The sequence below is a fragment of the Chenopodium quinoa genome, unplaced genomic scaffold, assembly GCF_001683475.1.
Source record: "Chenopodium quinoa cultivar QQ74 unplaced genomic scaffold, ASM168347v1, whole genome shotgun sequence".
Taxonomy (NCBI): domain Eukaryota; kingdom Viridiplantae; phylum Streptophyta; class Magnoliopsida; order Caryophyllales; family Amaranthaceae; genus Chenopodium; species Chenopodium quinoa.
Window position 1 is genome coordinate 4,427,307 of NW_018745170.1, and position 60,463 is coordinate 4,487,769.

General features: G+C 35.8%; 1 protein-coding gene across 1 annotated transcript; it reads right to left on the reverse strand.

The window, feature by feature from the left end:
- Window positions 1–8,779: 8,779 nt before the first annotated feature.
- LOC110710362 (LOB domain-containing protein 1-like) lies at window positions 8,780–13,160 on the reverse strand. The gene is made up of 2 exons (XM_021888649.1): window positions 12,019–13,160; window positions 8,780–9,433 (listed from the first exon to the last, which is right to left on the reverse strand). Exons 1-2 carry the CDS (start codon window positions 12,301–12,303, stop codon window positions 9,065–9,067), a joined length of 654 nt encoding a protein of 217 aa, XP_021744341.1. The 5' UTR covers window positions 12,304–13,160; the 3' UTR covers window positions 8,780–9,064.
- Between the last annotated feature and the right edge of the window lie 47,303 nt (window positions 13,161–60,463).

Sequence of the window (60,463 nt, forward strand, 5' to 3'; positions counted from 1 at the left end):
TTCATCGTGAACATTGTGAAATCACGTCAACAGTCCACCATTAGGTCCAATGAAATTCAGTTAGCCCAGTTAGGCCAAGCCCAACTTACTACAATTAGGATTAGACGATATTAAAGTTAGCCCAACTTACTTTGTGACATAACCGTTGTCACGTAATCTTTTAATTTTATTTTTTATTATTACCTTTTAACATCAACACCAACTTTTATACATGGCTGACCACACCATGTGATCAAACATTATAGGGGTTACTTCGTTAGTGTTATAGGGATTACTCAGTTAGTGTTACAAGGGTTATTTCGACAGTGTGATAAGGTTACTCGGTTAGTATTATGGGTTACTTAATCAGTATTGTAGGGGTTACTTTATTCTTTTACAAGTGGTCACATGGTGTTGTAACATCAATTGTTCTCTATGTTTAATTTATTTTTTTTAGTTAGTCTAATTTATTTTCGTATGATTTCCAATATGATGATGTAATTAAATATCTCAATTTATGTATTATATTAATAGAAAAATCATGTATGTATTGAAAATTAATAAATCAATATAAAAAAATCTAACAAAATTTCACATGACTACAAAGTATGTTTTAAGGTATATATATTTATGTGCTTAAATTATACGAAGTGCAATTATATAAGCATTAGAATCTCTACATATTTCAAATTGAACAATTAATTAGAAATGAAGGAACTATAATTTATTAAACTTTATTCGTTTTAATTAGTTGCAACACAACTTCTTGACACATAATCCAAGGAAAGATTGTAGAAGGAATATAAATAATTACAGTAGAAAAGCATGAATGCTACTATAATAAGAGGAGTGGGTTCTAACATCATGATTTTATGTTATTTTCTTTAAGTTGTCTGTTTAGCCTCTCTAGTCTTTAATTTTCATTAAAATTCATTTAAAAAGGTTATATTGCAAATTTGCAACTTGCAATTAGAAAGAAAATGGGGTGGTTTTTTGTTTTCTTTTATAAAATTGGATTCCAATGATTCAAATCATGCATGACATAATCTGACTACAAAAGTGTCATGTGCAAGAATATGAACAATTAGAGTTTAACTAGAATTATGTCAAAAATTAAACCACAATTAAAAGCATCCACTAGGATCAGCAAGCTAAAGATAGAATTACTAACGTAATAAAAATAGTTTTAAACAGTCAATAGTAATCTTTTTTTTTTTTTTTTTTTTTTTAAAAAGTATAATTTTTTTTGGGTAAGATAGACATTGGTAACCGTTGTATCTATCTCTAAACAATAATAATGAGTGATAAATTATTCTAAACATACATCACAATCGATTCTGGACTCATTTGGATCACAAGCATTATTTTTTGTTTTCTTTCATGATGCATGTGTTTTGATGCATGTATATGGAGTCACAAGGAAAGTCATTTATCAACTAAATTTATTGACATGCACAATTAAATTCAATATGATTCTAATGTTATAAGATCAATGTATCTATAATAAAATATTTTCGCCTTTTTTGGAAAAATATGTTTCATAAGTATCATCTATTTGATCAACTAATTTAAGTATATATAATCCTAACTTTGATTATCCTTCCCAAAGAAATCTAACATGAAATATAACTCGTTAAAGGGGAAAAAATTAATTGTTTGATAGGTTATTAGTCATTTATGATCATTTGGATGATTAAATAAATAATAAAAAAAAAAAAAAAAAAAACCCTAAAGGTCAAATTATGATTATTAATTTATTTTTTTTTTGGTGAAAAAATTATCATTATTATGAGTTAATTAATAGTTAAATACAGTATGCATGTTTTAAAAAGGGTAAAGCACAACAAAAATAATTATCTAGAAAGTAAAGTAACAATGCTTGTATGAACAATCCGATCTATGATGCAGTAGAAGTCGAAAGCCGACAGCAAGAAGCTAAGATACCAATGGTTCGAGTGTTGGACATGAAATTTTGGAAGTGTATGGTCAGATTTTGGATCCCTATTGAATTGACTACTCTACTTGTGTAGCATTTTATTTCTTCTGTTGTCAAGAATCAAATCCATTTTGGCCTGTTTTGTCTGTCGATAATATACGTAGGTAGAATACAATTATCATATTACTCTTTATATGTACCATAGCTTTAGATTCGTTTAAGATTTTGCACAAATTGCTAAGATAAGATTGTTTAATATTGTATTTAAAATCGACAAATATTAGTGTTTGTATGTAAATAATGGGATATTAAGTGTGTTAATATTGACATTTTTAGTCTTAGATAGCATGAAGTTCTACTAAAAATTGGTAGGATGTCATATTTCATACGTCAATACAGAATTTATTTGACATATAATATCATGATCATTGTTATTGACAAAAGTAGATGACCTAAGACTACTATACGATTGTATGTAATTGATTTTTTTTTTCTTTTTTTTTTAAGGGAGGATAGTGATCAGACCTCAACGCACACGTTTTTTTTGGTCCATTATATACGGACCAGGCACTTGGGAGTAGAGGGAAGGGTAAGAAAACCCCTACCCCTAAGTACTCTCACCTGGTAGGATTCGAACCCCAGGCCTCAAGGATCTGACGTAAGAACCTTACCAAGTGAGCCAACACTTCGTTGGTAATTGATTCTAGATCTATTGGGTTCAACTTTTAATAACGTATTTTAAACAAAAGCAGTTCAGTCACCAAATACTTAAGTTATGACATTATAAGTATTGGGTTTTACGGTGTGCGAGCACCGTGTAAAACTAAAACCCGCGCCCTGGACCACATGCATAATTAATATAACTAACTAACAAACATGCAATTAATAAAGCGATAAATACATAAAGAGGGAGAGAGAGAAAGAAGGGAAAAGACATTCTTACTCTCGTAGCGTGCTTCACCTGAACTCGAGCACGACCCCCAAAAAGCCCAAGACACGCACGCACGAATCCTCCTACTTTGCACACCCACGCGCCCGTACACGGCTACTATCTCGTAGCTTAGACAAGACCAAGCCAAAATTAGAGTTTTACGAACTTAAAGGTTTTCTCACGCTTTTGGGAGATGTCTTATTGAGTTCTACTCAAAATGTGTAAATTCCCAACTTCCAAGTTAGTAACTATAGGCAAAGCATTCCCAAAATCCACAATCATCTTTCCATGTGGGAGAGTTGGTAAAGTGAGAAAATCAGCTTTTAATTTAATTCTAAATTAAATTAATTAGCATAAACAATAAGCAAATGACAAGTGTCAATCAAAGGGAGGGGTTAGGTAAGGACCATAAACCCTCCTCTTGGAGAGCAAGCAAGCGCCAAAAACCCCATGTGCACGGCACGCCCCTAGCTTTGGGCCTCAAGGCCTGCCGCGTTGGCAGCCTTGGCCTTCGGCTGGGCTGCCTCGCAAGCCAAGCACGCTGCTGGGTTTGTGGTGCTATGGGCTAGCCTCGCTAGCTGGCAGCGCACGCAAGCGTGCTAGGCTAGTAGCCTTGCTACACCCAATGGCGTGCTGGCCTAGTTCTCTTGCTGCGAGCTTGCGAGCTAGCTAGTAGTGCATTGCTCGGCCAGCTTGGCCCAGCCAGCACACATGTGTGGCTGCTGGGCTTGCGGCCAAGGCAAGTACATGGCTAGAACCCTTGCTAGCCTAGCGTGCCTAGCCCTCGCTTAGCTAGGCCAATTGCGAGGCTAGGACCTTGCGCGTTGACTTGTCATTTGACTTATTTTATTGTCTTCTCGATTCATTGAATTGACTCGACGTTCGATGCTCGGCTTCGACGCTCTAAGCTCGGAATCCGACGTCTGAGTTCGTAAAATCCTTATCGACTTATTTAATCCTTTGGATTAATTCGTCGCCTTTTTTTTGGTTACACGATTGGGTGTGACTCGTAGGGTTCAATCAAGAGCAAGCTGTAAGATTAATTATATATTAATCTTACTGATCGGAAGCGGCCTCTAGCTAGGCATTCTGATCACTTGACTTCACTGAATAATTAGCTTTCCGAATTAATTTCAAATTAAACCCTCTGTCGGAATAATACACTTGTACGAAGGACATCATTCCTTTGAATAATGCTTTTAATTTTTTGACAAAAAATAAGTTTGTGTTCTTTAAATTATTTAAGAACATATTTATACTTTGTAAAATTCATTCGAATAATGTCAAATAAGCTGAAATAAAATCGATATATTCATACAAAATTAGTTCAACTTAATTAAGTTTTCATTGTCGTAAACGGAGTATGTTATAATTTTAATGATATCATATACTCTGTAATAATTTTATATTCTCTGTAAATATTGATGATGTGCTACAATATCATTAATCACATACATATATTCGACGACCAATTTTGAGTCACCCTAAACTTTTCGACAAAATAAACATAAAGATGGAAATTTGAACACAAAGTGAGGCTACACATTAACCAAAAAAAAAAAAAAAAAAAAAGAAAAACCGAAAAAATCAAAAATAAAATAACAAAAAACAAAAACTTTGTATATACTTTGCTCTTTGTTTCATATTATTTGTAATAATTGCCAAAAAAAAGGATGTTTCATATTATTCGTAACAAATGTTTTCTTTCCTTTTTAAGTCGACATATCTTTCTCCTAACTACATGCATCTTTAGCTTTCTCTCTTCATTTTACCAATTACAATCTTGCAAATAATAAAATACAAAGGTAGTAATAATTTCGAGACTACACTAACAGTTAGGGAAGGAAGCCTAAAATCCAATGACAACTTCACTAATGTGCTTATTTAATCAAACAGCTTATTTTGGCGCATGGTGAAACTAATTACGGGTATAAATTTTTTTTTATACTCCCTCCGTTACATATTAGTTGCAACTTTTGTCAAAACGGGGTGATACATATTAGTTCCAACTTTCCATTTTTTTTTCTTATTTTAGTAAGTTTTTTAAATGAAAGTACAAAAATACCCTTACTAAAGAACTCATAAACACAATTAACTACCTAAATCAGATTTTATTAAATTCTTAATCTAACTTATTAACATAATATTTTTCACCTAATTTAACTCATCTAAAACATAAATTAAATCAACAATTCAATTCCAAAAATCATTCAATTGAATCAACTCCCACGAACACCACCTTCTCAATGTCGTCGCCGTATCTAACCACCACCGTCAACGTCGCCGCTGCATCTACCACCACCGTCAGCGTCGCCACTGCATCTACCACCACCATCAACATCGTTACTGCTTATCACCATATTCAAAGTTGCCGCCGCATCTAACCACCTCAAGTGTTCCTTTCTCACCATCATTGCTAATTTGGGGTGGTGGCTAAGATTTGGTGGTTTTAGGGTTGTTCGGGCTACGTGTGGGTGGTTCGGGCTGCGTGTGGGTGGTTTCAGGCTGTGAAGTGGGTGGTTTTGTGGTGGCTGCTGTTAGGCGATGGTTGCAGTGTGGTTGTTGTTGGTGGTGGTGGTCAATTTATTAATTATCTTCACTTTCTCTCTCCTACCCTTAATTTACTATTCTTTACTTCATTAATCAACCATTATGAAATTTTGTCTTAAAATCCTTGTCGAGCCCAAAGTTACAACTAACATGAAATGGAGGTAGTACATAAAAAAACAATTTTTATACAAAAATTGGAAACTAATTAAGGGTATAAAAAAAAGGGGTATAGTATAAAAAATTGTTTATCACCCCATTATTATAATCTTTAAATTTTCACAAAATTATTTGACTTTTTGATTTTGATGTTATAACACCTTATAGATTTACACGGTTGCAATTTAATTACAAAATACAAAAAATATTAATTAAGCTTTAAACACAATCTAACATTTAGGGTGTTTTTTCTATGAAAGTCCAACCGAAATTTGGTAATATGAACATATATAATATGATAATAATGAAAAATGGATTTGTTGTCTCCTTGCATGCACAACAAAAGCGATATGATAGATGCTTTAAGAAAGTAGACTTCCATAATTTCTCATTAATTTTACCGACACGAGGGACAAAGATTTTGTGTTGTGTATCATTATTAGTTCACTAAGTTAAGATGATGAATTCGACTATTGTTTCAAAGTAAAGTTTTCCTTCTTTGAATATCACACGTGAAATCACTTTTAGAGCTTGACATTGATGGTTATTGTTTTGGAGTTGTTACATTCTCTCTTGTGTATTACCTAAATTGTAATCACCAATTCAAGAATATACAGTGCATTTTTCCCTATTCTACGAGTAATATAATTGCAATATTTAGACTTTAAACTATTTATTCTCTATTCTACAAGTAATATAATTGCAATGTTTAGACTTTTGTACTATTTTTTTTTAATAATTTTCACAATGTATTATAATAATGTACAAAAAGTAAAAAATAAAAAAAAAATTAAAAAAAAAAAGTATAATTTTGTCATACTACATATAATTTTGTCAATATCAAAGTACGGAGTATATAATTTTGTCTTTTAATGCATGAACTTAATTAGAATTTTCCACGAAGGCTCAACATTACGACATTAAATCATAAAATAAATTCATCAAAAAAGGGTTTATAAAAGGGCATGCTATAGGTTTTTTGTAATTTTTTTGTGCTATACAATACATTCAAATCTTTGATCAATTATGTCATCAAATATAGTAGAAAACCATAGAGTAGTGTGTAATAAATTGTAATTACAATTATCTCATCAAATAGAGAAAAAAACCAAAGAGTAGTGTGTAATAAATTGTAATTGCAGTAAGCTAATAAGCAATCACCATTACGTACTTATATCAAAAAAATGAAAATGACACTTTATAGATGATGATGATAATGATAATTAACTTTATTATATTCATGTGGAATCAATTTTTAAGCATAAAGTCATTATACAAATTGAGCAACAACAAGTCAAAAAAAGGATTGTGTTTGTTGACATCATACCTTTAATTTCATAAAGACACAAAAAAGACTATTAACTAAGATTAGTTGCCAAATTGTTTACTTAATATAATTTAACATTTAGTAAACAAATTCTTCAATGGATTAACAACTAGGCTGCTCAAAACTTTGTTTTGTAGGCGATTTCATTTTCTGTTTTCAAACCTATTATTGTAGAATTTAGAACAATATAAAGTGAGCGGTCAAAATGGGTTACTAAATTCTGCGGTCAGTAGTATTACTTCTTCATTCATATATACGTTATTGGACAAAAGACATGCATTGTTAATTTATTATACCTATATTACTAAACACATACCGACACAAATATTAACATCAATATATACATGATTTCAAACCATTTTTATGACGTTTCAACGACTTGTATACATAACATGCTAAAACATGCCGTGAAAAGAAGAAATAAATTAGAATAAGAAACATGTTATTCGAAGGTTGGACATTGTCATTTCTATCAAGATGAGAAGATATAGCAAGTAATAGACTGGCTACATTGTGTTGTAACATACGTGGAATTGTGGAAAAGATTAATGCATAGAACAAAACAATCATGCAAAAAATTACGTCGCTTGCTTACTAACAATGTGTTAGGTATGTCATGTGCATCTACAGAGTTTATACAAATGTTGAATACAATACATAGTATTACAGAATGATGTAGATTAATAACACAAGAAAGTTATATAGTACTCCTATAAAGATATAGAATAAACCTCAAGATAGTCCCAAAACAAAAAATGTATATAGCCTACATAACTATTGCCCCTAGACTCCGAGTCCACATAACCATTGCCCACAGACTCCGAGTTCCCGACTCATTGACAGGTAGTGAAATCCCATATTGGTTGGTCGTCGAGGACTTGAGGACTTGAGGCATGACAGATTCAAAACATATTCTAATAAATTGATTTTTATTGGAACGTGTTTTGATCTTTACAGTACTTTTAATGGCGTGTTCTGCCTATTGAACTTAATTATATGATCAAACTTATTAGATTTGATTAATCTTTATTTTCATGTTTTATGTGCACCTAGCTAATTGGACTTAATTAGCCCTAATTAACCTTGATTATACCAAATTAGTCATATAACTTACTATTTTAATTTACATAAGGTGAACAAAATACTCTTAATATTATATTATCTGTTCACACTCGTAACATGTTCCCCCCACCAGGAAACTTCCTATGTATTCTATTGATATGATGTTTCAAAACTTAAGTTAGTTATGTATAAGATGTTAAAACCTTAAAACATGCCGCGTTAAAGAGAGAAAAAAAGAAGAACATGTTTTAGCTAGGAGTCATAGTAAGCTGGAATAGATTAATGACAACGTCGATAAGACTATTACATCGACAGAAATTTCTTAGTCCACTGTTTGACAGCAGAAGAATTTTCTCGTCTATGTTTATTCTAAAAGAACGAATAGTTTGTACTTTTCCACAATTGCTGAAGTCTAAACGCAACACCAAGTCAGGAGACATAAAACGTTGACATTAAGCTTCCATTTTGTCTTTACCATATCATGTATGTATCGCCCTTCCACCTTTGTGGACCTCGACTAGTTTAATTGGTAAAATATAAAATATTGGCTGGTCATGAGTTGTGCATGATCATTTCGTAACCAATATTACATAAGACTATACAACCTGTCGCTCATTAATGGGTCGATGGAGTCCTTCTTGGATATGTTAGCTAAGTCGTATAACAACACAAGCCATAATTACTATCTTTGTGGTTCTCTTCACGAACATATATATATTTCCAAAGAAGGGGACATATAAATCAATTAATTAATTGATACCAATTGTAAAAATAGAGCTCCAATTATAAAATTATATAAAATATATATATATATATATTAATACATTAGATGATAATATTAGGTTACCAAATAAGAGATAAGTTTGATACAAGAATTAGTATACTAGTTATCGTAGCTAACTAGCTAACAAGTGCGATCATTGAAAGGACAGCATTACCGTCATTTTTCCTCTTTTTTTTTTTTTTTTTTTTTTTCCAATTTCAAAGTCTCTCTTCTTCTAATAAAACTATGACTTAATGAAACAACTTTTTTTGTCCCATTTAATGTCTTTCCTAAGTAAGGATTTTAGGTTTATTTTGTTGAAAAAAATTGTCTAATATCAAGTTCATATCATTTTTTCTTCTAAGTCCAAAGAGGCTCCCAAACTGAGCTTAAGGTGTTGTTATCATCGTAGAAATTCAAGAAACTGTTATTATTAGGGCTTGTCTCGTACGGGTCTTGTGGTGGCGACGACGAGGACGTAGTGTTAGGCATGACAACATCTTGGGAGTGTGTCATTTCCATGCAAATAAAGGCTAGTAAATTAGCTTGTTGGCATTGCATGTTCACAACTTCTGCCTTAGCCTTTGCTAATTCTGCTTGTAACTCACTAACTTGTTTCTGAATCTGGCATATTGCTCCGGCACATCCGTAGACCGGATCACGAAGCCGAGCATTCGCCTCGTAAACCATACTGCTTACTGCATCTGCTCGTTGAGATTCTGGAAGATCCTGATGAACAATTCACACATAAATAACATATTAGTCAAATGTCATATGATGTATAATATATGATCCTAAGTATATGGATGCATTTATAACATATCATAAAAAGTACCCTATCTTTCTGAATAGTGCTTCATCTAACTATTATAGAGACAATAATATATGGTACAGTCAAAATTCCTTCCCCACCAAGGAAAAAAGGTCAATTTAAGCCCAGTTTTTGTCCCTCAAGTTGGTGAATATTTTTGCAACTTAGTTATTGCATAATCTAGTTAGAATTACCTTGAAATTATACATGAATGAAATTATTGCAAAAGTTAAAATATTTGTGATAGAATAAGACACTAATAATAAAATGCACATCAAATCGTTTTCTCCTTTCTCGTATAATTAGACAAGCTCCAAAACTCATTTCTTAAGAGATAAGAATATTAAATATAAATATATTATGCAATTGGATCACTACATATAGATCTATTTTTTAATATTACAACCGTGTAATGGTGACTTTCGTAGTATGTAAAAATTGTGTGTTCATACAAAATGATAAGGTCTAAAACTCTAAATATGAAATGCATCAAGTTTAGGGTGCTAGCTACAAATTAATGTGAAAATGCAAGTGCACAACTATAGGTGCCCGCGTATATAAGGACAATGTACTTTTAATCTTTTATGGATTGTGGTTGTAAATGCTTGGACAATATGCATGGTTATTTGACCCACATAGTTTATAATAGTGATACATTTTTTTTTTTTTATAATTTTATTTTTTTAGTATATAGTTTTGATTAAAGTGATAGGACGAGTTGACCATTTTGCATGATGAAATTAACACTTGATACCGTTTAGTGGGTTATGTGTTCCCTTGTCATTGGTCTCAAATCCTCCTCGTTTACTGTGAAAAATATTATTATATTTGTAATCAATTATTTCTTTGAGATTGACATATTATTCATCAAAGAAAAATAAATATTTATGTTAACCAGTAGAATTTTAACCCGCTTTATCATTAATCATGCTTTTTTATGCATGTTTTGATTGGTAAAGTATGTAATTTTGACTTTGTGATTTTACTTTAAAAAAGAAAAGTGAATTTCATTATCACAATTTCATGTATAAATATGACTTTATAAATATGATCATATGATTTTATTAGTCAAGGATTACCAACCTAGGACCTTGTATTAATAATGTGTAGTAGCTATCAAAATTTGAATGTATGCTACAAATTTTATCTAAAATAGTTAATATCTAGCTCCCTAGCTTAGGGGGTTCAGGTTTATAGCTTATACTTGATCAATAAATTAATTACTTACTTATTCGCTTTAAAAAAATAATTACTTATTTCCTTTGTCAAACAATTAGTATATTTTTGTCTAATCAAACTTTTCTTTTTTTCTTCTCTACTTCCTGTTAATTTTTTAAAAGAATTATTAGTTTTCTATGATCTTATCCTTTACTAATACTGCCTTCATTTTCATTTATTAACCCAAGATTGATAGGCATGGAGATAGACATGGAATAATGAATTTTCGATCTTATAACTTTCTGGCCTCATATTGATGATGAATACAAAGAATGCAGAATTTTCTAAATAGTTAATTTCTCATCGTTCGATAATGTATTTACTTTTGATGGCAAGTGGTAATGTAATACATACTACTTCCTCAGTCCAATTAAGATTGTCCAATATACCTGCAAATGGATTTTTCAACGAGTTTTGTCTCATTCCTTTCACAGTAGTTTTTTTCCCCTTTATACTAATTAATCCAAGTTCCAAATAAAATGCATGCTATAGAGTGAACCAACTCTTTAAAAAAACAATTGAAGGGTATGATACAATTTTAGTTAGACAAATGGGGTATTTAGCTACAAAGATTAACAACCAACATGTGTTTTAGAAAATTGAACATGTAATAGTTGTGGTTCTCCTCTACAATTTCCTTTGTAGAACCTTCCGTCAATGGCAGCGCCTTGACTTGCATGCCCTAGTGACTATGCTAATGTATTCTCCGCCATTGTCGACTAGACTATATATTATAATTGACTTTGGATTAATTTCAAGAAACGAGTTTGACTCTAATATTTTTTAAAAGTATTTAGTTGTTATTTTATAAAGTAATAAAAACATTTTACTGGTTATTACTGTATAACTTTTAACAATGACAACAATAAATTTCGTCAAAAAAAAAAAAAACAACAATAAATAATAATAATAATAATAATAATAATAATAATAATAATAATAATAATAATAATAACTCGTCTTGTGAACGGCTGGTCACACCATGTGACCGCTTGTAAATTTAAAAAGTAACCCTAATAACATTGAACGAGTAACTCATATAATACTGATAAAGAATAGTATCCCCTTTAAAACTGATCGATTAATTCCTATAATACTAACGAAGTAACTCCTATAACCGTGTGGTCAGCCACATAAAAGAATTTGTGTAATAATAATAATAATATGTGGTATAGTTTATTGATTATTATAAGAATAGAGAGATTAAAAGTTATACAAACGGAAATGAGATTTGCTGAAGCCATATAACATCACTTTATAAAGATTAAGGATATAGAATGTATACCTGGAGTAACTTGATTATATTGCTGGCACCAAAGACCTTATGAGCAATAGTAAATTTGAGGGGATCTGTAGGAGGAAAGTAAGGAGCCAACACACATTTGTCAGCACAACGACGTCGAAGGATCTTACAAGCTGCACACGGGCTCATTACAACCGGCGGACTACCAGAACTTGTCTGGTGACCGTGGCCATAAGAAGGAGGAGAGTTCGGAGACTGGGGGGAGCACGGTGATGCTCCCCCTCCAACGGGTGATGACATTACAATATCGCTAGTGCTACCTTCCATTCTTATTTTTAGAGAGAGAAAATGAAGAGACGATGAAGTAGTGTTGGTTTACTAGTGTGAATTGCGAAATAAGAATATTTTGGTTAGCAAAGTACATGAAGTGATGTACATATATATAGTCATTATGTGTATGTAGAAAATTAAGGAATAGCCCGGGAAGAAAGTTTTTGGGTCAGGATTACGTAAGCTAAGTCTTGGATGACGTCATCTAGTATTTAATTTGCCCATTTTTTTGGGTTTACGTGGCCTTTGGGTGGTGATATTTTTCCAAGTAGAGAAGTGGCTGTCTCGGGGTATTTTTGGGTTTTCACATCTTTTTTTTTTTTTCAAATAAAGGGTATGGAAATTAGAAATTTCGTAGACTTTTGATTTTTTAAGTCTATCCTACACCGTTTTTCTTTATTCTAGAATAATAAGCTTGGTTTAGGTGCATGAAACTATTTTAAGTCAATATTAATACTCCGTATTAAAAAATTCTAAAGTTATATTTTTCCTCTTATTCAATTTATAAGTTTAGAATTTTAAATTAGATCTCTTGTTTTTTTTCAAGAACAACTATCAACTTAAGGAAAATGTTGCATAAAAACTTTAGTTAAGTGTAAAGCTCAAAGGGTGGAGGTTTTTTGTCAAGTAAATATAAAAAAAAAAAAAAAATAGAACTTTGTATCCACGTAGTTAAGATATTTTACTTTTCAACAAAAAAAAAAAATACTTCGTGGCTTCTACAATGATTCACCCTTTCATCTGAAATTGGTTCAATATATAAAAATTAAAGTTGGTATTAGACCTAATTAATAATAAACAAATTAGAAAAAGGATGTTTATTACAAGATTCTAGCAAATATGAACACTACTAATATAGCAAACTAGAAGAAGAGTTATAACTGTTAAATGACCAACTCAACCAAAAGCTTAAGCTGATGGTTGAGGCCCAAGAATATGTTTTTATACTCTATCACGCCCCTCACACGAGAGCCCATTGACCTTGAAGTGTGGATGCAACATGGGCGCTCCTTATACCCAGCGCTTAATACTCCAAGCTTAAGTTGGTGGTTGAGGCCTAGGAATATGTTTTTATACTCTATCAATAACCATACTTTTTTTATTACAATTGTAACTAATATTCTTAGTTTTTCTCATTTGACATATATATTATTCTGTTACCTGATTTAAATTTTACTAATTTAGGAAATCCTTAATGGTTATTTCTAGGTTATATTTAATATTTAGGCTAAAAAACTCGCACTAGGATTGATCTTGACTCAGTATATGCTTGATCTTTCCTATGCAGTGCAAACTCTAAGTCAATTTATATAAAAACGGAGGGTTTAACACCAAAACTAAAAACGGAGGGTTTAACACCAAAACGATTTAAAACCGTGCATTAAGATACATTGCTAGTACAATTGGTCAAGTCGCACCCTTACACATGCTGCACCTCAACTTACTCTACAAGCATATTATGATTTAGCCTAGGCCTCTTGCCTATATATGTACCAGGAGATTAGTTACTAGCTAGCTATGTAATGCTTCTTGGTAATTCTCATGTTTCTTGGAACTCTAAGAAGCAAAGATTTGTATCCTAGTCTTCTATTGACACTAGTTGAATGTGGACTATTATAGCTGAGTAGCACGCCTAGCTAACAGCAGCTGAGATTAAAAGGTTGTTAGAGCATAGAACTTAAAGGACTAGGAAGCATGATGATTTGAAAGCTTGTGAAATCCTAGTATGACAATCAGTCAGCTATTCATATTGACAAGAACCATGTGTTGTACGTGCATATTACATATTAAGATCTTCATTATGTAATAAGAATTATAAGATATTCTAGTTTCTCTCTTTTTATAAAACTCTCTCTTTTCTACACTATTATATTTGCTCTCTAGATTTTCTCAACATTTAGACTATAATCATCAAGCCATCGACAAATAATCATCAGTTACAAAGTGTTGAACCCCATTGTTGTCCACGTGCAATATGATGTCACACACATTGGAGAAAGATGAGAGGAAAATAAATCACCTTATTAGTTAGAAGAGATATTCCTAAAATCACTAATTAGTTATAATATGAAATCTTATTTGAAGTTATAAGTGGAGCAAACTCTCCTCCTTGCTATCCAAGACCATTTTATATTTTCTCAAACTACCCAAGTGAAATATGAAGCCTTTTTTTTTTTTTTTTTTTAAACCTTTTCAAATTTGATTTGATTTGATTTGATCTATCATCTTTTAGCAACATATTTCAACTAATATTGATAAAAGAAGACTAATGGTGTGGTTAGTAAGACTTGACCACATAATTAAATTAGTTTTGAGATCATTAGCTTAAGCTTGGTTAGAGTAATGTTATTAACAGGTCAAAATAGAGATGACTTAATTGGAATTCTTTTTGCTTTTAAAAGAATTAAATTGGTCGGACGAAGTGAAAATCCCGCCGAGTAATCATGTTGAAATGGTGGATTCGTGTGTTAAGTGATAAATTCGTTAACCTTCTATTTGTTATTTATTTTATTTTTTAAATAATACTTTTAATAAATTTCTATTTTTGATGAAAGAATGACCAATCTATAAGTTGCAATGTGCTTTTCAGTGGACTTAATATTGAGTCCTCTTTTCACGTTTCTAACACACACACTAACATGCATTATCATTCACACTGAATACATACTTAGTAGATGATAATGATTTTAATTGGCGTTCTTAGCTATTTCTCTCTCGTTTTTTTTTACCCAAAAAAAAAAAAAGGGAAATTATAATTAAAAATGGAAGCTTTTTTCCATTACGAAACTATTGTCCCGCCCCTCACTTAAAGCTATTCTACTTCCCTTGAATTGAAGGATTTTGCTATTAGAGAATAGTGCTTGACCAATGATCATTTATCTTATTTTCACTAAGTTGAACTTATTTTCGTTGAAAATTAAACTTGAGTAGTAGTCCTTTTTAACCAATTTGAATATATTTTGAACTTATTTTTCTTGTACTTATCCAATCATCAGAATTCATTAACTCTTACATAAACTTTTCTTAACTTATATAATATATATAGTCCAAAATGAGTAAAAATGACATAAACAATTTAGGTTTGGGAAATTCTCAACTATGACCCCCTAGTTTTGCTACGCACCAACGGTGACCTCCCCTTTTTTTTATTATACAAAATGACTCCAATTAAAAAACTTATCTCACTTATAACATTAATAAGAGTTAATTAATTAAAAAAAAAAAAAAACTAACTATGGTTAGCTTTTGAAAAAAAAAAAAAAAAAAGAAAAATCACCAACCCAACCACCACCTCCACTCTCATCCCTACTAGATCTAACCAGCACCACCTCCACCCTCACCGGAGCCACCAAACTCCCTCATCTGAAACGCTGACACCTCCCACCCAAATCGCCGAACCATCCCTCCATCCTTTCCTCCGCTTAGACCCGAACCCTAACCACACAACTCTCTCTCCTCTGACTTTCGATTCTCGCCGCCTCACTGTGGGTAGGTTTTGGTCGAGGTCTTGAGGAGGGGTGGTGGGTTTAGGGTTTGAGGTTTTGATTTTTGGGCTGAGATCAAAGAAGATAAAGAGATCGAGAGAGGATGGAGGAGAGGGCGGAGAAGAAAGAGAGAGAGATCGGTGGTTTGGTGGTCTGGGGCTGGTCGTGGTTTGGGTTCGGCGGTCTGGGGGTGCAGTGGTCGTTCTGAGTTCGACGATCTAGTGGTGGTGACGGTGAGAAGGAGGAAAGGGAAGGAGGGTTGTGGGCGGGGATTTGGGAATCTAGGGCTTGGCGGTGGTCGAGGTGGAGTTGGCGTAGGGTCACCGGCGGTCAGGGGAAGTTGGGTAGTGCCGTCGGTGATCGGAGGAACCTGGGTAGAGTCGCCGGAAGGGAGATGGTGGCTGGGCAGGTGGTGGTTGATTTTTGGTGGTTGGGATTAATTTTTTTAATTTTTCTTTTTTTTTTTTAAAAATATAAATATAACCAAAGTTAATATTTAATGAAATAAGGTTATGAATGGGATGAAATTTTTAACTAAGGTCATTTTATAATTAAAAAAAAAAAAAAAAAAGGAAGTCACCATTGGTGCGTAGCAGAAGTTGGGGGTTATATTTGAGAATTTCCCTTCAGGTTTTAGAAATGTGCGCTGATGACTGACTGACCATCCAAGGTTGGGTCAGAACAATTGCGATTGAAAAAAACGAAGGAATTATTAAACACACATGATAAGGTTTTTCTCCTACTTGATGTGATGCACTACTACCGTTTTTGTAATATTTTAACCCCCCCCCTTTTTTTATTTGTTTGCAATTGCCAAAATCGTAAAACTTTGACTATTAATGTTTTTTCTTTGTTCCTTTTTATTTATCATATTTGTTTTATTACACAATTTTTAATGCACATAGATAACAAAAATGAAATATGCTAAAATGAGAAGAATTTTGTAGAATGACACAAAATGAAAAGTGGGATGAAATTCTACGGAACTAAGAAATCACCTTAATTACTTGTTTTCTTGAGATTTCACTTACATTGTCATGTTTATTGAATAATTTATAAGTGGTTTTGATTTATAAAATTGAAAATAGAAATATTGTGAAAAGTTGATATAGGTATTTAATCCGTGGTCGAGACAAAATCTTGCTAACCTACCTCATGTTTCATCATGAGCTAATCTACAATATGCTAACCTAATAATTATTGGATGAGAAATTGTAGATGACTACTCTCAATAGCATTACTAGAACAATTGTATCAATTTTCTCCATGTACAAAATTCCACTTGGCCAAACTTTGCCAAATAAGACATCTCATCGGATACCGACTATTTGCCGAGTTTGGACTTGTAAAGTTATTAACAACTCAACTCAAACATTATTCTCTTAACTACAACTACTTGCTAGTTGACGTGGCCACTCGTTGGTATTGACCATTGAAGTAATTTATTTAAAACCTAATTTTATTTAAATATAGAATTAAATAATTAAATTAAATAGGCCCAAATGTGTGGGCCCCTTGTTGGGTGAGAATCCGTTGATGTTATTGGGCTCGTGAGGAACGAGAAATTGGACACCCAAGCATTTTGCTAATGCTTAGTTGAATTTTAAGGATGATATCGAAATCTAGGATCAAGTTTCATATACACACAGTGGCGGACTCAGGAATTTCCGACTGGTGAGTCACAATCGATAACTAAATATGTAAAAAAAAATTTTTACCAAAATTCCTAAGAAAAATTATTTACAAAGATCATCCAAATAGAAAATTGACAAGATTACAATACTAACTTATAATTAACAAGCTTAAAATTGACCTAAAATAATAATCACAATAATTAACAAACTAATTTATTTATTTAATTTTTTTTTTTAAGAAACTTAATAATTTTTTTGGGCCCTGGTGAGTCATTTGACCCACCAGGCACAAAGGCAGGTCCGCCGCTGTATACACACTATCTTTTTGAGTACTAAACTTAAATTAGGTCCCTTTAAAAATCTGATGCATATTAACCTAGTTCACAAAGTATCAGAGTATAAGCTAATAAATAAGGATCGAATAGGCATACCCAACTACTCATCTATCGTTTGTGGCTCTCTATGAAACATACAAACTTTTGCCTCTTCAAAATATTGGATAAAATGCAAAGATGTAGAGGAAGAAAACTTTATTTTAGTGAAAAGTGATTTGTCCCACATTAGTGAGATAAAGAAGTTTTCTTTTGTTCAATGTGGGTGTTTACTAATAGGTTGACGTGTTTTTCCTTGTGTTGTGGGCTAGAAGGGGGCATCCCCGCGCGTGCACCGCCACTCAGTCGATTTCATCCATAACACGTGCAAGGGTGGTGTGCCTACCCATTTAGGCCACATCGTAATTAATGGTCTATTTTTTATGAGACTGTTCAGTTACGAATCCCTCATCACAACCTTTTAATTACTAGGTAACGTTCATAATTTTCGCTTGATTTTTGCTCCAATAATTTCATGCCTTGATTTTCTCCTTCATTTACGGTTTCAACTTAGTTTAAAAACTGATCTTGGGGCTGCTTTTGAAACACACATAAATCATTCTTCTCCTTCTTCGTCTAAAATCTATATTCCCTCAACTAAGTTCTGAGCATGCATATTGCGAGTTCCTAATTCCTCTTTTTGAGTGCACACATTAAAGGGGATCGCTGTGTCCATTAAATCTGGGGGGAGGAGGGCAACGCCTATACCGATTGCACCATTGTCAGGGTGAAACTTGCTTTTAAACTAGTGTTCTAAACACGTCGCAACATTTATATAATCAAATAATTCAACCCACATATCAATTCGTTTTCTGATTTTACAATATCATTTACTACGCAAAATACATTTGATGAATAATATTGTTGTGCGAAAATAAGCCCACGTGCACACGATTACAATGACAATTACAAGATTACTATTAACAAAATTATTCTAACAAATAAAATGAGAATCCTCTTATACTTAACTATTCTTTAAAAGGAAAAATTAGTATAAATAATCCCAACTTTTTCCCGTTCGCTCAAAATAATCCCAACTTTTAATATTTTTTAAATAATCCGAATTTTGAGGGTCATTCGCTTTCATCGGTCTAAGTGACCGATAACCTGTTAAAGAGGTTTTTTTTTTTCTTAGACACGTGTTAGCACATTATAAGTTGAAAAAAATTATTTTAAAAAAAAATACAAAAAAAAAAAAAAATCCCACACCCAACACCCACCCACCCACCCACGCACGCAACCCCACCGACCACCACCACCACCACCGTTCCGGTAGCCCCCTCCCTAAAGCCTAGCCTAGGTCCCCGTTGGTGCCCAGACACCCCTCCCCCGCTCCGACGCCGGTGACGCCCCTCCCCCTACCCACCAAACCTCCAACCTTAAATCACCCCAAAACCCCTAAAAAATAATCAACGGAAGCTTTAACAGAGCTTTGCGACTTGATTGCGAAGAATCTAGAGCAATTTAGAGAGAAACTTGGTTGGATTTGTGGTTGTTGTCCTTCAATGAGTCGCCGTCGTCTGGATCGACGAGAAATTCTCGATCTCAGCTCGATGTTGTTCTTGTCCTCGCTAGGTTTCTCTCGCAGACTCGCAATGCCCTAATCTTCGTCCTAATAATCATCCTCAAGACGTTGTCGTCGAATTTCTTCGACCAATTTCATCGTCATTTCAGCTATCTTTTTTCCCTCAGTCATTTGGCACGAGGGAGGGGTGTCTGGGTGCCGACAGAAATGGGGGGTTCTGGGAGGGGACTGTGGCTGGTGGTGGGGAGGGTGGTAGTGGGTGGGGCTAGGTTTATTTATTTTTTATGTTTCAACCAATTACATGGTGACACGTGTCACCTTAACCTGCTATAGCAGGTTGGGTGACCGGTTAGGACCATTTTGAGCAAATGACCCTCAAAGTTCGGATTATTTAAAAATAATATAAAGTTGGGATTATTTTGAGCGAACGGGCAAAAGTTCGGATTATTTTTACAAATTTTTCCTTCTTAAAAAGAGAAAATTTATGAATTTTCAATTAGGATTCACCATTCTCATTATAACAGTTTTTTTTTTTTATTTTTTTTTTTTTTTTTTTTTTTTTTTTTTATAACACTTAGGTTCTCTGATCCAGAAGTAGCTTGTTACTAATCTTATAAGTTGACATTATATTAATTGAGATAAGCGCTATTCTATTTAGATAACCACTTCAAACAAATCTTGATATGTATAATAAGTTCTGTAAATTGGATAACAGATATTATTACTATTTTTTCCTGATAATAAAGTTTAATTTAGGATAAGGAGGATCATGGCGTTTTTCTCTTTTAGGGGACAAGGGAGTTAGCCAGACTATTATGTAAAAAGAAAAAAAAAATATATCAAATTATTCAAGAATATTATGGAAGAATAGAAAGAGTGTTAATCTAATATTAATCATTATGTAAGGATTTTAGGACGCTAATAAAAGTTACATCTCTCTCAGCGTAAAGCTTAGCTAACTTTATTTTAGAAAAAGTGATACTCCATAGATGATTTAATTTAATAATTGTCCCTTAAACATCAAGTTTGTTTGGGGCATCTGAAAAGACCTACCTCTATGGTCTCGTCATATGTATAACCTCAAGATAACAAGGTAAAGCTTTTATACGTAAATCTTATTTGTTAGTATATTATAACGCTTAAGTTTAAGAGTTGTACAACGAAGATAGTATCAAATGTGTGTTAATTATAAATGCACTCGCAAAATTTTTAGCAGTTGTTCAGTTTGAAAGTGTTAATTTGAAATTTTAATTGATCTTAGCCTCTCAGGATCATGCCAAAACAAACAATGATAAAGACGAAATACGTAATGTCATGGCCGAGTGGCCATGGCTATGACTTACGACCCATGGTGTACCCCGAACCAGGCCACAACCAAAGTTGGGAGACATATGGTTAGTTATAGGCCATGGATCTTGCTAAACAAGGTCATCTAAAACTTCTTCTATATCATAATATAATGTCTTTTATTTTACAAAGTATTATTTTAGACGTACCTTTAACAATTAATAGTTTTAATTATATATTAAAATTTATTTTTAGTTGTAGAAAGCTGATATTATAAAACTAAATATTGAGACTAGTTTTAAAAAATATCAAATGCTAGATTTATCTAAATGTTAATGACGATTTTTGGTCAAAATTTTTAAAGTTTGACCATCAAAACATAGTTATATAGGCGCTATTTTATGAGATTGAAGTTGAAAAATACTAGTATTAATTCTTAGAACCATTATCTCCAACTTATTATAATGTCAATGGTTGGTGATACTCGAATATAATTAATCAATCCATAATTCTCCAATTATACGATTACACGCTTTGCTAAAAACTATTTCATCTTCTACCCAACTTCTTGTTGTGTCCTACACTGCTGATTACGTAAAAGGCTGAAGTGATAATAATGGTGTATACTGTATATTGATTAATAATTAACAAAATTATTCCTTCCAATTTTGGCAATTTACTCAATAGTTATTGTTTTGGAATAAACTTTGGAGAAAATGTCTAAAAATCAAAAACATTATCATCAGATTTAAGAAATATGATAAGTTTAGACATCTTTTTTAGGTTCAAAGACTTCAAACCACACTGTACACAATTGGTTAGGGATTTAAGTTGTCTTTTAATATAAGGCGAAAGTTAGGGAACGTTCTGGGGGTGCTAGATAAGATAACTAAAAGTAGAAATATTAAACTAAAATGACCATTAATTACACCGATCGATGCGTGATTTTGTCACGTATTTCCAAATTAGTACCACTTTAGGTAATATTTTAATTGCTTATCTAACGCCCCAGAATGTTTTTTAAGCAAGATCCTTAATATAATATAGGTTATCCTATAAATAAACATATGGATTTGAACCCATGCCTATTAATAAATATTTGGAGTATTAAGTTAAAAATGTTTCGTGATTATTAATGATGCTGGAAACTATGGTGTATTGATAGGGCATATATGATATACAGTTTGAAGATGACGCATTTTAACATGAACAATTTAAGTATGTAGCATGCTCTCTTCATCTTACACTAACGTCGATATTTTTCAAAAAATTATTTATTAGTCCAATACATAATATGAAGATAAAATTAAAATAAATCATGCATAATTTTGAAATCATGAAATTTTATGGATTGCATGTTAATAATTTGTTGTCGTCAAATGCATGCACATTTTTTCTTTAAATACCATGAGGTTTCAGCAGATGTAATTGTTTTCAATTTCTTTTCCTTTTATTAATATTTTTCTTAGTGAGTATGGTACTTAAAGTTATAAATTAAGTTCAATAAATCATTTTTATTTGATAAAATATTTACTCTTGGTTGCTCTTTAGTTTCTTTTTTTATATCATAAAATTCATGTCAATGTGTCTTGATTATATAAATATTTTATTTATTTTATCTTAGTATTTTTATTAGTTTTTCAAATTCGTGTCATATGAATTGTATTGATTTCATTTGCTAAAGTTTTCTCAAACCTTTATATTTTTTTACTCACACGTTTTTACCACTTCTTTAGAACTTTCTTGAATTTTTATGAATATTATTCTCAATTCTCTTTTAAATCTCTCTTAATTGTTACTTATTGAGTGTCTTATTTTCCTCACTTTACACACCTTTTTTCAAACTCTATCAACTGACTATCTTGTTATATCCATTTTTCTCTATCGATCAGTTCCTTATGAAAATTCATTTAGCTAACCCCAAATCATTTTGGGACTAAGGCGTTGTTGTTAGTTGTTGTATTATACTTCTATGATATATTTTGAATATTTCTTTATTGGTTTGCAAGAATGTTATTTCATTTTTTTAATGGCATATATGTGATTGAGTACAATTAGTCTTGTAGTTTTAATTTTTTTTTTGTTTGGAAGATTGAAATAAAGTTTTGAAAGAATTGTTTACTTGTGAATATATATGATCTGATAAAGTTTTTTTCAAAAAAAAAAAGGAAATATACGAATAAGCTAGTTATATATATTTTATTATTATTATTATTTAAAAACTATGGTTAAGGTTGTTCATTTTTTTTTTTTGATGAAGTTAATTGTTTATAATTATATATTTCCTCTATTCTTTTTTAATTGACACATTTTTAACTTCAATATTATTCACAAACTTTACTTAGCTTTGACTATTTTTTTGTTATTAATAGTTAATTATGATAGAATATAGTTTTCTTCAAAAAGAAATAAATAAAAATGATACGACATAGTCATATCATGTGTGATCATGTTTGAATCGTCTCAATATATTACTCCGTATATATTTTAATAATATCAACTTTTTTTAATGTTTACTTATTGATAATTAGATATATTAATTGTTAGGCTTGTGCATTGATAGTAACAAATGGATATATAAAGCGTCTGAAAAAAAAAAAAAAAAAAAAAAAAAAAAAAAAAAAAGGGAGAGAGAGAGAGAGAGAGAGAGTACTCCCTCCATTCTATTAGTTACTTATGAATTGAAATCAAATGTTGTAAATATTAGTACCAAACGTTGCACTTATGGAATCAAATGTTGAACATCAAAATTGAACACAAAGTTCACCCTTATTTACAAGCATGTTATTGATATACACAATTAGGTATATATCAATTATATATTAGGAATTACCCTATTTTTTTCGATCTATTGTCTCTTCCACACCATCTAATTAACATCTACATCCTTAAGATGTGAGACAGATAGATTTATTGTGTCACAAACGTGTCCTAGTTACTTGTCAAACTAACTATGCTTATAATTAGTAGGATACCACTAATGACTAATCCTTAGAATATATGATTAGTTTTGATACTAAAATGATGAAAATTGACATAGAAAGAAAAGTTCATGACTTTGAGTATGACGAATTAAACGTTGATACGGTGGTAGAAATTGATAATTGTGGATATGAATATAAGTAAAATTCAAAACAGACATTTGACTAATCTTATTTCCTCCAGCTTATTTGGAAGATTAACCATTGAAATTTCTTAAACCAAACACCCTATGATTGTTTGCTAGCTAGCTTGTAGTAGTACATCTTGTACCATTTTTCTTCTTCTTTCTTTTCTTTATTGTATTGTGACAACGGTCCATATTGGCATATTGTTCATATTTTTATTTATCAATGTAATCCTGATTTAATTTGAAATGATGGTAACATTTTTTTTTCACTAAAATCAAGATGATAACTTAAATTAATAAGATAAATAATTTGAATAATAAAAAAAAAGTACAGTAGTGAAATGGTATTGATAGAATGATAGACGTGACATGTACTTAACGGGACTTTTCTTCTACATATATATATATATATATATATATATATATATATATATATATATATATATATATATATGGACAAGCTAGGGTAGAAGTTAAACTAGTTATGTCAAAAAAAAAAAAAAAAAAAAAAAAATGGATTTTAAGAGGTGGTAAAATACAAAATATATATCCTAATTGAAATAATAAAAACAATTTCAAATTATATGCAATGGCACATGGCATTTCCTAGGCCAATAAATAGTTTAAGGTTTTTTTTTTGTTTTTTTTTTATTTTTTTTATATATATTATAATAGATAAATAGTTTAAGTTTAAACAGATCGATATAGCTAGAAAGTTTGGCCATTATTTCGAAAGTTAAATAGTACTCTGTATATGAGCATTCAACACACTTACTCACATGAACTATTTATTAGGATAGAATATTGAGAATATTTGATATGTTTGATATAGCCTAGGTTAAGATCTTTGCATATCTTTTCCTAACTGTATCTTTAGGTACTACACTTGTATATATGTTTTGCCTTGAATGTGAATGAATACACAATATTATTTTGCCTATCTTTTTTTACATGGTATCAGAGCGGTTTTTTTAAACACCACCACCACCACCAAAACATGAACCGAATTCCCCCTTCTACCTAGGCACACAAGATAAGCCAGGGGAATTTATCACACCTGTACGTCTAAAGCTTGATAATTTGATGATTGGGCTCATGCGATTTATGTAGCTCTCTCGTCTCGCCGTAAGTTTGGGTTTCTTGATGGAACCATTACTGATGTTGTACCACCCGCTACTAAAGATGATTGGGTGACAATACATTATGTTTGTTTCATGGCTCATGAATACAATCGATCCGGAAGTGAAATATTTGCTTTCAAATTATGATAATGCGAAACGCTTGTGGGATGATTTAAATGAGAGGTTTTGTGTGGTTAATGGTCCACGTATTCAACAATTGAAGGCAGAAATCAGTAGATGCGAGCAACCGAAGACAATGTCCGTTGCGGTTTATTTTGGCAAATTGAAGGTTTTGTAGGATGATCTTTCCAAGTATGAACCTCTCATCGGATGTGAATGTGGGAAGTGTACTTTTGGTGTGGACAGACAACATGAGTTGCGGAGTGAGAATGATCGCTTGCAACAATTTTTGTTAGGGCTTAACTCTGAGTATTATGCAACTCTGCGCTCTAACATTCTCTCGCAAGATCCCCTACCCTCCTTAAACAGAGCATACCTGCAGGTTTCCCAAGATGAACGTGTGAGAGGCATCTCACAGATGAAGGATGAAAAGCCAGAGGTGGCGGGGTTTGTTGGTCATATGGAGCAGAGACCTTGGTTGCGTCTTAGCCGAGCAGAGAAGGCAGCCCTGACCTATACTCACTGCCAAAAGAGAGGTCATGATAGTTCTGGATGCTTTGAGCTTAATGGTATTCCGGGTTGGTACTTGGAGATATACGGGTCCCCTACTGCAGACTCTAAGGGTGCAATGAAGGAGAAGGTTGTTCCTCCTTCTGCTGGTCGGGGTCGTAGCACTGTGAAGGCTAATGCTACTACCTCTAGCATTGAACCAACTTTTGGGGCCAATTCAAAATTACCTACGGGTTTCACAGCCAAGAAGTGGTAGTCTTTGGTGGCGGCATTCGGTACTCCTCCCCCTCCTTCGAATCGGTTGAATGGTGAGTGGATTATCGATACGGGATGCTCGAATCACGTCACAGGGAATTTATCATGCTTGACCAATATTAAGGATGTGCCCCCATATCCTGTTGGACTCCCTGATGGACAACATGTTGTAGCAATGAAGGAGGGTGATGTTAAACTGACGAACAAAATTACCCTCCGAAATGTCTTATTTGTTCCGAAATTGAATTGTAGTTTAATTACGATTCTCAATTGAGTTACGATTTGAAGTGTTATGTCATAACTAACTCATCTATATGTGCCATACAAGACCAACAAACGAGGGAGGTGATTGGCATGGGTGATCGGCGGGATGGACTTTACTATTTGCGTGAGGAGGCAAAGGTGTAAGCGGTTTCAGCAATTTCGGTGGATAGTTCGGCTGACTTGGAGATTTGGCATAGTAGATTGGGTCATCCTTCCGAGAAAGTTGTAAAGTGGCTTCCTTTTTTTTAGTGGTATAAAATGTAGTTTAAATAAAGGTTGTGAAGTGTGTCATCATGCTAAGCAACCTAGAGATAGTTTTCCCTTAAGTGAAAATAAATCAACCCGAATTTCGAGTTAGTTCATTGTGATTTGTGGGGTCCTTACAACCAAACTTCCTCTTGTGGAGCTCGATATTTTTTTTTAATTGATGATTTTTCTTGTGCCGTTTGGGTTTATTTATTGATTGAAAAAAGGAAGTTTTTCGGATGTTTATGTCCTTTATTGCTATGATTGATCGTCAATTCTCTCAAAAATTAAAAATTGTTCGTAGTGATAACGAAACTGAGTTTAATTGCTTGAAAGATTATTTTTTGGCAAATGGAATATTGTTTTAGACATCATGTGTGGGTACTCCCCAACAAATCAGGAGGGTTGTAAGAAAACATAAACATATTCTAAATGTTGCTCCACTACAAGAAAATAGCTTATTTCCGACGGAAGGGTTCCGACGGACACGTAATTCCGTCGGAAAAATCGAAAATTCCGACGGAATTATTTTCCGTCAGATATTTCCGACGAACTCAACAGTTCCGTCGGAAATTTCGAACGGAATAAAAATCCGTCGGAATACATACACACTCCGACGGATTTTTTCGTTGGAATCTTAATTTAAAAAAAAAAGAATACAACACCCTTTAAAACCCAAACCCTAATACAGCCCAAACCCCCCCCCCCTCATTTTCGCCACTCTCTTTCCCCTTTCTCCTTCTCTTTCTCTCTCCTCTCCTCTCCTCTTCTCTTTCTCTGTTCCTCTTTCTCCTTCGTTCTCTTTCCTCTTTTCCTTCCCTTTCTCTATTCTCTTTTCTTTTTCGTTCTCTTTCCTCTTTTCCTCCATTTTCGTTCTGTTTTTCTTCTTGATTTTTCCTTTTTCCTCGAATTTTCGACAACAAACGGTGGAGTGTGGGCTGGTGGTCGTCAACAAACGAATAATTATGGTGTTTATGGTCAAATTCAACCATAAAAATTCCAGATCTGGAGTTTTTATGGTTGAATTTAACCATATAATCCCAAATTCGCATTTTTATGGTCGAATTTAACCATATAATCCCAAATTTGAGGTTTTGGAGGTGGAATTGAAGGTATGTCTTCGTTTTCTTTCTATGAATTTGGTTTAATTTTTTTTTTTTTTATTATTATTGTGGGTTAATTTCAATTTTGTGTGGTTAATGTTTGATTTCGCTGTTTAATTTGAGTTTACATTTGTTGATTTATTTTTGCTTGGTTGTTTTTTGTGTGATTTTTGTGGGTTTTCGAATTTTTGGTGGTGGTTGGTGGTGGTAGGTGGTTAACGGGGTGGTGGGTGGTTTATGGTAGAGGTGGGTGGTTTACGGTGGGTAAGGGGAAGGGGGGTATGCGTGGTTATTATGGGGGCGGGGGGGGGGGGGTATGCGTGAGTAGGGGGTGGGCTGGTGGTGTGGGTTGCTGGTGGCGGTGGGTTATGGGTTAGGAGTGGGCAGTGGTGGATCTGGGTGGGTTATGGGTTAGGAGTGGGGCTGTTTTTTTTTTCTTTTCTTTTTTTTTTTTATTGACTTTTCCGACTGATATTTCTGTCGGAATATACCTCTTTCGACGGAAAATTCCGTCGAAAACCTCTCCAACTCTAATGGAAATTCCCGTCGGAAAATTACGACGGAATTTCAATTAAAGTAAAAAAAAGCGCGATAGAAATAAATCCGTCGGAAACTAGCCTTACGACAAAAATTCCGTCGGAAAAGGTCGAATTTCCTACAAAGGGTTTTGCGACAGACTGAATCCGACGGAATTCCGTCGGAATCAAAGACCATTTTCCGACGGAATTTCCGATGTTTCCGACGGATTTTTTCCGTCGGAATCAAGTTGTTTTCTTGTAGTGCTCGGGCTTTACGTTTTCAAGGGGGTTTGCCGATTGATTTTTGGGGTGAATGTGTTCTAGCTTTTGCCAATGTTATTAATAGAACACCGTCTAGCATTTTAAATAAACTACTCCTCATGAGGTCTTGTTTGGGCATCCTCTATCTTTTAAAGAGTTACGTATGTTTGGTTCTCTATGTTTTGCTCATAATCAATGTGCTAAATGGTATAAATTTGCTAGTCGAAGTAGGAAGTGTATTTTTGTAGGGTATCCTTTTGGTAAGAAAGGTTGGTCTCTTTTTGATTTGGACACCAAGGAATTTTTCGTGTTAAGGGATGTGAAGTTTTTTGAAAATGTTTTCCCTATTTGGATACGGAGGCTACCAATTTTGTGCCTGAGGTTGAGCAAACAGTTGTAGGGAATTGTATAGATTTTATTGACTGTGATGGTGATGAGGATGAGCTGCTGGGGGCTGCACCTTCCTCCCTTCACCTACGATAACAGCAGCCCCATAGTAGCATCAGTAGCCCCACAACAACATCAACAACATGTGCGCGAGCAGCAGCAGGTGTAGCACTCGTCTACTGCAGGGGAAGCAGTCACGAGCCCAACAGTGATGCCTCCTTCAGAGGGAGCTGATGTGCAGGCTGCTCCTTAAATCAGTACACACAGAGGACGCGATAGAACCAGAAAATTTGGGTTCAGAAACAGAAAATTTGGGTCATGGTTTTCGAGAAAAATTCCCTAATGTCAAGCTGTGAGATTATGTCACTCACACGGTGTTCACGCAAAGTCCATCTGCTATCTCATCTAAGCCTATATATTCACCTCCCTTAGGTACGCCTTATCTTATAGCACATTATATTAGTTGTGACAAATTTTCTGTGAAACACCTAAACTTTATTGCAATAGTTACATCAGGGAAAGAACCAACATCATTCAGAGAAGCGATGACAGATGAAGGGTGGTGTAATGCTATGCATGAGGAGATTTGTGCCTTGGAAAATAATAGAACGTGGGTTATGGAGTATCTTCCACCGGGCAAGAAAGCATTGTGATGTAAGTGGGTGTACAAAATCAAGTATAAGTTAGATGGTAGCATTGAAAGGTTGAAGGCTCGACTGGTGCTCTTTGACAATTATCAGGTAGAAGGAATAGACTATAATGAGACTTGCCCTAGTGGTAAAAATGGTTACAGTACGGGCTTTCCTTGCTATTGTGGCTTCAAAGAACTGGGAGTTGCATCAGATGGATGTTCATAAGAATCATAAAGCATTTTTGCATGGTGATCTTGACAAAGAAGTGTACATGAAGCTCCCTCGATTCACCTGGTATGGTTTGTTGTCTGGAAAAAAAAATCCCTGCATGGATTGAAATAGGCACCAAGGTGTTGGTTTGCAAAATTGGTCGCTGCCTTGAAAAGGTACGGATTTTTACAGTCATATTCTGATTACTCCCTTTTCACTTACACTAAGGGGACGTACAATTGAATGTGTTGATATATATTGATGACTTGATTATTTCGGGTAATGATCCCGCTGCAATTAAGACTTTTAAGGGCTATCTCAGTTCGTGTTTTTGGTGTTTTGAAATTTTTTTCTTGGTATTAAGGTTGCTCGTAGCTTTGCAGGGCTATTTCTTTCACAACAAAAATTTACTATGGACATTGTCACTGATGCAGGGCTGCTGGGTAGTAAGCCTACATCTTCCCCGATTAAGCAGAACCACCGGCTTGGTCGTGCGTCTGGCACGGTTTTGCCTGACCTGAACTGTATCATCGGTTGGTAGGTCGCCTTCTTTAATCATCTAGTTGTTACTCGTCCAGGCGTATGCAGTGCACATATTACCCCAATTTACGAATGAGCCACAGCAAGAGCATTGGGAGTGTGCTTTAAGAGTAGTTCGGTATTTAAAAGGTACTCTGAGACAGGGTATTCTTCTTCGCTCAGACAATGAGCTATCTTTGACTGGTTGGTGTGACTCGGATTGGGCAGCCTGTCCACTCACCCGGCATAGTCTCACATGTTGGTTGGTATTTTTGGGTCAATCCCCGATTTCATGGAAGAATAAAAAGCAGCACACGGTCTCTAATCATCCGCCGAAGTAGAATATCGCTCTATGGCAGCGATTACATATGAATTGAAGTGGCTAAAGGGGTTGTTGTTGAGTTTGGGTGTGCACCATCCAAAGGCCATTCCTCTTTTTTGTGATAGTCAATCTGCGTTACATATTGCGCAGAATCTGGTCTTTCATGAGCGTACAAAGCATATCGAGGTCGATTGTTACTTTGTGCGTGATGCTATTCGTGATGGCTTGATTGCTCCCACTCATGTGTCGACTAGGGAACAACTAGCCGACGTATTTACAAAGGCGTTGGGGAAGCAACAATTTGACTACTTCCTTGGAAAATTGGGCATTCTTGACTTACATGCTCCAACTTGAGGGCGGGGGGTATTAGGATTGAATATTGGAGAATATTTGATATGTTTGATATAGCCTAGGTTAAGATCTTTGCATATCTTTTCCTAACCGTATCTTTAGGTACTACACTTGTATATATGTTTTTCCTTGAATGTGAATGAATACACAAGATTATTCCACCTATCTTTACACTATTCAACACATCACATTTATGCATGCTTAAATATTTATTAAAGAGTCGGAAAATAAAAATAAAAAGTTTAAACATTATGTTGAAACATAAATAGTACAATGGAGTATTCAACACATATGAATTCTAACACACATGAATTCGACACATATGCTTACAAAAATATTTCAAAGGTTATAATTGTAAGAGCTTATTACTCTGCACGTACTACTATTTGGAAGCTTCGAGTTTGTTAGAATATTAACTTTAAGGACCAATTTTACGTTGCAAACTTTGAATGCACAATCTTCAAAGTATTACATATCCTTTTTTGGTACTAAATTTGTAAGTTTTCATAAGCTCATTAGTTGTGCAACAATATTTTCAGCACAAGTCAAGCTTTGAATTGTTTTATAGACTTGAACAATCTTGGGAATTGTCCAAATTGTACTGTGCAATGATGTTTGCCAAATACAGTAAGGAATTGAATACGATGGCCATTCACCGGGGCTATATATAAAGCCAATAAAGGTGTCAAAACCACACTCGACCCAACCCGATCTGAAACCAATCCAAAAAATATCCGATTCAAATTTCGACTCACATGAATACAATAATTTAGCATGACTTAAATTTAAAATTAGACCGGAACCCAACCCGAATTGACACCTCTAGGCCTATATATGACCCGGCCATGGCATGCATCCCTATTCTAGGTCACAAACTCCCCATTCTAGATGATTAATTTTTTATCGTTCTAGTATTATACTTCGTAGGATATTAAGAAATGCAATGCATGTATTTTAATCATCTTCTAGTTGAGAGTTTTGAAAAAGAAAAACACATCTACGTAGAGAAAATATGGAGAAGTAACGTTTTATAGTGTTTGATTTGAGAATGATAAATAAGGTCCCTATGCATAGGGCTGTTCAGAGTGCGGTCTGGACCGCATCAAACCGCAAATCAAACTTGTTTGGTGTGGTTTGCGGTTTGAAAATTGCGATGCGGTTTTCGAAAATGACCAAATCGCACTTTTACGTTTTGGTGCGGTTTCTAAAACATTTTAGACCAAATCGCACCGTACCGCAAACCACACTTTGATGCGGTTTGCGGTTTAGACCGTCAAACCGCAAACCGTTATACCAATTTTATACTATTTCTGAAGATGACCCTGAATTCGATCTTGGAAGCTACAAACAATCTAACTACAAGAAGGATAATGTTCGAAAGGACTAGATTTTTGTAGTTTAATTTCTTTTAGGATTCTTAGATTCGTTTCCGCATTTTAATTATTATATAAAATAACTTAAAAATATGATGTAATTTTTTACTATTAGCTACTTAAAAGTTAAAAAAAGAGTTTAATATTTAAATTATAAATTAATAATCACAAAATAAATAAAAAGTCTTTTTTTAAAAAAATATTTATAATTTTTTAAAAAATGTGGCTAAACCGTAAACTGACCGCACCAAGCCGCATTTTACGGTGCGGTTTGGTGCAGTTTGAGAAAAACGCAAACCGCACCGCGAACACTCCTACCTATACATCCTTGATATCTTACTTGATTGAAATTAAAGATTAGATTGAAATAATCGTGTTGAGGTTTCAACTTAAGAAATAATACAAGTATTCATTGAAATTAAAGATTAAAATGAAATAATCGTGTTGAGGTTTCAACTTAAGAAATAATACAAGTATTGATTGAAATTAAAGATTAAATTGAAATAATCGTGATGAGGTTTCAACTTAAGAAATAATACAAGTATTGATTGAAATTAAAGATTAAATTGAAATAATCGTGTTGAGGTTTCAACTTAAGAAATAATACAAGTATTGATCATGCATGCAATGCCTAATATTCCATGCATGAATGTTATGCCACTCATGTTCATATATACTATCATTTTTATAGCTATTACCTGATAATGAAATGCTTGAAAAGACACAAGGTTATTTGTGAATAAACATTATGATGATGTGCTACTAAAAGTCAAGTACTTCGTACATATTTGTTCTTTTACAATAAGTTCTCATTATTGTTAAAAAAAAACATCTCTTTTATTATGCTTCGCATTCTAAAACGTATATATTCGAATTTTTATTATTGATGAAATGCATAAATTTTCATAAGACTACAACTTCCTCGACCAAATGAGGAAAATGACAAGACACAAAGCATCAACTGAAATATAAAGTATTTATCTAGCTGATACCCATGAATTCATGATAGGATTGAATTACATGATAAATTTTTCTGAGGTTGCTTGAAATACTGAGTTCTTGTAAGGTGATTTAAAGTTTTTGGGTGTCGTTGGACAAATAGCTATTAAAATCAAGAAAGACAATCAAACCTTCAATTCTTTGTAAAGTGGACCCTCTCTTTTGATAACGATTGCAGTTCAAGCCCGTATTTGACAACCTCCTCCTTCTCCTCCTCCTCAAACCCGTATTTGACAACTTCCTCCTCCTCCTCCTGTCCCTCCCTCACCCACCACCACACCACCCACCATAATGATATTGTGAACTTTATATAAGATGAAATTATTATTTGGTAATAAAAGGATCAAATAAAGGAATATAAACAATAAATTAGTGATAACATCGTATATATTTTCCTACCATTTTGTGAAAATTCTACAATAATACTGCAATTTTTAGAATTGGACGGCTGTGATTTAATGAATTTTGAATTATTTTTAAATGCTAAACTTAATTAAAATTCATTTTCCTTATTTAGGAATTCATTTTAAATTTTTGAAAATTAATTATTCTAATTTTCAATTTTTTTTTCAAACTAATTTATGAAATTCAGTTTTAATTATTAATAAGGTTAAAATCAGAAAAATAAATTAATTTTTTTATCAGGAAATAATTGAATTGATTTTTAATAAATATTACTCATAACATTTAAAAATTATTCAAAAATTATTAAATCTTAATTGTTCATTTTTAATTCTTTCAAAAAAAGAAAAAAAAATAAAATTGAATGACAACCATAGTTTCATGCACCATTTTGAATGCAAAAGTAAATTGAACAAGGATACGAAGACATGAATGTTTTCTATATCTGGTTTTCGAAACAATTATGTGGTAGGCTCATGTGTTAGAGATTTTCCATGTGTGTGGGGTCATGTGGAGAACCATTATCCCACATCCGAAAACTGGTAGGAACTTGATCGTATCTGGTTTATAACGTTTGTGGACTACTCTTATTGTCATAAAATTTTAGTATGGAAAATCGCTCGTCACTCCTCTTATAAACAAGTCTTGACTTAGGGCCACGCCATAAAATTAGGTGTTTGTGTTCTTACTCTAGATATAATAAGGATTGCAAACAATGTTTGCACTTTGGAAATCCACATTTCAAAACAATTTATTAATGAGCTCATAAAACCCCTTCGTACACATTCTTAATTCATCTAATTTGTTTGTTTGAAACACTTCTTAGGGCGTAGACATTATCTAAATGTTACGTCATTTTTACATATGGATTGTTAGAATATTAGATCAAACTCGTGCATCACGATTAGAAACACTACCAGAATCTATGAGGCCAATCTTCAATATTAATTAGTGTGATCATGTACGTACTTATTAGTAGTATTATGGGGCCACCTAATAAATGCATAAAAGTACCACAAGTTTAGAAATTAATCCAGCATAATTTAAGCACCAAAAAGTGATTTTTAGCTAATTTGGTTATTTTGGCTTATCAAAAAGGTTGATTGTCAAAAAGATTGTATTCCAATCTTGCCTCTTTGGGACACGTACGTGACCTTCTAAAAATATTTTTGCATGAAAATTGATGTAGCAAATATAAATTAAAAAATGTAAGCTCATGAAACAAGGTCAAAAGTTTCTTTTGTTCTTAATCGATTGCTACATGAGAAAGGGGTGGTATACATCGATTTAATTAGTAAGTCGAACTTGCAGAACTCATTGATATTTCATTATTTCAAAGTTACACATATATCTTCAAATTAATGTAGAACCTAAGACATAAGAGTATAACTTTATTTATTTTTTTATTTTTTTTTATTTTTTTTGACGAGATAACTTTACTAACCTTATTTTGGGTAGTTAAATAAAGATTGTTTGCCAACAGATAAGAGACATATTCACTGGAGATAAACAGTAAAAAAGAATCATGCATATTTGTCTCCTTTAGATAATGCATAAGGATAGTTTGCAGTTCTGGCTTCCATTCATAAAAACAGTGAGTGAGTGAGTGACTGAGCGAGCGAGTGAGAAGTACCATCATCAAACATAATACACTATAAAGTCCACGCGGCATTGCTTAGTTGGACACTTTTTGAAAAACAAACAAAATTTATTTATTTTACACACGGTTTCTCTCTTTTTCCTTGGTTTGCTCTATTGTGCATAAAAACAAAGATTATATGTAATTATGGAGGGAAAAAGTTGGCAATTTAATACACCTCTTCATTATGGTAAATGTTTAACTTTACGTTGTTTTGGCAATCATTATAAAAAATAATTCACACGGTTGTTTCTTCATGTTAAATTGACGTTTAACTAATGTATGTCATCGTACATTGTTTTTTACTTTTGCTAGTTTGTTTTTACACGATGATCCATCCAGCTAAATTGATGTTTGCAAACATGTCTAAAATTAGTTAAGGAGAAATCATGTCGTGTTAGATTTGTGTCAATTTTTCATAAATAAAATTTATGCACGATTTATATTTTGTCAGATTTCAAAAAAGACAACCAAGAATGGAATAAAGACATTATTGTGCCTCTTAAATCGTGTTAGGCTTACGATAGGCACATGTTAATATAAGTCAGGCCAATTTCGTGTCTTCCCGACCCACATTCAACTTTATATTCGCTCATCTTTAATGTATTTGAACATGATGGTGCATGTGATGGGGCTCTAGTGAGGTTGGAGTAATGGTATAAAGTAAAATTGAATGAAAGAAGGTGCGGAAACTATCTAATACCTTTGGCCACAACTCTGTGGGTCAAGTCATACAGTCGCACGATATGTTGTGTAATGTGTAATGAGCTTTAATTTATCCTTATTTCAATTTTGTCAAGTTTGTGATTTACTTCAAATCTTCAATGGTAGCATTGGGACTAGAATATTTAATAATAGTTGTCGTTAGTGTTTAAGCTTGAGTGATACATATAAGTTCAAAATACTTTGAGATTAATTTTACTATTCACGTACAAAGGTATTTGAACAACCAAATAAATATATTTGGATCTTGATTCATTCACATTTAAAAAAAAAAAAAAAAAAAAAAAAAAAAAAAAACAATTTAGACTTTTCTTCTTTGTCTGGCATGAGATTATTTGGTAGGTTTTATTGATCAAAACTTGAGAAATATACGAAAATAAAAGCATTATCAATGACAAAAAATATTCATTTTCTAAATAAAAATAAAATAAAACTAAATAATGAACTAATATCCATTGGGTTAGCTTAATTAGTACGTACAAGACAAATTGAGATTGTTTGAATTTTAGGGCACGTAATCCAAATTAACCCGGCTTAGATTATCCAAATTTAACTTGAAGTTAACCTATTAATCTAATTGGCAAATGCCTAAATATAGTCATGATGTTCTCATCACAATCAAATCAATTACAGTAAGAATTTTCCTCTTACAATATTTTAAAATAATGACGTAATTCTATTCAAAAAAATAAAAATAAAATTGATGTAATTGACAAATGTTTACTCTTTTTTTCAATAATTGCAACGTTTTCAATTTTTAGAGAAATCACATATTAACTTTATTCGGCTAATAGCTTTCAATTGACCCATATATATTCTATAGATGGGGAGTATTTCAATTTGATTATGGAACACATAGTTTTTCATTTAATAATTTGATTATGAAACACATGGTTTGGATGTAGGATGAATGACTCTTGTAATTGCATGGACTTTGACTTGAAATTTGTATGAAATCTTATGAGAAAATGAAACTATCAAGAGCACCAACGAAATGTAAGAGCCTATGATTGAATGGTGGATTTAACAATGCAATGTGTAACCAAATTTCCCTCAAAAAAAAAAAAAAAAAGTGTAACCAAATAAAAAAGGCTAAATATAATATGGACTTTGAACATGAAGGAGTTTTATTTTTGAATTATTAGAATTTAAATTTAATGGGCCTAATTTAATGGGCCTAATAAAATAATGTGCATGATGAACTTGGTGAATGGGAAATGAATTTTGGGTTTGGGTCGTGATTGTATTGTTGACTTCATAAATTTCTTGACTGATAAATGAGCTATTAATGAATGACAAATGATAAATGAGATGTTTGTGAATGATAATGAGTTGAACACAAAATTGTTTGGGTAAAGCTTGTTTTGTAAATGAGCCTAATATTTTTGTTTAAGTTTATTCAATTACTTAGTGAATACTTTGAGCTTATTCGCGAGTTGTTTAAAATGGTATAAGCTCATTTTTGCACCCCTATTGCTACAAGATTAACAAAATCATAAAAGCCCTAAAACGATTATGATTCCAAATCCGCTGTATCCAAATAAATATGTTTCCAACTCGACCCATTTCAATTGAAACCGGATATGACTCGCATCAATAATTACAACCCGTCCTAATATAAACCCAAACATACTGTCGTTTCAATCATAATCTGACATGATTCGCAATTACAACTTGACTTGGTTATACCCGACTAGATTTGAAACTTCATAAAATGTAGCCAAAGCGAACTAACCCAAACCGATGCAGCAAATAAACCGATTTTAACTTGAGCGGAAACTAAATCGTTAACCGGATTTAACAATGTTGCTCAAATCCGACTAGCTAATGTTCATGCCTTTTTTCCCGAATATACATAAGTTAAGTTAATGAAGTCTTCCTAAGTTCCTAGTGTCATTGTATTTCAAGAATTTTTGTCCCCACTTGTCGACAATAAGAAAAAAAAACACCTTTTGACAATTGTAATAACTTATCTATATATACTATATTAAAATAGGGTACACTAGCTTCAAAGCTGACACGCGTCCCTGTTTTAGTTATCTGGATTTTTTTTTTTTTGAGCTGTCTATTGTTAGAATGTATTTTATTGTCAAAGATTCTATTGATTGCATTTTATAAAATAATCTTCATAATATATAAAATCTGATATATTTTACATATGAATATTGAATATTTTAGTTAAGTTTCTATTACAATTTAGTAAAGATATAATTGAGTATATATTAAAGGTAGATTATCACTCAAATATACTATTTTTATAAATTATTTTATTTATAAAAAATACTACGTAATATACTATCTCCACTTTAAACCTTAGGAGTTGTAAATGGATAGAACTCAGGAAAGCGAGGGTAGTATTAAGTAGCAAATTAATTTTGTAAAAGATGTTGAATAATATTTTTATACTTTCATTATAGTAAATAAATTTTTTATCCTACATACATAATCCTAAGAAATAATTTTTTTGTTTTTATTTTTTTTTTATTTTTTTTTTGAGGGAATATAATGTATACGTATTGAATATATAGATTATCACTCATCTATCACTCAAGTATACTATTCCTTAAAATATATATTTTATAATATGTAATATTCTATCTTTTTCATAAAATTTAATATATTATTAAGTAGAATATTATTAAAAGATATGGAGTGATACATGTAATTTATAGAAAAGATATATTTATCCTATATTTTGTCACTCTATATATAAAATCTATGTATTAAAAATCTCTCACAGTTTGGTAAAAGATTGACAAGTGATATTTTTTCCTACAATGATAGTCAATAATAGATTATGAATAGCTAAAAATTATAAGCATTCTTGACCATTTTATGAAGCTAGAAAATTTTACAAATTGTATAAGTAAAAGATTTATAATATTGTATATTATAGAATAATCTATAATAACTTATATCCTCCATATTTTAGTCAAGTTTAGATTATAGTTTTGTTAATTAATGATATTATTGATAATATAGATTATCAATCATATATCATTCAAATATACTAATTTATATAACACGTGGTCTAAATAAGAAATTATGATAAGTGCATTTTCATAGTTTTCATTTACTCGAATTTGATTATTTTACATAATTATACATTTATAAAAATTGTATATACTCATATATAGAAGGTGATATGATTATTTTTCATCAATCTTAGTCTAAAAACATGTAACATTAAAAAAAAAGGATATTTCACCAAAAAAATAATTGACTAGAAACTATTATCAGAATACTATACATATAAATGATATACCGCTAATTAAAAATCGATCACAAAATTATGAATTTTGATTGATTATTTGATATACTACGGATTGATTTTGATTGATTCTAAAATGTTTTATATTAGTCTTTTGTTAAATTATGTTTTTAAAATATGTATATTGTGAGCCAATTATGTTGATATAATACTAATTTTTTATTGTATGATTTTAGGTATATTATATCTATTTTATAAAAAATTTACATATGGTATATAATTTAATTTGACAAACTTTCATATGTGGCTGGCCACACCATGTAGGTATATATATATATATATATATATATATATATATATATATATATATATATATATATATATATATATATATATATATATATGTTTTTTAAATAATGGTCGGGGTTACTTGGTCAAGGGTTACTCGGTCAGTTAGGGGTTATTCGGTCAGTCAGGGGTTACTCAGTCGGTCAGGGACTCAGGGGTTACTTGGTCAGAGATTACTTGATTTGGGGTTACTTGGTCGCTCAGGGGTTACCTAGTCACGTCAAGGGTTACATATTAGCTCGCCACACCATGTGGCCAGTAACACACTAAAGTTGCTGATTCAATTTTTGCTATAATAATTTGTTACAAAATTCCTAAACCCAAAATCTCTTAATATTATAATAGGATTTTAAATTTATGCTACACCTATAATCAAACCATTTATTTGACAACTAATATTATAATACACTCATGCATAATATCTACAATCTACATATTTAAGATGTGGGTATTGTTAGTTAGACAGTTAGTTCATGGAATGAATATAGGGATAATATTATACTTGATACTACGTATACGCATCTATTATGAATTTATGAGTACTGAGTGATTTGGGTAAAAATACCCATGCCACGTGGCCCAATCAGAATGGGACACGTGTCACCTCATGACATGCCCAATAAAGGCCACTCACCAATTGACACGTGGCACTCGGAGTTAGCAAGGGAAAACGACGACCTTTAAGGCCCAATTTCCGAGACAGTCCATCAATCCTAGATTTTCATAACCTAGGATAGTGGCACGAATTCAAAGACTCTATAAATAGGGAGATGTTCCCACCTAGGGAATACACATTCACTTTCACAATCAGTTGCGAAACAGAAGAGAGAGACTTTACTCAGAAACCGAGGCAGTCAACGATTGCTGCATAATTAATTATTGCATCAGAGAATATTCCCGATCTCGGAATTCGAGAAGATATACTACTTTACTTTCCGCACTTTTTACATTCTCCAAACACGTTCTAACTTGATCGTCGGAGGCGAAACTCCACCCAACCGGAGTCTCCATTGCTTTGCAGGTACAGGCGTTCGGAGTCCAGTCTTGGTGTTGTAACTCTCTCGAGGGACATAGAAAACCCCGAAATATTTGGCGGCGTCTGTGGGGAGAGTACTTCTAAGATGGCTTCACAAGAGTCTGTGCCGCCTCCTAATGAGAAACGGCCTACGACCGAAGTCCAGGTCTATTCAGACCAGGACAGTGGTGAAGACTTTGACGTCGAAACCTATTTGGCCGTAGACGGGTCACTCAGAACCAGGCCCACTCGTCCCTTGGAAATTAAATAAAGGAACGGGGCAATGGTCAAGTTGGTCCAAGTGAGCCAACCGAACAGCCGTCTGGACAACTCCAGGCGGCAGAAGGCGCAACCCTAGTTACTAGAGACGAACTCATGAAATTCATGACAAGTTTCAAAGGGGAAATCAAGGACCTGATCGAGAAAGGACGGTTGGTTCCACCAGGGGTCAGTCAGCCAAGAAACCAGTCAAGGACTGAGCGCCTACTCCCCATCCTAAACCAAAGGAGGGGAACCGTCCCTTGATCGATCTTTCCAAGATCCGATTCCCTGAAACAGGGAAGAGGAAGGCCATGAGGCATGTTCAGCCAGATGGCTCAAAAAAGACATATTCTGATGCTCGGATGCTAATCGAGCAGAAGAAAAACAAACAACTGTTTGAGTCGACTTCAACGTCGAGTTACCCAGACAGTTTCAAGAATACCTCATTGAGGTATTCCCAATCTAACCGAGAGAGTCAGTCAGGCGGCTTGTTCGTCTACTCTGGCCCTCAAATAATCCATTCGGCTTCGTATGTGCCTCAGCAGCCATACATGCCGTATGGACAACCATACATGCAGTTGGCCCTCTTTGGGGGTCAGGCGGCACAAAACGTCCAACCTTTGGACTGGCAGCTTCGTCTACTAAAGCTTGGGGAACAACCTTCTGCGTTCTCAAAGGAAATAACCGAGACATCACAACTGACCAAGGTTAAAAAATGTTATGGTAGGTACTTATGATGGTACCACCAACCGTGAGGATCACCTCATGGCTTACGCCAACCTCATGTACTTGCAGGGGTTGGATGACGCCACCTGGTGTCGTTGCTTCCCGGCTACATTGAAGGGCGTCGCCCAACGATGGTTTGGAAACTTGCCAGCTGGATGCATCAATAGCTTCAAGACGCTTGCGTACTTGTTCGCTTCTAACTTCTCTATGAATATCCCTACTAAGAAAACAAGTCTTGACTTGGGTGCAATACAACACGGAGATAGAGAAGGGCTATGGTCATATGTCAGGCGGTTCAATCTGATGAGAATTCAGATTCAAGGGCTGTCTGACGAAGTGGCTTATATAGACTTCTTTAAGGGCCTGAAGGACAGGTCGACCTTTAAGTTCGACCTCGTCGGAAAGAAGGTTGCCACCCTCCAATAAGCGCTGATGGAGGCAGAAGCCTATATACAGGCGACCGGACTCTGCTCCATCAATAAGCAGTCAGACTCCAAGAAGTCTGACAAAAAAGAGAGTCGGCAACCTCAGCCGGCTAAAAAAGAAGAGATCTGGGCGGCTGACGACTCGAACAGCCGTCCCTGAAGAAAAAGAAAGAATTTAAACCGTACTTCCCAAAGTACGAGTTTAACAAAGACTGCTACTCCATCCTCATAGATATCAAAGACCTGGTAACCATTGAGAAATCGGCTTCTATGAAAGGTTCCATTAAAAACCGGAACAAAAACAAGTATTGCCACTTCCATGAGGACATTGGCCATGACACCAACGACTGCTATAGTTTTAAGCGGCTGTTAGACTGTCTGGCTGATAAAGGAGTGCTGAAATCTTAAATTTTAAGGTCTAAGGTGACCCTGTAGACGAACCATGGGCAGCCGTCCAAAAAGAAATCCTAACTTGTTAGTAGTTCGGATACTGATGAAGAGTCGATCTACACAATAGCAGGTGGCTACGCTGGAGGGGGTCCAATCATCAGGGGCACCAAGGATCACGTTAGGCGGCTGGATGTCAGTTCAGCTGATGAAGGGCAGGCGTCCACGAACACCTTCCCTAAAGTTATTATCACCGAAAAAGACAGGGGCAAGGTAAGGCAACCACATGATGACCCCATTGTCATTGAGTGCAAAGTGGCCAACCAGAAGGTATGTCGGATCCTCATAGACACCGGAAGCTCGTCTGACCTTATCAGCCACAAGTGCTTGAAAAAGCTGAAGTACAAGACTGACAGCATGCACAAGATATCTCACCCCTTGGTTGGTTTTGGGGGTGGAGTTGTGCATCCGGTAAGACGAATTAACCTACCCATCAGGCTGGGGGAGAAGAGAGAAAGACGCCACATGGTAGTTCGGTTCTTGGTCGTTGAAGAGTTGACCGCCTATAATCTAATATTGGGTCGTCCAACACTGAACGAATCCAAGGCCGTCATTATTCCACCCCTCATGCTCCTGAAATTTGAGAAGGATGACGGGTCTGTTGGCTCCCTAAGCGGAGATCAGAAGGCGGCTAGAGAGTGCTACCTCTCTGACGTCAGGCCCATGGTGGCCGCATCCGGCCAGGGTGACGAACCAATAGACCTTGATGAAGTCAAGGATGTCGCGACTGCTCCAATATCAGCCGGCAAGAAGAGAAAGGCTGACCAGTTGGTGGCTGTGAAAAAGGAGAAACAATAGAAATCACTGATCGGGGAATGGTCAGATGAACTCCATCCCCAGCCGGCTAGTGAACACATGGATATTGCTCTGGACGACACACATCCGGAGCATATTGTTAAGGTGGGGACGGTGCTTTTGCAAAGTTGGGTGCAGACTTGCACAATTTGCTGAAAGGATTCAAAGACATCTTTGCCTTTGAAGTAGAAGAAATGTCAGGCATCATCCCGGATCTAGTTGTTCACAAACTTGTCGTGGATCCCAAAAAGAAACCGGTTAGGCAAAAGAAAAGAAACCATGGCGAGGAGAGAAGTCAGGCGGCAGCCGCCGAGGTAAAAAAAACTGTTAGACGCTGGGTTCATTTGACAATATTACTTCCCGGATTGGGTTGCCAATGTTGTACTTGTCAAGAAGCCGAATGGTACTTGGCGCATGTGTATTGATTACACTGATTTGAACAAGGCATGTCCAAAAGACAGTTATCCACTTTCAAAGATCGACAGTCTGGTCGACTATATAGCCGGACATGCCTTGATGAGCTTCATGGACGCCTATTCAGGCTTTCATCAGATACCCTTGTGGAAGAAAGATCAAGAGAAGACGACATTCATCACTGATCAGGGAATATTCTGCTATATTGTGATGTCGTTTGGCTTGAAAAATGCGCCTGCTACTTTCCAACGAATGATTAATACAGTCTTCATTTATCAAATTGGAAGGAATGTAGAGGCGTACATAGATGACATGATAGTAAAATCCAAGCTACAGACGGATCATTTTGCTAACCTCCGAGAAACCTTCACCACACTCAGGCGGCACAAGGTCATGCTCAATCCCAAGAAGTGTGTCTTTGGTGTTGAGTCTGGGAAGTTTCTCGGATTTCTGATTGACCAAAGGGGGATAGAGGCCAATCTAGAGAAGATACAGACGGTCATGTCACCCCGCACTGTCAAAGAAGTTCAAAAATTAACCGGTTGTCTGGCGGCATTAGGGAGATTCCTTAGCCGGTCAGGTGACAAGTGTCTCTATTTCTTCCAAGCTATCAAAGAGAAGACTATGTTTGAGTGGGGGGATGATGCTGAGGTGGCCTTTCAGAAATTGAAAGAACACTTGCACTCTTTGCCAAGGCTTGTTAGCCCTCTTCCAAAGGAGGTGCTTTTCATGTACTTAGTCGTCTCAAACCATGTTCTCAGTGTTGTTCTCCTTGCTGAAAAAGACGGCACCCAGCTCTCGGTCTATTTCATTAGCCATGTTCTTCGAAATGCTGAACTACGGTACCATACCGTTGAAAAGTTTGGCCTTGCTCTTTTCATGGCAGTCAAGAAGTTAAAACCTTACTTCTTGGCACATCTGGTGGTGGTCTACACAGATCAACCTATTAGGTGGCCAATGACAACTATGGAGTCATCCGGCCAAATAATCAAATGGGCTATTGAAATTCAAAGCCTTGAGATCTCTTTCGAACCAAGGAAGGCAGTGAAGGGTTAGGCGTTTGCCGACTTCATTGTCGAAATGACAAGGCCGACTGAGCTTGAGAATCTTAACCAGGTTTGGAAAGGGTATGTAAACGGGAGCTCTACTATGAACGGTTGTGGTGCAGGCGTTATGTGTCAGTCTCCTGAAGGGGACAAGTACAAATATGCACTACGGTTCAAGTTCCAGGCCTCAAATAACGAGGCGGAATACGAAGCCCTATTAGCCGGTATCCGCATGTGCAAGGCGGTAGGGGCAAGAAAGATTGGTGCCTGCTCTGATTCACAATTGATCGTTAGCCAATATCATGGTGACTATGAGGCCATCTATCCGGCCATGATCAAATATTTGCAGGCGGTCAAAGAAGAAGCTGGGACACTTAAAGAATTTCATCTAAGTCAAGTGCCGAAGTCAGAAAACAATCAGGCAGATGCTCTTTCTAAGCTAGCATTATCCGCCTCCTATGATACACCTCGGTCGGTCTTTTGGGAAGTAATGGAAAACGAAGTATTGAACAAGATCCCATTGGAATACTAGATCAAAGTTTAACTTGGATGGATGGCATCCGGGCTTATCTGATAGACGACACTTTGTCGGGTACTTATCCAGAAATGGTTGCAATGAAAAAACGTGTGGCCAACTTCGAAATTCATAATAGAGAGCTCTTCAAGAAGGGTTATTTGCAACCTCTCTTGAAATGCATAACCCCAGAAAAGGGGAAAGAGATTCTAGAGGACTTGCACTTGGACTTTTGTGCCTCACACATAGGCGGTAGGTCTCTAGCAAAAAGGGTCAGGCGGCAAGGTTATTTTTGGCCCACTCTTGAAGCAGACGCCATGGAAATGGTGAAGAAATGTGACAAGTGTCAAAGATTAGGTAAACTCATACACCGTTCGGCTACTGCTCTAACGGCTATTCAAAGCCCAGTACCATTCGCCAAATGGGGCATGGACATTTTGGGTCCGTATATGCCTGCTATAGACGGACGGCGATATATTCTAGTTGTCGTTGATTACTTTACCAAATGGGTAGAAGCAGAGGCGGTCAAAGGCATAAAGACAAAGGATGTCATCTCCTTCATCTGGAGAAATATTATCACCCGGTTTGGGGTGCCTATGTCTACGGTTTTTTATAATGGCCCTCAGTTTGAGACGGCTGCCCTCAAGAATTGGTTGGGAGATCAAGGGATCTCACATTGCTTTGCATCAGTCGGCCGTCCCCAAGCAAACGACTAGGTTGAGGCCTTCAATAAGCTAATTTCAGACGGCATTAAAAAGAAGATTGAAAGAGCTGGCGGTCTATGGGCGGATGAGTTGCATCATGTCCTATGGGCCATCAGAACAACTGAAAAAGGGGCAACCGGTGAAACCCTATTTCTCATGGTTTATGGTGCTGAAGCTATCTTGCCCATTGAACACTATGAGCCAACTCTTCGAGTCATGCTTTATGACAAAGAGGCTAACTGGGAGGCCATGCGGATAGCATTGGACTCACTCCCGGAGTGCAGGGGCAATGCCGCCTTGCGTCATGAGATTTACCGTTTGAGAATGACGAGAGCCTACAACAAAAGAGTACACAAACGACCCTTGAAAGTAGGGGACTTTGTGTTACGGAAAATGGAGGCAACCGGTAGGGCCAATGAGCAAGAAAAGTTAACTCCCAATTGGGAAGACCCCTATCGGATCTATGAAAAAGTGAGAGGCGGCACCTACCGCCTGGAATCACCAGACGATAGGCAGCTAGCCAGAACTTGGAATGTAGACAACCTAAATAAAGTACTACTTCTAAGACTTCAAAATTTCTGTAAATAAAGTCTATCAATTAAAAAGTTCTTTATTTTCAACGATATATATTGCTTTGTATTTATATACCGTCTGTGCAATGTACAGACAACCTTATTAAAATCTCACGTCTGCTCCAACATGAGTAGATATAAGCTAAGTCCAAAAACTTAGCAGCTAAGTATTGTTCGTCTTATAACAACCTGATAAGGCTAATGGCCGGATGATATTAAAAACCATTGTCTGCTCCAACATGAGTAGACAACCGGCGACGCCCATCCGGGTGAATTCGTCGCAGAGAGCATCTCCCATCCGGGTGGCACATTGCTCTATAAATTATAAACCAAACGGCCCTACTAACTGTCTGGATTAAGATATGCTCACAACCGTTTGATTTGATCTAGTGAAACCTAGATAGCTAAAGACCACCGCTTGTTTTATGACAACCGGTATCCGGCTACTTTCTTGGTTGGATACAACCTTAATACGATACACTGTAAAACGCCTGTTATTGCTCAGGGGCAATACAGGTGGCAAAATTTAATAAAATAAAAGCCAAGTCCAAAAACTTAGCAGCTAAGCATGATTTGTTTAAAACAAACTGATGAGGCCAATGACCGGATAATATTGAATGATTACCCATCTGTTCCGCCATGAGTAGTCATCCGGCGACGCCTATCCGGGTGAATTCACAACCGTTTGACATGAGTAATCTAAAAGGAAACCTAAAACGGCATAAACAAAACCGCATGTCTCATAGACACCAGCTGGTAACCGGCCGTTATTCCCCCCTTAGATTAATTTCCCACACTAATTTCGAAACTCAGAAAGTCCTCCCAAAGGGTCAAAAGGACGCTCGAGTATATTTGTGAACAGTCCCAAACGGCAAAAGAAAAACGTCTGGGTGTTCAATTAAAATCCGCCTGTATGATGAACGGTTGTGTACTTAGTTTGGTTGATTAACCAAGGAACCCTTCATCCTCTCTAAAGTATCTAGGCTCCCCCGGTCAATCAATCTACCTTAAAACCAACCACACATCCGTCCAAGGGAAAAAGGCAGTTGGCTCGTTAAGTGTTGTGTGCCATCAACAAGTCTACTAAGATTGCAAGCATATACATAAAGCAAGAATAAATTTTTTTGTTAAAAACCGACCCAGTCGGCTATTTCATTAAATGCCACCGGCATAAAAAGGTTGGGAGAAGAAGACTGTTATACCGGATCTACAGCCGGAAAAATAAAAAGATTGTTGTTGGAATTACATTGAAATACTCGGCACGCAGGCCGGAAACAAAGGCAGAGAAGCTTAATTTTGATGTTGCTGAGGTGGAAGAACCGGCTGGTCCTGGCCGGATGGGAGCTCGTCTTCAGGTTGCCTTGGTTGAGCTTGGTCAGTGGCAACCGACACTTGCTCTTCCTCTTGCTCATTGAGCTCCTCATCCTCATGCTCTTTATCAGACGGCTTAATACCGGCCCATTCTTCAAACGGAGCCGGCGCCTCAAGACCGAGGGACTAGGCACCGTATACCAATAGTAGAAAACTATAAAAGGGCATTGGTTCAAAACCCCCCCATAGCATTGGTTTTTAACCGGTGCGAATTAACTCTTTTGGCACCGGTTAACCGGTGCCAAATATTTATTAGCGCGCTTTTTTTTATAATAAAAAAAATAATAATAATTTATAAATTGAAATAATAACAACAATAAGTAGATATTAATAATCCCAAATGCAATACAATGAAGTGTCATATTTACAATTCCTCAAAAAAAAAAGTGTCATATTTACAAACAATACTAATTAATAATGTAGTTAAAAAGTTAACAAACTCTAAATTCAAATAGAGGTGACATTTACAAATTAAAAGTGATGAAAGACGCCAACATGTCTCGAACTTCATTAAGTTCCTTACTTGTCAACGGACCTTCCCTTTGTACCTTGCAAAACTTGGAATAAACAAAAATTATGTTAGAATTAATTACTTGGGTTATTCATGTATAAATACATTTTTAAAAAATTAAGTACCAAACTTGATTTATTATAAGTAGCTCAAATATATAGAATGTTTCTATTATTTGTAAGTATAAACAAGCAAGTAATAGTCAAATTCATGCATTTACAATTTCACTTAGGCAAAAATTTATTACTTAGGCCTATTTGACTTCTACTTTGCCTATTTTCTACATTTCTTATGAAATGAATTTATTATTTCTCATAACATGTCAATATTACTTAGTTTTAGGCGACTAAGGCTGGAAATCACATGAGAAGAGCAATTTACTAGGTTTTAGGACACATTTTCATCCAAAATGACCCAAATAAGGCCTATATGACTACTATTTTGCCTATTTTCTACATTTCTTATCAAATGAACTCATTCTTTCTCATAACATGTCAATATTACTTAGTATTAGACGGCTAAGGCTTAAAATCACATGAAAAGAGCAATTTAAGGGTTTAAGGACGCATTTTCATCCAAAATGGCCCAAATAAGGCCTATATGACTACTACTTTGCCTGTTTTCTACATTTCTTATCAAATGAATTCATTCTTTCTCATAACATGTCCATATTACTTAGTTTTAGGCGGCTAAGGCTTGAAATCACATGAAAAGAGCAATTTAAGGGTTTTAGGACGCATTTTCATCCAAAATGGCCCAAATAAGGCCTATATGACTACTATTTTGCCTATTTTCTACATTTCTTATCAAATGAACTCATTCTTTCTCATAACATGTCAATATTACTTAGTTTTAGCTAGCTAAGGCTTGAAATCACATGAAAAGAGCAAATTTACTAAGTCAATGGCATTCCTCTTCAAGCTGTAGTGTGTCCGTACAACGACTCACTATGTCAAACATGAATCTTATCACGTATAGGCCACAATCAACAATTTAGCTTCTTCATAACACTATTGAAAAGTAAGTTCAAATTTGATTAGTATGATTAATAAATGAGTTAGGTAATGATAATCAACACTAGGTAGCTATATTTACTTTTGCAGTATGGCCTTCACGAGCAACTTTTTTGGATGAGGCAATCAAGCTGAATCAAATAGAAAGATTGTGTTATTGGAAACACAAATCACCAGCAGGGTCCAATGCAAACTACATAAATTCACAATAGACAAACAAATCAATAATTAGGAGTCGACATATAATCAGGGGAAACAATTGAATTTGACATGGTTAGACGTACTCCTCATAACATGGGGCGAATATGAACTTGTCTACCGCACGCACTGATTCCTTGATACTCTGTTCAATATAGTACATCACGTCAGGGTGGTTGGCTGAGATTCTAGTAGTGGATGTCTGCTCGGGGCATAACTACCCAACTTGACAAGGAGAATCAATGTCACGTAAGTGCTCCTGTAGTGCTATGTATGCATGATAATAGAATATTAATGGAAAAATGAACGATAATCACCACTAATCTGAATAACATAATTTAAGCGGCATTGAATCACCTCATGAATGTTTAAATGAGGGAAATGTTAAGCATTGAACCACTTAGAAATTCTTTCACATCTTCTTTGCTAATCCATGCAATTGCATCCTCATCATAGTGGAACAATGCCTTAGGTAGTGCAACTTCAATGGGAGTGTCACTAGGCAACATACTAACACGATTATGTAGAAAAGTTAAATCCTTAGAGAGCAATTGAAGGACCGTGCCTCCAACAAGTGGAGTAGCTTTCATGGCTGAACCTCTTGAAGAGTTCTTCTTCTATGCTTGTTCACTCTTCGACCGTTGTTCACTCATCTTCTTTGTAGGTTGATCAATGCTTTTAGGCTTTTCCACCCTCTTTCTCTTTGAAGTTTGGCTTTTATTCAAAATCTTATAAAAGAAATCACGCAATTGGTTAGAAAATAAATCCATCCAACTCTTGCACAACCGGGCATAGAGTAAAGAGTGAACCCAAAATCTTACCTCGTTGATCAACCTTACCCAAGCACGTGGCCATTGCACAAAGTTACCTTTTGCTTCCCAAAGTGTAGTAATCCCATCCTCCTCTATGGGCACCGGTAGTCGGATGTCATGGAACCCCACAATCACATAATTGATCCCAACCGAGTAATGTTGCAGCCTAAGCGGTCGCAAATGGATCGTACCATAGGTCGGTTGTGCACTAGCATACGCCACCAAATGCAAAGCTCCACTGTTTGATAGCCCCGGGTGTAGAAGTGCACAATGGGTCTCTTCCTAGACCAATTTGGAAGATCACTTATAAGAACCAAACACATCACAAGGGGTCTTTTCCTACACAATTGATAATGTAACGAAATCCACTACGGTAGAACTAAACAAATCACCTGTAAATCTGGAAATTCATGAGGTGTTGGATTATCAAGCTCCCTCGAGTCCGCATGTGTAGGAGTACCAACCTGCAATAGTAAATTAATAATGCCACCTTAGATCTCACGTAACTCAATATGCCAAAACTAATAGATTTGAAACTACCTCATGTATCTCATCTTCTCCATGTATCTCATCTTTTCCTTGTCCTTGTGGGTGACTACATGAGTCGACTGGTGTAGTCAAGGGGAACGACAAGCTCGGTAAGTTCATTTGCTTTGCCCAAGCATTGAATTCACCTACTATCTCGTTGCGCACTTGTTCCTTAATTAATGCCACCTTGGCATCCAAGTCATGTGGTGAGTTAACACTTGCTCGAGATCTTCCTGATTTGGTGTATTCTGCACCCATCACCTTTTCCCATCCTAGCAATGTCCCTCCCAAACCTACTACCCGTCCTGGATGGTAGAGCATTCCCAAAGCCAAGGTGAAAGGGTCTTTTTCTACAATTGGGACGAGCTTGCCTTCAACCAGTTCTTCAGTGTACTCAAGCTGTAGCAAAATAAAAAAGGTAACAAGAATATAGTTAATGTTTTTTTATAGTGATATTTATGAAAAAGCTTCATAAAGTTCACAAGTTCATATTTAGATTACAAGTTTAACGCCATTTTTTTTGTTTCCGGAGCCTTGATGACCCATTTTCCGGTTTCCCTGTCAAGAGCATGCAGAGAACAAATGAAATCGCCAGCACGACTCACCAACGTAGTGATCGTGGAATCAGAGGGTTGTGTGGATGACCCTAGAAGCGAAGTAGGGTATACTCCCTCCTTGACCCACGTTTTCCTCCATTCACCAAATGTCTTAGACCCCATACAATGGGTGTATTGCCTTTGCAATGCATTTTTTGATATTTGCTCCCGCAGTTCCTTTATTATTAGAAATGTTAGTATCATTACTTCAAAAAGAGTCAATATTATACAATTGTCATCAAATTTACCCAAACTTACAGTTGCTTCCTTTTGAATTCTTTGAAGAACGAAAGCTTCCCAATCATCGTTCGATACGCTTGGCCATTTTTGCCAGGGAGTCGGTCTTCCTCGATAACTTCATCATTTCCACCTCCATTATCCTTTCCCTTGCAAGCTTTCTTCTTCTTTGGTTTTCCCACAACTCTCTTAGTGATCCATCTACGAACTAAGGTGGTCTTAAAGCCTTTGAATCTTTCCGCTACTAAAGATTCAAACACCCTTCGCTTGGCGACATCATTAGGAATATTAAACAGACTCTGCAAGCACAAATAAAAGCGATTATTAGTTTCACCTTTTAAATAACAATAAGGTGAAGGTATTTATAATTGTGTAAATGTGCCAACAAAATACTTGCCCTTGTATCATCCTAAAATGTTTAAATCAAGCCTGGAGGTACTTGCCGCTAACCAGGTGTAATGGGGATTTTGCGCGCACATGTGCCAACGTAAACAACATATTTCCGACGCCATTTGCTCGTAGGTTGGCCTACCTTGTCATACTCCAAGACCATGGGACCGGCGGGTTTCTTAAAACTTGTCGTCGGACCCCTACCCTTTTTCTTAGCCGGTGCCTTCACCCCCCCTCCACCACCTGTGCTGTTCATTTGACCTTGTCCTTGGCTTTGAGTTTGGGGAGTAAGATTCTCACCAACCATCCGCATTTTCATTAGGAGGCGCATGTTCAGTTGAAATTTCAAATTCATCAAGCCTACGCTCAAACTCATCCAGAGCCTGATCTTCTTGCTCACCCAAATCATTCTCCTTGTTGACATCATAAAGCTCATCCTCATCCTCATGGAAATCATCATCATAATCCTCCATATCCTCTACACAATTAAGGTCCTCATCGTCCACCATGAGATATAAACACCTGCCATTACAAACATAACACGTTATTAGTTGTAATATAAATAAATTTGTTAGGTAAAGTTATAATCAAATATAAATTTATGAATTATATACAAATCAACATAGAAAATGGGCAAGTAAGTTAACATATAGGTCATTTATACTTCCATATTTCACATGTTTTGAGAGTTACTTCATTCATTTAACAGAAAATGTGAAAAATGGGCAAGTAAGTTAACACTTTCATTCATGTTCACCAAAATAATTCTTTAAATCACCTAACTTGTAATTTTATAATACGCCTACAATTTCAAAATCACAAAAAATAATACCTCAATCTAATATTCCTTCGTTGTGGTTTGATCGCACATAATTTGCTTGGTCGTCTATGTCATTTGGTACAATAGGTCTAGGAAAAGTGAAAAGTACTGAATCATCAAACGCATCATATTTTTCCTCATCCTCAACATCTCCAATGCCTAGGATTCTTCTTTTTCTGGCTAGCACAATAGACCATTTTGAATCGACTGGGTCAATTACGTAGAACACTTGCTTAGCTTGAGATGCAAGGATGAACGGTTCCGCACTATCATTTAGGTGGCTAAGATCTACGAGAGTAAAGTCATCATATTTGACGTTACGCTTGATATTATCAACCCACTTACACTTGAAAAGAGCAACCGTGAAGTTACAATAATCAAGCTCCCATATTTCTTGAATTCAACCATAGTATGACAACTCTGCATCAATAGGTGATTTATCCTTAGCACTTGCAAACTCCCTTGACGATGCCATAAGCGTTACACCACTGTTTTGGGTCGAGGAAGATTTCAAATCCTGACGCTTAGTCCAAAAGGTGTACCCATTTATGTCATATCCCTCAAATGAGCGAACATCATCCCTTGGACCATAAGCAAGCCACCTTACTGTATCAGTGACACTCTCATCCAATTGACCCATCACTCGATCACGAAACCAACTCACAAACCTCTTATTATGCAACTGCATCACTCGATGGAAATTCATCACGCAAACTAGCCATGTGCTCGTCTAAATATGGGTGAACATCTGCAACATGGTGCAACACATATAGGTGTGCTTTTAAGAACTTCTCTCAGTCAGGTGACATTTGTTTCGTATCGATTGTGCCATTACCATCAAGTCTCCCTTCATGTCGAGAAGTAGGAAGATCAATAGGTTCAGCAACGGCAATATAGTCGGCCACAAAATTACCAATCTCCTCACCCACGGTCCCTTGAATCATACTTCCTTCCGGGTGAGCTGGATTCCTTACTTTATTTTGCAATGTACCCATGTGTCTTTCAAAAGGATAGAACCACCTCAAGAACACGGGACCATATAACTTAATCTCATGCACCAAATGAAGAATCAGATGCACCATTATGTCAAAAAATGAGGGTGGGAAGTACATCTCAAAACCACATCCGCCTACAAAGCATCAAGTGTACAAGGATCAAGTACTTTGCTGCATATCGTATTGAAAAACGAACAAAGGCTCGTAATAGCTTCTTCACGTGCTTCGGTAAAATACCACGTATTGCAATTGGTAGGAATACTTGCATCATAACATGATAATCATGGGATTTCATACTTGTCATCTTCAATTCTCCATTTAAGGATACAAATCTTTTCATGTTAGATGCGTACCCTGATGGAACCTTAATGCCGTACAAACATGCACAAAACTTTCGTTTTTCTACTCTTGAAAATGTGTAGCAAGTCGGAGGTAAATAAGCCTTTTCATCCTTGCCTTTTCCCTCATATTTATTCTTTGACGCATCCGTGGCCTTTCCCTTGCTCTTCCCCTTTCCTTTTTTCGAACTCATTTAATTTTCCTTTTCCTGTTCCTTTCCCTTTCTAACCTTATCTTGAGCCCACAATTCTGGACGAACCCCCATCTTTTCCAAATCTTACCGTGCACCCTTTCCATACTTTGTTTTGCCTTGCATATTCATCAGCGTTCCCACAAGAGCATCACACATATTCTTCTCTATATGCATCACATCAAGATAGTGTCTAATGTCATGTTATTTCCAGTACGAAAGCTTCCAAAAGCTTGATTCTTTTTTAAAGAGAGCAGTTGAGTCTGCAGCTTTTTTAGTTTTCTCAAATACTGTTTGTATACCCTTAATTCCAGCATAAAACTCCTCACCAATCAATGGCCTAGGTGCATTCCCCTCTTCCGCTGTCCCATCGAAAGCCTTTTTCTGCCTCCGGTACGGGTGATCGTGCCTGAGCAACCTCTGGGTCCGCACGTACACCTCTTTGTGAGAATGATTAAGGTGTATGCTTGGTGTGTCATCAATACAAATGGGGCATGCTTTTTTTCCTTTGTTCTTGTACCCAGACAAGTTGCCATATGCAGGAAAGTCATTAACGGTCCACATAAGAGCTGCACGCAATGTGAACATCTCATTCTTATGAGCATAAAAAAGGAAACCCCTTCGTCCCACATCTTTCTCAAATCGTCAACAAGTGGCGCAAGATAAACATCTACGTCGTTTCCAGGTTGTCTTGGCCCCATTATTAGTAGTGAAAGCATTACATACTTACGTTTCATGCACAATCAAGGAGGCAAATTGTAGATCACTAAAAGTACCAGCCATGTGTTGTTTTGGGTACTAAGAGTGCCAAATGGATTCATCCTGTCCGTGCACAACCCAAGCCTTAAATTTCTGACTTCATCACCAAATTTCCCAAACTTCAAATCAATGTTCTTCCATTACGGGGAGTCGGCTGGATGCTTCAGCATTCTGTTTTTCTTTCTTCCCTCTGCATGCCACCTCAAGTTTTTAGCGTCTTTTAGTGTTGAGAATAGACGCTTAAACCTTGGAATAATGGGAAGATACCACAACACCTTAGCAGGAGGTCCCTTCGTACCCGCATTGCAACTCATGCGCTTGTAGCGCGACTTCTTGCATCGTGGAAACTCCTCTAATTGTTCATATTCATTTCGATAAAGAATACAATCATTAGGTCATGCATGTATCTTCTTATACTCCAAACCAAATGGACACATGAGCTTCTTTGCATAATAGTAAGACTTAGGAATTTCATTCTCGTCAGGAAAAATCTCACTTAACGCGGTCAACAAAGAAGTAAAACTAGTGTCCGTCCACCCATGCTTCGACTTAATGTTATAAAGTGTTAGCACGGCTGATAGTTTGGAGTATTTTTTGCACCCAGGATACAAAGGCTTTTTAGAAGCCTCCGATAATGACTCAAACACGTCACCTTCAATACCACACATCATCTCATCCACCCTTTCATCCTCGACCTCATTCACCTGATCATCCTCAAATCCATCCTCATCACGATTATCAATAATATATTCATCATTCCTGTATTCCTCGTCCACATGAATCTCATTGCTTCTATCATGCACATCATTCCCATCAACATCCCCACTGTACTCTCCTTCTTCACCATGCCAAATACACACATGGTATTTAAGCCTAAACCCACGACAAATTACATGATCTCTAATGATTTCAACACTATTGACCACCTTCACATTATTACAATCAACACAAGGACAATAGAGGCAATCGACACCCATTCTATGCTGATAAGATGAAGCCCTCTCGCAAAACTCTTGAACCCCATGAAAGAATTCCAATGTATCACGTCTACCATACATCCAACCACGATCCTTCTCCATTTAGTAAATTGTCTCTAAACATAGCAACATATTATGAATACTGTATAATTGCTACATATATTATGTAAATCAAATTCAAACACACAACATGCATATACCATTCATATAGTGAAAAAATGCATGCTTCCAAAGGGTCCTTATCACTCCAACCTAACCCATCCTTGAACGTCTAATCTCACTAGTGAATGTATGTCAACTTTCCAATTTTAAGGAAAATTTGGCAGCATTTCCCCCCAGTTCTCCAAGTACACGATTTAGATAATTACTTACCCACATATGTACCCAGAGAACATGGTGAGGAAATGGTAAGCCAAGATGTTCCTTAAAATCGAAAAAAAAAGACATACATTCACCACCTAAGTGAGAGTAAACGTTCAAGAACAGTCCCAACCGAGGACTATTCAAGACTTTCTCCTAATGAGAAAGCCTTGAACGAGTATCTAGGTATATGATGATGCAAGCATTTTATATATTGTTGTATTTATTTGTCATTAAACAATACACAAGTTGTAATAGCATGAAAAAACTTTTATTAAATGGATAAAGAGAAAAAAATATAGCTTAGTAAAGTTTATAATTCATACCAATATAGCAAGTACAATGGATGTACTTTTTCTAACTTCCCACTTGAGCTAAATATGTAGTCTTCAAGCTAAACTTGTGCTTCACATATGAATCTACAAAAAAACAAAAAGAAACAAAAGTTAGTAATTAATTAGAACCTACATACATTGCTAAACTATAACACATCATTCATCAAACTAACAATTGCTAATCACTAATTTATTTAAAATTTAAAGTAATTCATGTAATTTCACTAATTTATTCGCTAATTTTTAACACAATTGCTAATCACTAATATATAACGCAATTGATAACCACCAATTCATACAAAATCAGAAATTCGGGCATTAATATAATTTTTTAAAGCTAAATTCAACCACATTATATTTTACAAACCAAAATTCAACTAACTAATAAGGTTTATAATTGTTCCACATTAAAATTCAACTAACAAACAAGGTTTATTTTACATACCACATTATATTTTATATACTAATCTCTAATTTATTCAAAATTACCCATTAAAATCACTTAATATTCACAAATTTAGGGTTAAATTATTAAGAAACCCTAACTGTAAGTTTGCTCATATGCCCAATAATTGTTCAAAATGCAAAAGAAAATATAAGTAGAGAACCTCGGGGCTAAGGAATGGCGGCTGTGGCGCGGCGGTTGTAGAGAACATTCGGGATGTGGCGAACCTCAGGGGTTGTGGCAAACCTCGGGGTTGTAGCGCGGCGGCTGTGGCAAACCTCGGGGCTGTGGCGCAACGACTGTGGTGAACCTCGGGGCTGCTCCTATGTCACTGCTAAGAGGAGAATGAAGAAGGAAAGGAACCTCCACTAGCGTATGTTGCTCGCGATGGAGGAGGCGAATGTGGTGGAGGGAGTTCCGAGGCAGGTGGCGGCAGTGATGGAGGGGGTTTTGGTGCAAGTGGCGGCAAAGAGGAGGGAACGAGAAAGAGAAAGAATGAAAGAATGAAGTGAAGTGGGAAAACGAAAAAGAGAAAGAGAAGGAAGAATAAGGGCGAATTTTTATTTTTTTTAATTTTTTAAAACATTTCGCACCAGTTTGAACCGAACCGGTTTGAATTCTCTTTCCTCAAATCCAACCTATTTTTTTCCCCGCCGAATTTTGAAAATCGGTGCGCATTTCTCGCTGCCTATTTATGTTTTTCGCCTAGTGTACCTTAGTGGCATACTTATACCTTAAGTTGAAGAACTCCCAATCGTAGTCCGGATGAATGAGATTCCAAGTTATTTTCATGCGAGGTTCGTAATCTCGTTCATTCTCATCCACCAACTGCTCTTGCTTAGCCGCAAGCTCAGCCATATGGTCATTATGCACCTAGACCAACTCATCCTTCAGTCGAGAGACGTCTGCCCGAAGTTGGGTATTCTCTTTGTCAGCATCCTCTAGTGCCTTGAGATCTGACTGAGCATTTTTAAGCTGAAGCTCAAGGTCAGACGCCTTATTATTGACCGTCTCCACAACAGTCGTGAGCTCCTTAACCAGCTCCTCCTATTTCATCTCTTTGGCTTTAATCTCAATATCATTCATAGTACATCGATATTGAGCAAGATCAAGGACATCAGCCGCCCGTTTATTGGCGTCTCTTACCTCCTCTTGCTTCTTTTTAAATGGGGCTTTGAGCCCTTCCACTCTCAGCATTACTTGCAAAGCACAACCGGCAAAAAGTTAATTCACCTCAGATACCTCAGCCGGCAAAAGGTTAATTTAGCTCAGTTAACACAGCCGGCAAAAAGTTAAGTTACCTTAGTAAGCAAGGCATTAATGCAGTCCATGTTGACCTGATGCACCCCCAGGATCGAGTCCTTCTCAGACTGGGTGAGGCACATCAGCATCCACCTGGAATATTGCTGGAGGTCAGGCCACCATGGAGAAGCATCTGCACCAATAGAATGATGTGGTGAGATATCAGCATACGCGACACCTATATTATGCCGGCTGCTAGAGGAATCCCCCGATTGGGTAACCTGAGATTTGAATCGCATAGGCCCAAGCGGCCATGGGGATCAAAGCTGTAAGTCATACCTTGAGGTTTTGACTGAGGGGTCACCCCACCCCCAGCCGCTGCAGAACAAAATGTAGCATTGAGTGGCATGCCACCTTTCGGCGTCTTAAGGACGCCCGACTCTTTGCCAGCCGACTCAGTGCTTAGACTGAGATACTTTAGGCTTTTGCCTGCAGAAGTTGGTCTGCCCTGAACAGGCGGCCTTGATGATGTCGTCTAGGCAGACGGGGTTTTCCTTGCCGTAGAGGGAGCTTTGGAAGGTTCATCAGCATTCCGTTTGAGCATCTTTGAGATGGAACGTGGAACGTTCTTACTTCCACCCTAAAAGTCAAACACAAGGGTCACAACCGGTTAAAAGCCGTCTGATGACAATAAATGTTTATAAGTTAAAGGACACAACCGGAGCTCACCCAATCATCCTTGGATGCCAGTTGGGCCCTTTTCTTTTCAAGTTGATCCTTTCGGATCTGGGCTGTTGACCTGGGAGGTGTCTTTGCAGAGTCAACCATTTCTATACTTTTTTCTGCAAAAGGAAAACCGGTTGGTTAAATACAAAACAAAATCACAGAATCATAGAGGCGGCACTAAAGTGCCGGTTAAGTGGTCTACGTACGTCTATCATAAAAGGTACTAAGACCACAGGCGGAGAGGAAAGCCTCATCCTTGAGCCAATCCGGATGGAGTACCCAGTTCTTGGGTACAATTATTTCAGTGCCTTCATCCAGAGGCATGGTGGTCTTCTTTAAAAACTCCAGCTCTATTATTTGTGCCCAAGCCTCTTCAGGGACACACGGAAGGGCACACTTTTTTCCCAAGAGAGCCGATGCCTTATTGTACTGGCATAGCAGACGGTTTAGACGTCTGGATGGAGAGGAAATCAAGTAGAATTTGCTTTTCCAGCTACTCCACTTAGACGGTTTATCTAGTGTCATCATATACTCCAGATGCGTGGTGTGGTTAAAGTGTACCACGCCTTCCAGCCGCCTAGGGCACAGCTTAAGTAGTGCATATGTGCAAACGCCTTCCAGCTAGGCGTTATGTCCTGCATCTCGCAGGCGGCAATATAGCTAATGATGTTCACCCAGGAATTTGGGGTGAGTTGCCATACTCCAATATCATAGCCCCTTAAGATGGCTTTGATTGTGTCATGGAGGGGGAACTGGAAGCCGGCTTTGAATGTCGCCTCACAACAACCGAAATAATTGTCAGCATGTTCAATATCGTCATCCCAGACGTCTGTCGCCTCAGCAGGCGGTACAATTATTTCCCACCTATCCCCCACTGGGCATTTCTCTACAAAGGCGGGGAAGCTTGCTGTAAGGGTGGCTATATCCCTGGCAGACATATGCGCCTCAGTTGGGTTAGTTATAGATGGCCACTTTTACGCCTCATCCTCCTCACTGGCGGCATCCGCCTGCTATGAGGTCGACTCCTTTGAGTCAGATCGTTAGACAGCCTCATCGCCGTCTCCTTGATCAGAGTCCTAAAAAATGTCATCATTCGGAGTGCTAGGTGCACCTTGAAGATAGTCAAATTCTCTGTTAGCCGGAGCCTCAGCTGACCGGTCTGATCTGTATTCTGGTCAAATGTCGTCCGCTTCGTCCAAGCCATATTGTCCTGCACATGCTCAGAGACGGTCGGATTCGAGGAAGAGCAAGGGTGGTCCAAACACCCCCAGGCGGCACCCCCAATCCTAGACTCAGCCGTACCAAGAGATCGGCTGACTACTGTCCTAGACTGTGCCGTGTGTGTTGTGGGTGAGTCCATTATTCAATGCAATATATACAGACGGTAAAATGATCGAAAGAGTTACAAAGGGGAGAGACAATACCTCCACTACTACATTTTTGATCTATTGCAACCCCTAAATCCGTTG

Coding starts and splice junctions, on each gene's coding strand:
- LOC110710362 (XM_021888649.1), bottom strand. CDS start 12,303: ATGGAAGGTAGCACTAGCGATATTGTAATGTCATCACCCGTTGGAGGG. Junction 9,434..12,018: donor ATATAATCAAGTTACTCCAG/GTATACATTCTA, acceptor ATTGTTCATCAG/GATCTTCCAGAATCTCAACG.